Source organism: Arachis stenosperma, chromosome 6, assembly GCF_014773155.1.
Source record: "Arachis stenosperma cultivar V10309 chromosome 6, arast.V10309.gnm1.PFL2, whole genome shotgun sequence".
NCBI lineage: Eukaryota > Viridiplantae > Streptophyta > Magnoliopsida > Fabales > Fabaceae > Arachis > Arachis stenosperma.
The window spans coordinates 18,590,680-18,662,768 of record NC_080382.1 but is presented as its reverse complement, the minus strand read 5'-3'; the positions used below and the strand labels follow the sequence as shown (position 1 = coordinate 18,662,768).

General features: G+C 35.5%; 5 protein-coding genes, 1 long non-coding RNA gene and 1 pseudogene across 6 annotated transcripts in view; 4 read left to right on the top strand and 3 right to left on the bottom strand.

Moving 5' to 3' along the window:
- Nucleotides 1–11,088: 11,088 nt before the first annotated feature.
- LOC130933804 (uncharacterized) lies at nucleotides 11,089–14,278 on the top strand. Its single transcript, XM_057863416.1, has 4 exons — nucleotides 11,089–13,343; nucleotides 13,432–13,740; nucleotides 13,834–13,939; nucleotides 14,027–14,278. Exons 1-4 carry the CDS (start codon nucleotides 11,089–11,091, stop codon nucleotides 14,276–14,278), a joined length of 2,922 nt encoding a protein of 973 aa, XP_057719399.1.
- A 12,409-nt stretch (nucleotides 14,279–26,687) lies between these two features.
- On the bottom strand, nucleotides 26,688–29,830 carry LOC130932645 (uncharacterized). The gene is made up of 4 exons (XR_009067510.1): nucleotides 29,586–29,830; nucleotides 29,441–29,495; nucleotides 29,196–29,353; nucleotides 26,688–27,004 (listed from the first exon to the last, which is right to left on the bottom strand). It is a non-coding gene; the product is annotated as an uncharacterized LOC130932645 (long non-coding RNA).
- Nucleotides 29,831–30,839: 1,009 nt separating this feature from the next.
- LOC130933803 (uncharacterized) lies at nucleotides 30,840–32,515 on the top strand. Its single transcript, XM_057863414.1, has 6 exons — nucleotides 30,840–31,043; nucleotides 31,138–31,350; nucleotides 31,426–31,518; nucleotides 31,603–31,704; nucleotides 31,810–32,145; nucleotides 32,423–32,515. Exons 1-6 carry the CDS (start codon nucleotides 30,840–30,842, stop codon nucleotides 32,513–32,515), a joined length of 1,041 nt encoding a protein of 346 aa, XP_057719397.1.
- Nucleotides 32,516–40,841: 8,326 nt separating this feature from the next.
- LOC130933802 (probable NAD(P)H dehydrogenase (quinone) FQR1-like 1) lies at nucleotides 40,842–43,433 on the bottom strand (annotated as a pseudogene).
- On the top strand, nucleotides 41,881–47,769 carry LOC130932402 (lysine histidine transporter-like 2). Its single transcript, XM_057861720.1, has 6 exons — nucleotides 41,881–41,910; nucleotides 46,063–46,980; nucleotides 47,059–47,164; nucleotides 47,313–47,404; nucleotides 47,501–47,569; nucleotides 47,671–47,769. Exons 2-6 carry the CDS (start codon nucleotides 46,147–46,149, stop codon nucleotides 47,767–47,769), a joined length of 1,200 nt encoding a protein of 399 aa, XP_057717703.1. The 5' UTR covers nucleotides 41,881–41,910; nucleotides 46,063–46,146.
- A 1,143-nt stretch (nucleotides 47,770–48,912) lies between these two features.
- Nucleotides 48,913–50,167, top strand: LOC130932401 (auxin-induced protein 22E-like). The gene is made up of 3 exons (XM_057861719.1): nucleotides 48,913–49,221; nucleotides 49,320–49,643; nucleotides 49,753–50,167. Exons 1-3 carry the CDS (start codon nucleotides 48,998–49,000, stop codon nucleotides 49,823–49,825), a joined length of 621 nt encoding a protein of 206 aa, XP_057717702.1. The 5' UTR covers nucleotides 48,913–48,997; the 3' UTR covers nucleotides 49,826–50,167.
- A 20,821-nt stretch (nucleotides 50,168–70,988) lies between these two features.
- LOC130936343 (transcription factor UNE12-like) overlaps nucleotides 70,989–72,089 on the bottom strand; it is a 3,898-nt gene continuing 2,797 nt past the window's right edge. Inside the window, exons 5-6 of the mRNA XM_057866399.1 lie at nucleotides 71,593–71,670; nucleotides 70,989–71,511 (exon numbers count right to left, since the gene is read on the bottom strand). Coding sequence (XP_057722382.1) covers nucleotides 71,281–71,511; nucleotides 71,593–71,670 — 309 coding nt within the window. The 3' untranslated portion in view covers nucleotides 70,989–71,280. The remainder of the gene's footprint in view (nucleotides 71,512–71,592; nucleotides 71,671–72,089) is intronic.

Here is a 72,089-nt window from a genome sequence, read left to right as displayed (position 1 = left end):
TAGCCCACATTAGAGAGCTAGCCCTAAAACAAAGAATCATCCTAAGGTACAATCACGGTGTCATCCAACGAGACTTTGCTCCCGACGACCTCGTCTTGCGACGAAACGACATCGGTACCCCAACTCCGGGAGAAGGAAAACTCACCCCGAATTGGGAAGGACCGTACATAATTAAGGCCGCAATCGGGAAAAGGGCATATAAACTCGAACGCTTGAATGGCGACGAAATCCCAAGAACACGGAACGCCGCCAACTTACGACGATACTACACTTAGACTGCCCCCCCTTAGGTCATCATTCTTTTTATGACATTTTATTTCTGCAGCTGTTTTCTATGATTTCTGTTTTCTATGTTTTATTTCACTTTAAGTGTCAATCCCGGGTACTCTTTTCCGCCCATACGGAGGGTTTTAACGAGGCCCAACCATCAATAAAATTCCATCAAGCCATCTTTATTTTCTTCTTTACGGAATATAAACACGGCCAAAATTGGGGGACCGATCACCCCCCGGGCTCGAAATACGGATATCCACGAAAATACGACCTCACAACGGTCTGCTAACCCCAGACAAATGAGACAAATAAACAAAAGCCAAAAACAAAACGGCTCGGAACGGAATACACAAAAAGCCCGAACGGCTCAAGCAGCATAAAACAAAATCCAAAAGTCGAAACCATAAAGTCACGATTACATAACCACACGACCAAAAAACAACAACAATTCAAAACAAAAATCATAAAACAACTACTCGAGGTCGACAATCTCGCCTTCACGGACAGTCTTGAACGCTCCCATCATGGACACGTCCGCGCCAGGCGCAAAAACCAAAGCTTGAGCTTTCATCGTCTCCTCGGTAGCAGCAACAACTTCCTTCACATCGGCAAGCAACACAACTCTTTCCTCCTTCAAAACCACGACTTTCGCCTTCAAACCGACCACCTCATCCTTCAGCATACCGACATCAGCCAACAGCACGGCCACCCGAGACTCAGCATCTGAAGCTTTCCTCCGTTCTTTACCAAGTTGAGACAAAAGAGAAGTCTCAACCTCGGAAAGACAAAGGATTTCGGCACCAGATTCCACAGACGCCTTCACTGCCCGCTCTTTTGCCGATTCGGCATCCGCGAGCAAACCTTTCAACCTTGCCACCTCAGTCTGTGACTGACGAAGCTTCTTATCCAGAAGGCCCACCTGAGCCATCACAGGCTCGGCCTTCCGGACAATCACAGCAGAACGAAGAAGGGAACGATAAAGAGACTTAGCCTGAAAGGTCACATCACACTCACGAAAAAAATCTTCCGTGCCGGGCATAAGGAACTCATCGATGAAGGCTGGAGCGTCGAAACGTCGATCCATCACCGATGGAACCGCACCCTCTCCCTCCACCAAATTCTCACTATTAGCATCCTCCGATCGCCTTCGCTTACGGGAAGCACCCTCCGGCGACACCACAACCACGTCATCATCGACCACCGCATTCCGACCCCACCCTCCGAGCCCACCTCCAGTCAGCGTGAGATCCTTAGAAACAGTCCTCGTATCATCACTAGGCCGCGAAGTCAGAGTAGAAGGAGTACCACGGGAAGGAGTCCCCTGAGACAACTGGGCCTTCAACCTCACAAGAGTTGTCAAACCTCCAGCCATCTCAACTGCAAAAAGAAAGCAGAACCTAAGTACCTAACTCGGAAAGCCAAAAAAAAAAGGATCACACACCAACATAAGTCCGACACGCAACCGGATCACCCATCACATCCCGGGGATTAAGGGGACGCTCCCCAAACAACTGCCATAGGACAAGAGCGATATCCTGATCCTCCGCAGTCAAGAATTCCTGCGTCACCCGAGTAAGAACGGATGGCCCCGCCCCAAAATTCCAATATGTGGGGAACCGCCGCTCACCCTCCAACGTCAACCAGAACGGATGATGTCCCCTTGCAGGACAGACTTTAAAATACCCACTCTTAAAACCATGAAAGGAATCTTCATACAAACCGAAGATCCGACGATGAGGCTGAGCTCTAAAGGACATATACCCCCTTCTTGTGCTTCCCCTCCTTAGTCGGAAAAGTACACAAAAAGAGGAAGAGAAAGACGTTTACTGAGGCAGGGAGCTCCAAAAACTCGCACACAAGCTCGAAAGACCGAATCGCCGCCCAGCTATACGGATGCAATTGGGACGGCGCCACGGAACACCGACTCAACAGTTGCTGGACAAAAGGGGAAAAAGGGAGCCGCACACCAAGTCGGGTGAACATCGCCTCGTACACCCACATTCAATCTGGAACAGTCGGCGAATCGAGGTTGGTATAGCAAACCCTCTCATCAACCCCAGGAAGGGAAAATTCATAATGATGTTCGGCGTCACCACCCCCACACACAGCTCCTTGATCACGGAGCCGCTGGAGGTCCGCCTCCGTCATCCGCGACGGCATCCCCCACACGTCACTAGTAACCCAAGAATAAAGGGAATTGACACCCCCCGCTGGGGCCACCGGAGCCCTCACACCCTCAGTCCTCTGATGAGCCATACCTAAAACAGCGATGAGCACCACCGTCAACCAAACCTCACGACAGAAAACGGTGGAAAAAACCAAACAGACATCACTACGCACTACCAAACAGTAGCGCTCATCCCCTCACGAACCCACTACCCCAAGAAAGACAAAAACCACCATACGCCAGACACAATCCTAACCCACACTAAACAAACACAAAAACACAAATGCAAAGGCAGACAAACACAAATCATTTAAAAGACAGAGAAGGATACCAACCTGATAACGCAGAAGACCGGCCTAAAAATGGGGAAGCAGGCAAGCAGAAAACTCAAACCCGAAGAAACGCTAGAACTCAACTAAGAGAAGGAGATTTTTTTTAGAAGTAGAGAAAAGAGAAATGAAACAAACGAGGGAAGCAAGAAGAAAAACCAAAGCGGTTTCAAAAAGGACAGAAAGACGCCAATAACACTGGAAGGAAGAAAGGAGTGTAGGGACAACAAGAGAAATTACTTAGAAACATCCCCTCACAATAAATGCCCCCTTGAAAAAGAAAACCAATAAAGTGCACCTCAAAAAACATAACGAACGCAAGAACGCAGAAGAGTCGTGCCAGACCAAACGACCGAACGGAACTTCGGCACGGCTATACGAACCAAGGCCAACACGCCGACCTCCCTCCAAAGAAATCAAGCAACTACCTGAGAAAAACAAAAGAAGGCCACCAAACGGCCCAAACCACGTCTCCCAACGACAGACCTACCTCGCTCGCTCTCCCGCTGCGGGGGCAACTGTTACGGATCCAACCCACGGATCCCCCAAAACCCGGGACGACCACATGAACCCGGTCACCCGAGTCCGGCCCTTCCAAACCTTCTGGAAGATTAGGGACCGGCCCACTAGGACCCCCAACCAACTCTCGAATTCAAACGTCTCCCTTATCTTAGCCAAATAAGATAAGATAAGATAGCTACCATCACCTATAAATAAGAGGACCAAGTCCCTCCAGGTAATCATTCATTCCTCACACCTTATACCTCTCAGATCCATTCTGACTTGAGCGTCGGAGTGTCTTTGCAGGAACCTCCTCCCATCGCTCCAGTCAAATAATTCGGCATCCGCCTCGACCCGTAAGTTCCCAATCCATCTCTCAACCCGTACCATAGACATCTTGTACACTTTACACAGCAAGTAAATTTTACATCTTATAGCTTATGATGATTATGTTTTTTGGCCATTTAAACCGAGTGTTTAATATATCTATGTGATGTATTTTGTTAATAACAAAGTTACAGATTTACATACAATGTAACTCTAAATTTTCAATAATAAATTATTTGACACATAATTAATCGGATTGTAGTCATATTCCTTATTTTCAATACATCCATGCTCACCTTCACGAAGCTTCCATTCTTTTCACTTTTTTTTTTTGCACTGCTCTTTTGTTGAGATGTTATCATATTTTTTCGGTTCGATTTTACTGATGGTCAACCTACCACTTGTGCTCTATAGGCCCGAATAATATTTTAGGTTTCTTAATTACAAATATTAATTAATTAATAGATTATAACCATATATTGACAAAAAAATTAAATTGTTTTATTTTTTGTTAAATTATTATTCGGTAAAATTTTACCTCCTTAGGTACAGAAGAAAATGCTTTGCTATAATTGATTAGGATAGGAAAAAAGTATAATTTAATTTTTTCAGTTTCTTTCCTAAAAATTCGAATAAAAAAATTTAGATATTAAATTATTGTTAGCTAGCTAGGAGCTAATATTCAAAATGGCTTCTGAAATTTGATCTCCAATACAATTTAGTCCTTAAATTTTCAATTGATTCAAATTGTACCCTGAAATTTTGACATGTGCCTCAATTTGGCCCTTCCGACGTTTTTCGTCACCGAAAAGCTGACTTGACAATTTTAAATGACACGTGGCATTGTAACGGTTAGATGACATGACCAAAATTTTCAAAGCATCAATTTAACCCCTCACAATTTGAACATAAAATCTAGCACAACCCAGTTCCCCTAAATTGTAGTAGTTAATGTGTGTACTAAGTACACATGATAAGTTTATTATTATTAAAAAATTTTAAATATTTTCATTTAATAAATATAAAATAAATACATTAAAAATTTAAATTTTTTCATATTTTTAATAAAAAATTTATTAATGTATAAACTTAACATGTCTCCATAAGACACAAAATAGATAAACTTTTATTTTTATTAATGATAAATAATTTTTGTATTTAACATACTAGGAGCTTTCTTAGATGGGTAAAGTATATTTTGGTTTTTGATGGTCCAAAATTTCTTTTGAATCATAACCATTGAAAATTTGAACTAATGATTAAGATTCAAACATTTTATTAATTATATAATAATTATATTTATATTTAACTATTTTAAATAATAGTTTTATTTTAAAATTTTAATTTTACCCTTTTTTTTCTTCTTTTTCTCTCTCTCACTCCCGTTTCTGTACATCATTACGCCTGATTCAATTTCATTTGTTCCTTTCCTGGCTCCTATTGCAAATAACATAATTTCACAGAATACACAACAAAAGGTCAAGAATATTAGTTTTTATATTTTATTTTTTCTATTACCACAGCTATTTTTTCTATTTTCTTTCTTTCATTTGACTCATTTTTTTTCACATGTTTAAATTTTTAATCTCAAACTACCATGTCTCTATTAAGTATTAACACCTATTAACACCTAAGATAATAAGTCTTGGGAGTCCTAATAAATATGAAAGTAAAATTTTTGGTCGATGCCTATTTGACAAACTTAAAAATTGAAATCTCAGAAAAAGAAAGACCCAAAATTTGCAATCTCAAATTACAATGCTTAGTTACATATATAGGTGATAAAGTGCCATGAAAGAAGGGTCATATGGAGAATAATTCTCTATTGAAAAGATTCATAGCGCCTCAACCTTCATGAATGTCAATGGCCACACTTGAAAAGAAAAAGGATACTAATGACATTTTGCAAAATTATTTCATATTTTTTCTATAAAGACCATTAAGATCTAATAATCTGTTATAATATATTTTGGTGGTGCAGTTGTTAGTGTGATGGTAACAATGGTGATTGTTGGATGGTAGATGTTGGAAGAAGATGTAAGAAGAGGAAAAAGATGTGAAAGGAAGAAGACGAGGATATTTATGTAATTTATTATTTTATTTTATAATTTTTTTTATCAAACCGTTAGGTTTTATATTCAAATTGTGAGGGGTTAAATTGATGTTTTAAAAAATTTGGCCATGTCATCTAACTATTACAGTGCCACGTGTCATTTAAAATTGCCAAGTCAACTCTCTGGTGACAAAAAACGTCGGAAGGGCCAAATTGAGACACGGGTCAAAATTTTAGGGTACAATTTGAGCCAATTGAAAATTTAAAGACTAAATTACGTCGGAGGTCAAATTTCAGGGGCCGTTTTGAGTATTAACTCGCTAGCTAGACATGTAGTAGAATACATTTTACGCACGTAATCTACCCACTTATTCTATAAGATAAAAATTTAGGTGTAGTTAATTTAATATGAAGTTGATGATAACTAAGAACTAATAGTTGAGAGCTATCAAATAACAATTTAATCAAACTTATTAAATTATTTAACAATTTTTAATTATCAACTTCACATGAATTTAATTGTATCTTAATTTTTATCATTATGTTGTACTATATACTCTTCTATCGTATAATTGTAGAAGCAAACATATACTACTTTTTTTTTTAGTTTCTACATCATTACTTTCCATATTGCATAATCTAATCTCTTTCATTAATTCGTTTTCATTTATATACTTAAATTTTTACTACGTAATTCTATATATAAAGGAAAAGTATAAGTAAACAATAAAAATACTAAATAATATGAACAATGGATATATCGGATGTTTATTTTACTAGGTATGCGAATAGTTATTCTAATATTAAAATTTAGGTAGATAATTTAAAGGTGTAATATATTTTGATTTAATTGGTAGTTATTTATATTGTTCAAAAAAATTATTAGTTACCTAACATTATCCATATATAAAATAGATTATATACATATATAAGTTGTTTTTAGATCATCAAGCAAGTTAATCCAACTTCAAAATCAAGAGAAAAACTATATATATAAAATAAAACGTAGTGATCGAGCATATATAAAAAATATAATTTAATAATAAAAAAGTGAATCCATTCGATATCTAAGATTATAAATAATAGAAGTTATATGAAAAAGCAGGTATCTAAGCAGGTATCACTTAATTACTTTCTATTATTCACTTAATTAAACTTACTTCAACAGCCTCTTGCTTGCATTTACCAATATCCACTACAAAAAAAAGGCTATATTATAGGAATTTGTTAGCGGAGGTTTTAAAAAAATCCTGTAAATTTGAATTTGAAAACAAAACATTTTTTTTATTTTATTAATAAATTTATTAACGAGAGTTTTAATTTTAAATATTAGGATTTTTAAAAACTCCCTTAAATTAAAAACAATTTGGCCACACAATTTTTGTAGGCGCAAAAATCTCTTCTTCCCGCGAAACCCAATTTTTCCTCCTCCCACCCTTTTTTGCTCGCACTCTCCTAACATTGTAACTGCTTTGTTCTTTGAATTTCTTCATTGATTGCTGTTGTCCGTCATTCTGCCTCGCGTTAGTGTTGCTGCTGCTGTTAGCGGGCGCGTGTTGAAGCTGCTGTTCCTGTGAAGCATTCGGGTTCAGGTTTAGGTTCCTCTTGCTGCTGCTGTTCACGTCATTGCTGCTGCTGTTTGCGTTCAGAGTGGCAGCTGTGCTTTTATACAAAAAGGTAACAATTTTGTAGCATATACAGATAGAAATTGTTAGGGTTCATATACTCATTTTCGAATTGCATGTATGATAAATAAAAGAGGGATTTGTTGCCATGGTTATACAGAGCTTTGTTTATTTAGGTTAATGTGTCCTCCATTTAAATGAGTTGCTGCTTGAGTCCCTCTTCAATGCTGATTCTTGATTCTATACTGCTTCTGTGTTCTGTTTTTACTTTTTTTTAAACTTCATATTAAATCGATAGAAGGAAAATAGAAATAAAAAATTTGAATACAGAAGGAACAAAAAAATCATCAGTAAACAAGAAAAGTGAATTCACCAAAAAAAAAAAGAATTTGTAATGTGCGTCAACTACAATATCTTCGATGTACAGTATATGTTTGTTCTTAGAGCTTATAGTGCTTTCAATGTTCTTTAAATGTATTTGTTGCCAATACGGGATGCTTTTTTATTAGATCGGAGTACACATGTCCAGCACTTGTTGTATATGATACAAGTGATTTTCAGTAATAACTCATCACTTTTAGATGGAGATCACAAATAATCATGTGGGGATAAGGTTATGTTTGAAAAATTGAGAGATTTCATATCATATTTATGTTCTCATGCAACTTAGTCACTTGCAAATGTTTATCAAATGTTATTTTACGCAGGAATTTCATATTACCAATTGCTTAAACTTTTCCCATGATTTAGTGGTTGCTAATATATCAGTACTTGTTTTGGATGAATCCTATATGGGACATAGCCTTTAAATACTTTTTTTTCTGTTCTTCATTTTCACAATGATCCCTCTCTCCATTTCTGCATTTTTTTCAATCTCTTTCTCAATACAAACAAAGATATTGAGAAGATAAAAGCATAAAATAGTTTAGTTAATTTAATTTGGTTATCTAGCTATAGCTGTTGTCATTTCTTGCTGAATGACTTATTATGGCTTAACAATTTGGATCAGAGTTGGTTATTCCTTCTCATATAAAACATAAAATATATTCACTACTTTTCTTATCCAACTCACTGTCTTCTCATCATTTCTCAATAATGGTAAAATTTTACTAAATATATATCTAGAATAATAACTTAATTGTGAAAAAGAGGAAGAATGACTCCCATAAAACGTGTTTGCTGAATGCTTCATCTCTTTCTCTCAATTTTTGTTGATACGTATGCTTGCTCATATAACTTATAGAAGCTTTTTTTTTTCAATTCAAATCTGTTGCACTATTCCTTTCTTTCCTGTCTGCAGCTGCCATTTTGACAGTTGTTAAACCACACATTTTATTTCATTTTATTGGTGTCACCATGTTATGTTCTTTTGTGAGAAATCTTAGATTACATTTATTATTTTTTTAGTTTGTATTTTAGTTATTAATTTAATTTTTTTTAATTTAATAATTTAACAATATACTCATACTTTTAAAATTTAATCACTAATTAATAACAAAGAACAATAAATTTTGATGAATTTGTAATATTCTTTTCTTTTTATTTCTCATATATCAAGATTATATACTCAATTTGACTCCGAAGTCCATGTTACCATGATAAAACGTTATCTATATCTATCTATTATTATACTACTAGCTAGGTTTCAAAAAGAAGATAATGTCTTAGGATTCTTAATTAAATTCTTGGCTGAGTACTATATATGGTATATTAATAGTTTTGTGGCTGAGTACTATATATGATATATTAATAGTTTTGATTCCTACTAGAGTACTTTTACTACATAGGCTTATTTAATAGAAAATTGGAGGACTATGAACTAGTAATACATCAAAAGAAAAGACAAAAAAATGTAGCGTAAGCCTTCAATTGATATTTGGCTATAGGCCTTGATGAGATCAATAATTTTTTAAAATTCTGTGAGTGGAGATTGAAAATAATAACTTAGTAATTTGTTAGATGTTATAGATTTTTTCGAATTTGATATTTAGCTTGTTGAAAGGTGAAATGGTATTTAGATACACCAAGCTCATTTGAAACAAAAAAAAATACTTCATGCTTCATTAACTTGGACTTTTCTCATTTTTCAATTAAAATCTGCTGAAAAAATTTGAAGCATATCTAATATGAGAAATTTAAAGTTTTCAATTTTTTATAAATAACTTTTTTTTTTCTATTTTCCTCTCCTATACCTAGCATGATGTTCTAGGAGAGCTGGATTTTTTCATAACCTGTTAAGTACAATTCAATATTGCAAATTTCATATATGGGAATTGATTAAGAAAAATTATGTGCTAAATTTGTAGATAGAATGAGAAAATCTAGATGATTAAATTGTGAATATAAAAGACAGAAATACTCAGTTTTAACTTATTTTGATAACTTCATGTAATGAAACTCTTCTTGAAAGCTTCATAGAATACCCTGCCATCTATATATACGAGTCAGTGTCATAATCACTCACAGTTATTATTATTAGTGGTATGAATCATATTATCATGTACTACTAATTAATAACAAATCATTAGTTACATGCTTAAGATGCATTCTTTTTTATTTGATTAATACGCATATTGTAACATAATAATAACGACCCTTGAGTTTTTATTTATCATGGAATGCATAAGTTGTAATGTTTGCTTTGTTGTGTCAGTTTTGTATTCAAATTGAGTTCATCCTGTCTTAATTGAAGTTAAAATAAAGGGAAACATTTTTGTTTTTGATAATTGAGTTTTTTTTTGTTGCATGTTGTTATTCAAAATAAAAGTTTTCATTTGCTGATGCTTATACTAAACTATTTTAATCTTTTTTTATTTGAAAATTGTTCTTGTAGTATCTGAATAGTTGATTTGGCATATTTGTTGCTCCTATTTCACGGATACATTCGGTTCTAATCCAATTTATTCTGTCGAATTCTTTTACAAGGTAATTCTCTGACTCAATAAAGTAGTTACATGTTCTTTATTCTGAATTAAATAGTTATAATTTTTTTTTGGTGATTAAAATAGTTATAATTGTTAAAATTCTATGTATCTCATTTTTTGGAATTTAATTTTTGAAATACATATCCTCCCTTCTAGGTTCCAGTGATTTTTTTTGTTTTTTTAGTTTTCGGTTTATTTAATTGATTGACATGATGAAACTTCAAACATATTTCTGAACAGCTAAAACTTGAACATAAAAAACACATAATAACATTTCCATATAAACCAAATTTATAAAATATAACTCTTTTTAGAGTTTCTTACCAACATAAAAATAAATGATTAACTGTATAAATAAATATTTTAAAATACTTTAAAATGGTATTCTTCGAGTCTTGAAGGGTTTAATATATCCAATAATTAAATTAGAACTTAACTTTTTATAGTTAGAATGGTTGACATAAAAACTTATAATATTTATTGAATATATTTTTGATAAAAATTTAATTAAAAAACTAACCAAGTATAAACTAAAACGAAATTAATTACATATAAAATAATTATTCAAGTCCTTAAAGGTGATATGAAAAAATATTTACTTAGAATTTAGTTTAAAAGATTAAAACTTAAAAAGTTGTAAGTTGTAAAAAATCTCTATTAGTCTACACCAATAAAACACCACAAATACTTAAAAGTATAATAAAATATTTTTGTGTAAAAAAATTAAAGAAAATCAACGAGACATAAAATAGCATTCAAAAATAAATTACTGATTATACTGATTATGATAACGAGTTTTAATGTATTAATTACTGTACCAAAATAAATTAATTATTCCTTTTCAATGTTACAACTTAGTTTACTTTTTGGTTGCATGAATTAGTTACAAATGGATAGAACTTGGATTGAAAAACCTCGAACAACAAAAGAATACCAAGACGGCATAAATGGATTCCTTGATTTTGCTTTTGCGAGAGCGGCCATTTCGGATAGAATATGTTGTCCATGTCCACGGTGTGCGTTTGGAAAATGGCATAAAAGGGACACAGTTCAGGATCACTTGCTCTTAAAGCCATTTCCCAAGAACTATCTTGTTTGGAATCGTCATGGTGAGATACAACCTGCTGAGCCAAGTAGTATAGAAGTGCAAGCGACACCATATCAAGAGAATCCATTAAACACATTAATCAATGATGTATTCGGCCACCATGGGGATGAAGGTATAACGGGAGTGAATGATGCAGTTATAGACAATGGAGGTGAAGACATCGCAGATGAAAGATTACATGAAGCCTCTTTTGATGATGGCAGCGAGTTCAATGAATTTGTAAGAGACGGAAATGAAAAGTTGCATGAGGGCAGTAAATGCACAAAGTTGGAGTTTATAATCAAATTGTATCACATAAAGGTTTTGTGTAGAATAAGTGATAAGGCCATGACTATGATATTGAATTTGTTGAGAGATACATTTGATGGAATACAGTTGCCTTCTAGTTTTTATTTGGCCAAGCAAGTAATTTGCAAACTTGGCCTGGAATATACTAAGATAGATGCTTGCCCAAACGATTGTATGTTATATCTAGATGACAATCCAGATAACGTACAAGACACATGCAAGTATTGCGGTATATCTAGATGGAGCCCTAAGAAAAAAAAGAAAAAGCAAGCTGCAAAAGTTTTGCGATACTTTCCATTGAAGCCAAGGTTGAAAAGATTATATATGTGTAGCAAGACGGCTGAGCACATGCAATGGCATAATTCTGCATCTGCAAGAGATGGATTACTGAGACATCCAAGGGACGGCCAAGCGTGGAAGGATTTTAATGCGACACACACTTTGTTTGCCGAAGAGCCACGAAATGTTCGCTTAGGTCTTGCAACTGATGGTTTTAATCCCTTTGGAGCCTTGAGTTCTACCAATAGCGTTTGGCCTGTGTTCCTGATTCCATACAATCTTCTGCCTTGGATGTGTATGAATCACACTTCTTTCATCTTATCAATGATTATTCCAGAAAAAAAGTCTCCAGGAAATAAGATAGATGTGTACTTGCAGCCCCTTATAGATGAATTGAAAGATTTATGGAACGATGGTGTGGAGACCTTTGACTCATCATCTGGAAACACATTTAGAATGCATGCAGCTCTTATGTGGACAATAAGTGATTTTCCTGGGTTAGGTATGCTATCTGGTTGGAACACACACACTGGTTTCGCTTGTCCCACTTGTAACTTTGATTTTTATCCTTGTTATCTCCGTCATAGTTCTAAATGGTGCTTCATGGGTCATAGACGTTTTTTGGGAAGAAATCATAGATTTAGACTGAATCGTGTTCGTTTTGACGGAAGCACAGAGGAGCGTGGTCCACCTAAGAAGTTATCAGGTGTTGACATTCTTGAACAACAACTGGATGTTGAAACACGAGATCAGCAACGAGAAGAATCTCATAGTAGTGGGAAGAGACCTCGACGAGAAGTCAAGCAGTGGAACAAGCGAAGCATTTTCTTTGATCTTCCGTACTGGAAAACCAATTTGTTGCGTCATAATTTGGACTTTATGCACATTGAGAAGAATGTGTGTGATAACATTTTGTATACTTTGCTTAATGATAAAGCAAAATCAAAGGATAATCTCAAGGCACGGAAAGATTTGAAAGAAATGGGCATAAGGCGAGATCTCTGGCCAAGTGACAATGGATCATATCATTTATCTTTATTTTCACTAACACGTGATACCAAGAAGCTATTTCTTTCAGCTTTGAAGAATGTTGTGCTACCAGATGGATACTCAAGTAACATTTCGAGATGTGTTGATGAAGGACAGAAAAAAATTTTTGGATTGAAAAGTCATGACTGCCATATTCTTTTAGAGGAATTATTACCAATAGCAATTCGTCATTTACTGTCAGATCATGTTACCGCGGTATTGGTTGAGTTTGGCTCATTCTTTAAGATCCTTTGTGGGAAAAGTTTAAGTACTTCTGAACTTGACAAGCTCCAACAACGCATAGTGATCATCCTTTGCCAATTGGAAATGTTATTTCCTCCATCATTTTTTACCGTTATGGTTCACTTGGCAGTCCATCTAGTAGAGGAAGCAAAGCTCAGAGGTCCAGTGCATTATCGATATATGTATCCTATTGAGAGGTAAAATGTTTTATATGATGAACTAAATATCAACAGAGTTACATCTCTTGTCATGTCATTTTTACTTGATTTTTTTATATTATTTTAGGGAGTTAGGTCATCTAAAATCCCATGTACGGAATAGAGCACAAGCAGAAGCGTCTATAGCCGAAGGATATCTAGCTGAGGAATGTCTCACTTTTTGTTCTCGCTATTTTGAGGATATAGAGACAAGGTTCAATAGACCTAGACGTGTATGTGATGACCCACTTGACAGGGGATGCTCAGAATCTTGCCTCTTTCCGACGGTGGGTAAAGCAGGGAGTTCTGGTACATTTTTTACTTTAAGTGAAAAGCAAAAGCTACAAGCCCATAGATATGTGTTACTGAATTGTCAAGCCGTCAAGGATTATGTGAAGTGAGTAAACATTTTGAGGTTATTTGCAGTAATATATTCATAATCTATATTAGTTGGTGACGTACTCTAAATCCAATTTAAATCTTCATGCAGTGAATTCAGGGAATACATAATAAGAAGCTCAAAGGGAAGGAGAGCGAACTCCACAGACATAGAGAAGAGAGTGTTTAAGGATTTTGTTTCGTGGTTTGAAAAACGAGTAAGTTACTTAAGTATTAGAGTTTATGAAATGGGAAGCTTGTTAAGATATAAATGTTTTAAACCTCATAACTTATCCCAATTTCAGATAATGAACCCGGATACCATAGAACAGCTATCTACTGACATAAAATTTTTAGCACGAGGCCCCTTATCAAATGCAACGAGATATAGTGCTTATAAAATTAATGGTTGCACATTTCGAACTGTTGATCGTGAAGAAGGTTTGAGGACACAGAATAGTGGAGTATATTTAACATCTACCACACCATGTGTTGCAAGTCGAGTTGACAGAAATTTAAGACAAGGTGATGTACCCTATTATGGGAAGTTGGTGTAGAACCTATGCACAATTACTCAAGAGGGGGGGTGAATTGAGTAATGCAACAACAATGAATCTTTTTGCGAAAGTTAAAGACAATATATATAAGTGTTATTGTACTAGTATTTTTCCAAGAGCTTAACTCAATTGCTAAGCATTTATAAGGAGCTTTTACTTTCCAATAGACACCAACTCAAATAAATTGATCAAGCTTTTCACCAATCGGACTTAAGCCACTCCTTAAGTACTTACGAAGCTACTTTTCGATCACAATTTATTTGCTCAAAAGTAAAAGACGATAATATTGAAGAGATGAGTTTGGAGAGATGCAAACGCTATTTAGAGTGGTTCGGCACAATCCTTGTCCTACGTCCACTTTCTTTCTCAATCGCAATTGAGAAGTTCCACTATTGCCAAGCTTCAAGGTGCTTGCGCAAAACCTTTTACAATTCAAGTCCTTAGTTTCTAACACCTCACGGTATATGATCACCACTCGTATACTAACCCACTCCACTCAGAGATACCTTTCTCTAAGATTTGCCTTGAGTATTTAGTATACCTCTTTGGTATCCTCACCGACTATAGTGTTTATAACTCTTGACTCAACCTTGGAGATCACACTCCAATTTACAAGGTGTACAAGAAAACAATTCTCAGAGAATTGTTGAGATGAAATGAGTACTCTCTAGAAGAGTGTATGATTACAAGTTTAGCACTATTGAACCAATTGATATTGCTCTCTCAAATTGTGTATTATATCACTTTAAAAATGTGTAGAATGAAAGAATATGAACAAGATAGTTTCCAAATACTCAAAATTGTGAAATAAGGCTTCAATCCATCCATTTATAGATTCCCCAAACCTTAGAAACGTTGGGGAATTAATGGGATGGAGCCTTTATGTCAAAACTAGCCGTTTTTTATGTTTTTGAATTATTTGCATCGATGCATAACACTTTGCATCGATGCAAATGTGTCTTTGACGCTGAAATTTGAATTTTCAGCTAGGTTGCATCGATGCAAACATCTTTGCATCGATGCAAAAAGTCGTTGCATGCTTTGCATCGATGCAAGATGAGTGTGCATCGATGCAAACCTTAAAGAATGGCTTAAAATCACTTCAAAATACTTAGGATTGATCTCAAACTTGTTGGAGTCAATTCCTATGCTTTTGTATCTTTGAAAAACAAGTTTTAAACCATTTGGCTAGCATCGAGTTGCAAGATGTGCATCAAAACATTTTGTGAGTGTGTGTTGAGAGATTTAGCAATTGGTTCTTAACAAGAAGTTACCTAAGTCCTAAGACACTATACTTGTCTTCAAATGTTGTGGACTTGAGTTTCTTGTTGTTTGTTGTGTTGCTTTCAACTCTTCATTCCTCAACGTTGAATGTTGGTTGATCTTTCAACATGCTTGATCATTCAAGTTGTTTGTTTGGTTTGTCTTTCATGTCGTTTGTTGGTTTGTCATTCATCAAAACCTACGAATACAAACTTCGCATACAAGCAACATGATTTACAATTTTCCCCTTTTTGATAATGACAAACCAATTTTGAGGATATGCATTTATAAATGATTTTAAAAGCAACAATAATGCACTTTGTTTTATAGAAAGCTTTGGAGAAGACTTCACAAAAAAAATTTTGCAGGAGTTCCCCCTAAATATGTGCATTTGTTCCTTTAAAGGGCGTTTATCAAAGAAAACGATTTAGATATCAAAGTTTTTGCTTAGCGGAAGTCTTTTTGAAATCATTGTTTTGCAAACTTATTTCTTCTTTTCAAATCCTCAAGAAAAAGTTCAAAACTTCAAATATTCTCAAACTTTTCTTCCTTTTTCAAAAGTTCAAAACTTCAAATATCCTCAAACTTTTCTTCCCCCTTTTGACATTATCAAAAAAGAGGGAGTTTGAAATGTGTCATAGAAGCATGCATAAAACAATGAAAAAAATTTTTAAATTCAATTTCTCTATTAATCTCAAGGATGAGATATTCCCCCTTTCAAAAGGAATTTGATTTCCTCTTTTTATATAGAATAAGCATGCATAATTCCCCCTAAAATATATCAAGGCATGCACATTAACTTAAAATAGAGGTACCAAGCCTATTTTGAGTTATTCACCAAATAAGCATACAAGCATTAATCATTTAACAGAATTATGAAGGAAATATCAAAGTGTTTAAACCATAATAGAAATCCTTAACTTACTAGGAGTTAGTTTAACGATTCATATAATCAAATAAGCATAAAGCAATAAAAAGTGACTTGATGAAGAGGAGATAATCAATCTTGGTCTTCATCATCATCAGTATCCTCTTCATATGGTAGGTGGATGCCGAAATGCTCATATAAGTCATCAATACGACGATCCAAGCGACCCGTGCGATGATCTACACGAGACACACGACGATTAAGTGCTTCAAGTTGCCTACCATGCTCTACTTCAATCCTTTGGATGTTTTGGTTGATGGATTGTAATTCTCTCATTACATCAACCAAGGAGGGTGGTTCTTGAGCTTGAGGTGCTTGTGGAGGAGCTTGCTCTTGAGGATCTTGTTCATCAACATTTCTTCTTCCCATTTTGTTGAGAAGATGAGTGTTGATACAAGATTGAGGTGGTACTTCCTTGGCAATCTCATTTGATACATCAATACCAACATAATCAAAGACTTTAGACCATAGGCAAAGGAATCATAATCCACCATTCCTATCCTTCATCTTGAGCCTAATCATATGTTGTACTATAAAGTATGGCCAATTGATCTTAATCCCATTTATCATAGCCCACATGACAATCAAATCTTCATCATTTACATTCGCATGCCCGGATATTCTAGGTTGCAATACATAGGTGACTAGATATAACAAAGTTCTATGTTCCGCACTCATTGAATTGCAACTAATTTTGGAGTGAGCTCCTTGTACAAGGTTGAACAAATGCATGGCATTTTCCTTTGAATAACCCCATTCATCAATTGGGGTTTTACCACCTTGAAACAAGTCACCTTGATTTGGCAACTCCCAAATGGTGGCTAACTCATCACCATCTAGCCTATAATCCTTTCTTCCTATCTTGAAGAATAATGTGAAATTTGATTCATCTTCCTCATCAATCTCAATCATGAGTGTACTATAGGCTATGGCAACTAAATCCGGATAATATTTACTCTTAATTTGAACAAAATCCATGAGGCCTTGTTGAACTAGAATAGCCTTAAGAGTATCAAACTTATGAATGACAAGAAGGGTCGGATCCAAATACCTCGGAGGAATTTCCTTTCTTCCGGCGAGCCTTGCCTCATAGAATTGAAGATCTTCATTAGAAGCAAAGTACCTTGCCAAAGGATGATTATTTGGAGGTGGAACCACACTTGAAGAGCTTTTTGACTTCTTCACGGTTCTCTTGATTCTAGGCATTGTTGATGATTTTGTTTTATGGGTTTTGTAGAGGAGAATGTGGGGACTTCAAATATGTAGTTTGTTTGTAGTGGGTATCAAAGTTTTGTGAGTTGTATGAAGCTATATGTGAGCTTGTTTTGGAGGTTATGGAGATTTGAATTTGGGGATATGAGTTGTGAGGTTGAAGATGATGAAAAAGTGGGGTTTTGTTGCTCAAAAATGCCAAATTCACGTGTTTTTGTGCAATTTGGTCGAGTTTGCATCGATGCAATAGGCTTTGCATCGATGCACATAGCACGTCGTGTGCTTTGCATCGATGCAGAGCTTGGTTGCATCGATGCAACATACATCATTTTGCCCAAAGTCACCAAATTTTCATCCTTTGGTGGTTCTTTCTTCAATCCTTTGAGTTTCATTATGTATATACTCACTTAAACCATGATAAACTTCAATTTGTTGATCCTCCATTGTTTATAATCTTCAAATTCTTCAATCTACCTCAAGATTAATCACTCATTCATCAACTCATAAACCTACAAAACAATGGCTAATTGGATATCTCCAATGCTTAAGTTAGTAAGAGATACAAAAATAGCAATATAAATACAATGAATTCAAACAAATCATATTAGATTAGAATCCAAGATACCAAGTTCATTTCGGATGTTAAAAAAACTTTCTTTACATAAAGGTTTAGTGAAGATGTCCGCTAGTTGTTTACTGGTTTCGACAAATTCAATAACCACATCACCCTTTTGAACATGGTCTCTTATGAAGTGATGTCTAATCTCAATATGCTTGGTTCTTGAATGTTGAACCGGATTCTTGGTTAAATTTATTGCACTAGTATTATCACATTTGATAGGAATGTGATCAAGCATGAGTCCATAGTCCATAAGTTGTTGTTTCATCCATAAAATTTGGGCGCAACAACTACCGGCGGCTACATACTCGGCTTCGGCGGTAGACAAGGCTACACTTACTTGTTTCTTACTATGCCATGAAACAAGAGAGTTTCCTAGCAAGTGACAAATGCCGCTAGTGCTTTTCCTATCCAATTTGCAACCGGCAAAATCGGAATCGGAATAACCAATCAAATCACAAGTGGATCCTTTCGGATACCACAATCCAACATTTAATGTTCCTATGAGATACTTCATAATCCTTTTCACCGCACTTAAGTGAGATTCCTTAGGATTAGCTTGGTATCTCGCACACATGCATACACTAAACATGATATCTGGCTTACTTGCCGTTAGATAAAGTAATGATCCTATCATGCCTCTATACTTCTTTACATCTATGCTTTTACCTTGTTCATCTTTGTCAAGGTAGCAAGTAGTGCTCATTGGTGTGTCCATTGCCTTAGCATTGTCCATTCCAAATTTTTTGAGCAATTCCTTGCAATATTTGGTTTGGCTAACGAAAGTTCCTTCTTTTCCTTGTTTGATTTGCAGACCAAGGAAGAAGTTGAGTTCGCCCATCATGGACATTTCAAATTCACTTTGCATGAGGTTTGAGAAAAACTTGCAAAGTGATTCGTTAGTTGAACCAAATATTATGTCATCGACATAAACTTGTACCAAAAGGATATTTCTGTTTTCAATCAAGATAAATAAAGTTGTATCAACCTTCCCTCTTCTAAAACCCTTTTCTACTAAAAACTTGCTCAAACGTTCATACCAAGCTCTTGGAGCTTGTTTAAGACCATAAAGAGCTTTCTTGAGTTTAAAAACATGGTTAGGATTTTCATAATCCTCAAAACCGGGAGGTTGTTCAACATATACTTCTTCTTTAATGAAACCATTAAGAAAGGCACTCTTAACATCCATTTGATAAAGTTTGAAGTTATAAGAGGATGCAAAAGCAAGTAACATCCTAATTGCTTCTAATCTAGCTACGGGAGCATAAGTTTCGTCATAATCAATGCCTTCCTCTTGATTATAACCTTTAGCTACTAATCTAGCTTTGTTTCTAACAATTGTACCATTTTCATCGAGTTTATTTCTAAAAACCCATTTTGTTCCTACAATTGTTTGATTACTTGGTTTAGGCACCAATTCCCAAACGTCATTTCGTTTGAATTGGTTAAGCTCCTCTTGCATTGCCATAACCCAATGTTCATCATTAATTGCGGACTCAATGGTAGATGGTTCAATTTGAGAAACAAAAGCACTATATGCAAATAAATTTTTAAAAGTGGATCGAGTTGTTACCCCTTTCGAAACATCACCAATGACGTTGTCTAGAGGATGATCCTTTGAAGTACGCCAATCCTTTGGAAGTGCATTTATTTGTGTTTGTGATGGTTCAATTTCTTCAACTTGAACACTATCCTTTGTTGAGCTTGTAGAGGCTTCATTTAAATCTTTTTCTTTGTCTTCACCATTCAAATTTAGTGAATCGAAGTTTTCTACATTTTCATCAAGATCTTTTCTAGTACAACAGTGGTTAGTTTCATCAAAAGCGACATGAATACTTTCTTCCATAGTCATGATGCGTTTATTATATACTCTAAAAGCTTTGCTAGTTAAAGAGTAGCCTAAGAAGATTCCTTCATCAGCCTTAGCATCAAATTTGCCTAAGTTATCTTTTCCATTATTTAGAATAAAGCATTTACAACCAAAGACGTGAAGGTGGGAAATATTTGGCTTTCTTCCTTTGTACAATTCGTATGGTGTTTTCTTAAGAATAGGTCGAATGATAATCCTATTCATAACATAACACGCGGTACTAACCGCATCCGCCCAAAAGTACTTAGGAATATTAGCCTCATTGAGCATAGTTCTCGCCATTTCTTCTAAATGGCGATTTTTCCTTTCAACCACACCATTTTGTTGTGGTGTTCTAGGAGAGGAAAAATTATGCTCAATGCCATTTTCTTCACAAAAAGTTTCAAAAAGATTGTTTTCAAACTCTCCACCATGATCACTTCTAATAGATGATATATGCAAATTCTTTTCATTTTGAATAACTTTGGCTAATCTTTTGAATGCTCGAAATGCATCACTCTTGTTTGCTAGGAACAAGGTCCATGTAAATCGAGAGTAATCATCAACAATAACTAAAGCATAGTAATTGCCACCAAAGCTCATAGTTCTAGAAGGACCAAATAAATCCATGTGCAAAAGTTGTAATGGCCTTGTTGTTGAAACAATGTTTTTGGATTTAAAAGAGGCCTTTACTTGTTTTCCCTTTTGACATGCGTCGCAAAGGACGTCTTTTTCAAAACGTAGCTTTGGTAAGCCAATTACTAACTCTTTAGAGACCAACTTGTTAAGATGGTCCATGTTAGCATGAGCTACTCTACGATGCCATAACCAAGTTTCATCATTTTTACTAACAAGGCATTTCACATCATTTGAGGAAACTTCATTTAGATTAATCATGTATACATTGTCAACACGGTGCCCAATTAGCACAATTTCATTAGTGTCTTGCCTTTTTATCAAGCAACATTTTGAATCAAAGGTGACTAAGTTTCCTTTGTCACAAAGTTGGCTAACACTAATGAGATTATGTTTGAGACCTTTGACAAGTATAACATTATCTATGGAAGTAGAAGGATTTTTACCAACTTTTCCAACGCCGATTACTTTGCCGATGTTGTTGTCTCCATAGATCACGTTTCCTCCGTTTGTAGGCTCTATTGCGGTGAATTTTGATTCATCGCCGGTCATGTGTTTGGAGCATCCACTATCAACATACCAATTTGTATCCTTAGCTCCAACACGTACCTACAAAATAATTAAAATTGGGATTTAGGTACCCAAGTGAATTTGGGTCCTTGATGGTTAGTATGAGCATAATGCCCATAAGGTGCCCATCTCGTATCTTGACTACGAAAGTTTATATGTTTAATTCTAGTAAAGCATACGGGTGCTATATGACCTACTTTATTATAATAATGGCATATGACATTTGGATTATGCATCCTAGGCATGTTTCTAAATGGTTGCCTAGGTTGTTTTCTAAATGCAACATCTTTTGATCTATATGCATTGTGATTATAATTTCTAAATGAAGCATGTTAAGGAGGATGTTTAAAGGCTTCATTCCTTTTAGGCATGCTTACCTTTTGGGCTTGCGGTTGCCTAATAGGAGTTTTAGCATTTTTAAATTTTCCTTTTTCAAAACCCAAACCTTCCTTATTATGAACATGCTTTTGGTTTTTTAACATTTTATCTAAATTCTTTGAAGATTCATTGAACTTAGCTAAAGTGTTCTTAAGATTTGTAATTTCATTTTCATGCATTTTACAAGATTTGTATGGATCACTACTTGTGCTACACTTATCTTTTCCAAGATTGATATTCTCGTTTTTCAACATCTCATTTTGTTTTAAAAGTTCCATATTCTTTTTCTTTAGGAGAGAATAATCTTGGGTAAGTTTTGTGTACACCTCAAGTAAGGCATCATATTCATCTTGTAAATTAAAAGAAGTGGAGTTATCATTACTAACCTTTTCTTCGCTTGCCATTAAGCAAAGATTTGCAACCTCGTCGTCATCGGAGTCGGATTCATCCTCGTTCTCCCATGATATGTATGCTTTCTCCTTTTTCTTAAATTTCTTGTTTTTGTCCTCCTTTTGAAGTTTTGGACAATTGGGTTTGATGTGTCCAACTTCTCCACACTCATAGCATTTTGGTACCTTTGTTTTGCTCTTGAAATTTTTCTTCATTGCAAACTTATTGAATCTTTTTAATAAGAGTGCAAATTCTTCATCTCCTTCTTCTTCATTATCATCACTCTCTTCTTGCAGTGATGTAGTTTTAAGGGCGAGACTTTTCTTCTTGCTTTCTTCACCTTTTTGTCTATTTAGCATAGTCATTTCATAGGTGAGTAGATTACCTCGTAGTTGATCAAATGTAAGTTGATCATAGAGCCTTCCTTCCACAATGGCGTTTACTTTGGAGTTCCATTTTGGTGTAAGGCTTGTAAGCACCTTGGTCACAATTTGTTTATCATTGTACTTTGTGCCAAGCATGCTTAGATTGTTGAAAATCTTGGAGAGTCTTTCAAGAGCTTCTTCAATGCTTTCTTCGTCTTTCATTTTAAAATTTTCCCATTCATGAACCAACATAAATACCTTTGATTCTTTAACGTGGTCGGTTCCTTCGTAAGTGATTTGGAGTTTATCCCAAATCTCTTTAGCGGTTTCACATGTAGAGATCTTCATATAATCATGCTCGTTAAGTGCACAATGAATAAAGTTGATGGCTTTATCATTCATTGCCACTTTCTTCCAATCATCGTCGCTATATTCATCTTCTCCTTTCGGTACTTGCTTTAAGACGGAGGCTTCTCCTTCTTTAGCGCTTGTTGTCTTTGTTGGAATGTGATTTCCATTTTCAATCACTTTCCAAATTCTCACATCTTGAGAACGGATCCAAATTCTCATCTTATTTTTCCAATAAGAGTAATTTGTTCCGCTAAAAAGAGGAGGTCTAGCGGTTGAGTTACCTTCGCTAGTGTTGTTGTTGTTAAAGCCTGTGCTTGCCATGATCTTTTCCCTTAAACTGTTAAGTCTTTCAAAGGGTTAAGCTCTTATGCCACTTGTAGAACCTATGCACAATTACTCAAGAGGGGGGGTGAATTGAGTAATGCAACAACAATGAATCTTTTTGCGAAAGTTAAAGACAATATATATAAGTGTTATTGTACTAGTATTTTTCCAAGAGCTTAACTCAATTGCTAAGCATTTATAAGGAGCTTTTACTTTCCAATAGACACCAACTCAAATAAATTGATCAAGCTTTTCACCAATCGGACTTAAGCCACTCCTTAAGTACTTACGAAGCTACTTTTCGATCACAATTTATTTGCTCAAAAGTAAAAGACGATAATATTGAAGAGATGAGTTTGGAGAGATGCAAACGCTATTTAGAGTGGTTCGGCACAATCCTTGTCCTACGTCCACTTTCTTTCTCAATCGCAATTGAGAAGTTCCACTATTGCCAAGCTTCAAGGTGCTTGCGCAAAACCTTTTACAATTCAAGTCCTTAGTTTCTAACACCTCACGGTATATGATCACCACTCGTATACTAACCCACTCCACTCAGAGATACCTTTCTCTAAGATTTGCCTTGAGTATTTAGTATACCTCTTTGGTATCCTCACCGACTATAGTGTTTATAACTCTTGACTCAACCTTGGAGATCACACTCCAATTTACAAGGTGTACAAGAAAACAATTCTCAGAGAATTGTTGAGATGAAATGAGTACTCTCTAGAAGAGTGTATGATTACAAGTTTAGCACTATTGAACCAATTGATATTGCTCTCTCAAATTGTATATTATATCACTTTAAAAATGTGTAGAATGAAAGAATATGAACAAGATAGTTTCCAAATACTCAAAATTGTGAAATAAGGCTTTAATCCATCCATTTATAGATTCCCCAAACCTTAGAAACGTTGGGGAATTAATGGGATGGAGCCTTTATGTCAAAACTAGCCGTTTTTTATGTTTTTGAATTATTTGCATCGATGCATAACACTTTGCATCGATGCAAATGTGTCTTTGACGCTGAAATTTGAATTTTCAGCTAGGTTGCATCGATGCAAACATCTTTGCATCGATGCAAAAAGTCGTTGCATGCTTTGCATCGATGCAAGATGAGTGTGCATCGATGCAAACCTTAAAGAATGGCTTAAAATCACTTCAAAATGCTTAGGATTGATCTCAAACTTATTGGAGTCAATTCCTATGCTTTTGTATCTTTGAAAAACAAGTTTTAAACCATTTGGCTAGCATCGAGTTGCAAGATGTGCATCAAAACATTTTGTGAGTGTGTGTTGAGAGATTTAGCAATTGGTTCTTAACAAGAAGTTACCTAAGTCCTAAGACACTATACTTGTCTTCAAATGTTGTGGACTTGAGTTTCTTGTTGTTTGTTGTGTTGCTTTCAACTCTTCATTCCTCAACGTTGAATGTTGGTTGATCTTTCAACATGCTTGATCATTCAAGTTGTTTGTTTGGTTTGTCTTTCATGTCGTTTGTTGGTTTGTCATTCATCAAAACCTACGAATACAAACTTCGCATACAAGCAACATGATTTACAGTTGGAGGATATAATTGAGCTTAGCTATTATGGGCGATTCACTGTTGTTCTCTTCAAATGTAAATGGGCTGATTCTACTCGACATAGAGGATATAGAAGAGATCAATGGAATTTTCATTGCGTTAACTTTGATAGGCCCATTCATACCGGTGAACATGAAGAAGACGAGCCTTATATTTTAGCGTCACAAGCATCAATGGTGTGCTATGTAAATGATGTCGTTAACAAAGGATGGAGTACTGTTGTCAATTTAAAACCAAGAGATTTGTATGAAATGGGTTATGAAATTGAAGAGGCTGCAGATGAGGACGAGCCACATCAAGAGCAGGCTCTTGATCAATTTTTTGGTAACAATGATGAATACATGCAGTTGGCAACAAACCAATTGATTGATGACGTAGTTGACTGATAATGAGAAATCTAAGGTGTAAGCTTATATTTGTTAATTTAAGGTTATGATTAATCCTTTGATTTCTTCATAAAGTTTATCTTTAGCCTAATTTTCTGTGAATATAACATGCTTTTTGAGCTAATTTATCAAATTTTTTGTTGTTAAATGCATCTGCAGCAATGCCAAAGTGTAAACGTTTTGTTAATCTGCTGAAATCAGCTCCTCAACCTGAAAGGGGTTTTGATCAATCTAATGAGGACATAGTACACAATTCACCTACGGATAGCTCACCACCTAATCATGATTCCATAATGCAAGGCAATCCGGATAGTACTACGGATCACTCACTTCCTAACCAAGGATCCCAAGAACATACTAGGCACTTTGGTGGACGTCAATCTTCTAAATATTGGACAGTGGAGACAATAGGTACGGTGCCCAATAAATTTGTTGTCTCATGCTAAGTTTCTAGATAATTACTTTCTAAATAAATGCAAATGATTATATTTTAATCTTTATATGTTTTTTTTTTATGCAATTTCTGGTATGAAAGTAGAGAAGTGATCAAATGATTTCTGAATATACAGTATGCCAATATGTATAGATCTAATGCTTTTCATTCATGTAAGTTTAAATTATATATAGCATTTTTTAGTTTGTTTGAATACACATGTTTTCAATATTTAAAACTGAATCTTTTATAGAGGTAGTTTAATCAATAGTGTTTTAAAATAATCAAGTTTATTCCATTATACTCTTCCGTTTTAAAATAAGTCAAGTTTTAAAAAGGATAGTTATTTTAAAATAGAGAAAAAAAATAAGTATTTGAGTTGTATACTTATTCGGCAGCTTTAAATAAATTTTTTGAATCAGTAAACTTGGTTTATTTTTAAAATTTTCTTACAACAAAAGAAACAAGGAAAGGGCGAATTTCTACAATACAGATGAATTTCGTTTAAAAAAGTCTTAAGTCGTTTTATATATTTTCTTTTTATATATCATTTTGCAATTTTAATTATTGGGAAAAAGAATTTAATAGAAGGATTTGTCTTTTAATATTAATTACTCAATTATGGTTTCTGTAATGCGTTTAAAATTTCTTTAATATTCTATTAACAGACAGATTCGTTACACGTATCACATCCCACATAATAAAATAATAACATAAGATACATAGTTCCAATCATTCATTATTCTATATTGCTATGATTGAATGATGCTAAAGTTTATTTAGTTGGAGCCATATGTTAAAAATTTCAATGGTCTGAAAATTTAGCCCAAAATAATTCTTAAATTTTTTACCCAACTCCCGAGTCAGAAAATAAAAATATGAAATAGTACTACTCCTATATTATTACTGTAACACCCTACCATACAGAGTCTTATGCTTAAGTCATAATTCAGAGATGGCAAGGTATTACGACCTCTAAAATAAAAATTTAGTACGTATAGTAGTATGAATGATTGATTATAACTAGGAGCCTTTGTAGAAAAAAGGGGTAAACAAAAATCGCAACTCAAAAGCGCAACACTCCGATCGATAACGTAACGAACAAGGATAAACCAACGCGAGATTATATATGCACAAAGGAATGTCAAAAACAGGAATATCAAGACTCAAGATCCGGCTGCGAAGATAACCGGTCCGAGCATAGCAATATATACATATGATAAAATAAGGAAAACCCCAAAGGAAACCCAAAGGGACACAAATACATAAAACCTATTCTCCAAAATCTCCCATAAGAGGAGTCATCACAGTTTGTATTATTTAATGGAGATAAAAGTATCTAAGCAAAACATATAAACCAAAACATAGCCCCGAGAACAAAGGATCTTCGCAAATCTAGAAGTCTCCAGCATGCCTCAGCGGGAAACCGTACGTCCTGCATCTGAAAACCACAAAATCCGCATGGGTGAGAACCAGAGGTCCCCAGCATGGTAACAGCTTCCACATATATAATACATAATAATAGAGGAAAGCCAAAGGCAGTCCTAGAACTTCCTCCATATAATATCAAGCTTATAAACAAGCTAAACCGTATAAGGGCATCTGACTAAAGATTCTTCAGTCTAACTAATACTTCCCTTTCCAATTCCTTCAAACCTCCCAAGCACCAGCAGGAGTATATTATAACAAACACAGTTATATCAGACAAAGAATATACAAATAGGAGCAATTAAGACATTTAGACAATTAGCAAGTAATATGCAGTCAAATAGGCAATCTCAAACAATTCACATAGTATGCATATGATGAATGCCTGTCCCTAGTGGCCGATGATATCATCTTGTTGGTTATAGAGCCAACCCGACAAGTCCTGGTCGCTAACCATTGGACTGTCCCTCTGTCGTGCATCCCCAAACTCGAGTTATACTCGTTATAAACTTGATCATAAACATGATCCATATCCATCACCCTCACTGGTGAATATTTACGGGGGTTCGAGCTCATCCGGGCCTTTCACAGTGCCCGGCCACACTTACGACATAGGGTTAACAGAGTCTCAAGCCTCAACCTGGAGCACGTGGTGGCTAGCCACTGCTACTACCCAGGGAAACTCGTATCTCTGATAGTGGAAGTGCAAATCACAATTATCAATAATTCAGCATCAACATGCATGAATTCTCATCCATGGATCAACATCCATATCAGCCATTCCGGCTCACGGTTCAATCCAGAACCAGCCAATATTCATAGCATACACAGCTATTCCGGCTCACGGTTAAATCCATAACCAGCCAATTCATTAACAATTACAGCCTTTCGGCCCATGGCATAACAAGCACTTCCACCACCATCCTCCGCATCTCACATAATCATCTTGATCCTCATTGATCATTCATTTTTCCCTTGCTTCACTCGCAAGTTACCTCATTCACTAGCCCCTTCTTAATAGCTAGGCATGCCATAATGATTTAAGACATAAATGGTGAGATCGGAGGCTTAGAAGTATGAGATTTGGCTTGTAAAACTCAAAAATCAACTTTGGGATGAAAACAGGGCCACGCGTACGCGCACTCCACGCGCACGCGTGGATGGCCTCGAAAACTCATCGACGCGCAAGCGTCATGCACGCTAACGCGTGGATTCAAAACTTGCCAATCGACGCGCACGCGTCAACCACGCGTACGCGTGGGTGCTCTTATGCCCCAGGCACAACACAGGCACAGTTCTGGCATAACTCTCGGGAAAATGACTGGGCATTGGGTGCAGCACAATCGGCGCGCCCGCGCACATCACGCATACGCGTGGATGGAACTTCTCGGAAGATCGGCGCGCACGCGCCAGGTGCGCCCACACGCAAGGGGTCATTCTGCTAAAAATTTTCTAAGTTAAAAGCTGCAGAATTCACAGATTTAAACCCCTATCTTCCAACGGACATAACTTCCTCATTTTAAATCGTTTTTCACCCGTTCTTCGAACGGCATGGACATCCCGGATCCAATTTCATTTCTAAATAGATTTGGTACAAAACGGAGATCCGTAGTCCAAGTTATGTCCCGTCAAAGTATGCCCAAAAACCATATTTTCATACAAAACCACAATATGCCATTTTCAAAACAAACCATTTTCAACTCCTTTCAAAGTCAATCAAAACATGCCAATTTCATCCCTTTTCTTTGAAAACAATCAAAATGTATCAAACTCAACATCAAGCCTCCTCAACTCACACATTGACACATAACCACAATTTACCAAAATCACTATCTTATCATTTTATCCCACTTCACCCAAGTGGCTCAAACTCAAACATATTGACATATCATATAATATTCCCCATGCCAACTCTCAACAACATCAATTCCAATAAATCATCATTGTACATAATCAACATCATACTCACCATCAACATGGTTCAACCCACAATTCAACCATAACCAATCATCAAGCATATATCACAACATGCATATTTCTCATACATCATACCACCAAGGCATCAATATTCATCATCACATATATGACCACATCATATATCTCAATCATTCGACAACATCAACCATTCAATGCCTATCTTAGGGCCTCTAGCCTAAGTATTTCCTACCACATTACATATTAGATACGGGAAACCGAAACCATACCTTAGCCGAATTTCCCAAACTCCACCGGAGCACTTCCAAACCACCTATCCACAAGCTCTCAAGGCCTCAACACCTCCAAGGACAGATTTTTCACCACCAAACCCTTTCCAAGCTTTTCAAAGTCACCAATCAAGCTCTAATATTCACATGTACACAACCTAAGCCACAATCATCATACCCATACACAACATCTCAATACCCAAACATCATAAAACCACAAATCACACTAGGGTTGAGAATCTTACCACACCCAAGGTCCAAGGAGACAAGATTAACCTTCTCCTTCAAGAGAGTTTGGTCCTATAACATCAAAGAACCCAAAATCTCAACATTTCACCCATAAAACTCGAAAATAAGGGCTGAGATTTCGAACAGCAACACGTGGCTTACCTCAAGATTGATTGTATGGGTTTTGTAGAGCTCTCCGCGGTGAACGCGTGGCCGCAAACGGGGCGGCAATCGGAGCTCTAGATCAAAAGTTATGGTGGTTTGAAGATCAAGTGAGAGAAAGAACTTGAGAGAGAGTTCTCCCCTCCATGGCCTCCATTTCAGCGTTTTTTGAGTGATAAGTGAGGAGAGAGAGTGCTGAAAACTAGGGTTTTGGTTTAGTTATGTTGGGCCAAGGGCCCACTTTGGGTCCGGTTGGCCCGGTTTGGCCCGTTCGGTCCAATCTTGCTCCGAATTCTATAAAATTGGTACCGAAATTCTCGTCTCGGTCTCCTCTATCACATTTAGCCATAAAAAAATCACATTTTAGGCTTTCTAGAATAAATTCTCATTTATGGATTAATTAGCCGTTAATTAACCGGGTTTTACAATTACTAGACAATAAGGTTATATGCATATGTATTGTTCAACGTTTTGTGAAATCTCATTATGTACCATTCGGACTTTTAGAATGGGAACATGGCAATGTGTGAATTGCTCTCTCTATCTCTCTTAATTAATTGGATGTCCAGTTAATTACTTTATGATTTGAGTAATATAATGATCATATCCAATAATTAAGGTGGCCAAATTGCATTCTTAATTAATTAATATCTCAATCCAACTTGGCCATTGGTAAGTGTGACGAAACTAATTACATTTCATATTCCACTGCTTAATATTTTATGTTTTTCAGTCCCAATTATATATATGAACAAATCTGAAAATTGGAATATAATATATACCACTTCTCCAAGTTTCTCATTTTCTAAATTCAAATAAAAAATATTTATTAGGTTACAGTCTTTGACAAATTATATGTTGTTCCTGTATATATATATATATATGTATATATATACTGGTGTGTCATATATAAAGTTACTTAAAATTGCTCATATGTCAATATTACCTATGATTCACGAGACAAGACAAGGAGTAATAAGTATTCCTAGATTACTTTGATTAAGCCTATTCCCCAACATAGGAAACATTTTCTACTTATTCATACATATAATTAATTTTATATACAAAGAGTTTATTTTTAAAATTTTAATTTAGTTCAAAAATTAATTTAGTTTAAATTTTTAAAACTTACATAGGAAATATCTGTCACTAATTTAGTTTATTAATCTTCTATTATTTCTCATAAATTATTTTTTATATGCAAATAAAAGCACAGATGGAACTATTAAGACTAGAAGGCTAAAAGTTAAAGAAATGGATAATTTAACTAGAGATGAGCAAGTTGTAGTAAACTTTGAAGATCAACAAGCTATTGGGAAAAGCCAAGGTTTACTTGCTGGATATTTAGGGACATTAGCAGTTGATTGTAAGTTATTTCCAATCAACTTCTCAAAGTGGTCAGAACCTCTAGGTATACCTCGATCTAGGTTTGAAGAGTGTTTTAGTAACTTGCTGAAGGTATGTATTATGAATATTTATTTTTATCAAATGCCTATTAAAGTTATACATTAATAATGACATCTTGTTATTTATGTATAATTCTTTTTGATAGCCAAAATTTCATTTCAAAATTTCTGAAGGCATTGCAAAGTTATATTGCAAATTGAGCCTTGCAAAAAAGTGGTCACAACATAGAATTAAGTTGTGGAATGAGTTCTATGATCCATGTATGAGTAGACAAGCAATCATTGATAATGTCTCAGTTGGCATCGACAGAGATCAATGGGCATCCTTCATTCAATATCGGTTTTTACCTTCTACAATGGTAACATGCTTTCTTTTTTAAAATTAATATTAATATGTGATCAATTCTTTAATTTTTATTTTTCTTTTTTAATAGGAGATGTGTAGGAGAAATAAAGAAGTTCGCAAGAAGCAAACAATTCTTCATATTGGTGGCTCAAAACCCATCTCAAGGAAAAGACATGAAATAGTATGAATTATAATTCATTTTTTTTTTTTTGCTTTTACTAAATTATGTTATATTTCTTAACTTTTTTTATATTTTTTTACATAGTTTTTACAAATTGGGCGAAAAATTAGCCGTGGAGAAATATATATAGCAACTCATAAGAAGAAAGATGGGTCCTTTGTGACTGATGAAGCAAGGAATATAGCGGTAAATTGAATTTATTAGTCTAATTTAGTAAAAAATGTAACTTCAGAATCCGACAAGTTTTAATGGTATTTTATTATATTTTTGTTGTTTAAATTTCAATTGTAGGAACAAATTGAACTACTTATGACTCAAAATGAGAAAGATGAATCTGGACCATCCACAAATGATGCTATTGGCAAAGTCTTTGGGGAGGAACATTCTGGTAGGGTGCGATGCTTGGGAATGGGAGCTACACCTACTAATACTTTCAGAGGTGCCAATCATCTTGGCCAGTTTGCTAATTCTTCAATTTCAATGTCTTCTACCAATTACTCCCAAGCTGATTTTAAACGTTTAGAGTCTAAATTTGATGGGACATTGACTGCACTAAAGGCTTATTTCCTTTCTAAAGAAGGAAGAATTCCTGCTGAACTTACTAGTATATTTGACCACGGAGCTCAGGTAAATCATACTTCTCTTGTGGCATTTATATTGCACTAATCATGTTGAAAATTATGATGAATCATAGCTGTTACATTAATCTAATGTTCTAGCATTGTTAGTCTCGTATATTCTAACCTTACACCTCTACTCTTTTTAATATTTTTTTGAAAATTTTGACATTTGAAAAGGTTAATTCTATTTTTATACTTTGATTTTTTTTTCTTTTAAGTTGTTGTTATAGTGCTATAAATGTTGGTAATTTTTAGGTTGACAATTTTGTTTTAATTTATTTTAGGCTAATGATGTTGAAAATGAAATTATTACACCAGCAACAGGAAGAGCATCATCATCAGGTGGAAGCAATGAAAATTGTGAAGACATTGTTTAGTGTTATTTGAAAGACTGAGTAGTTGTGAATTCTTTTTCTTTTTTTAGGATATTATGTTAGATTTTATTTACTAAACAAACTTATTCAAATAGTAAACTTATTAGTGGTAGTTGTGAATTTATTGAATTTTAACATTTTTAATTTTTAGGAATTGATATATGAAGACAATGTTAATTAAGATATTATGCATTTTATTATAATATAAAAATGTTATTATTCATTACAATGAGTTATGAATTACATTTATATTTTATATGAATTTATTAGTATTAAAATTTTCCATATTTATTAATATCTTATAAAATAAAAAACTATATATATGCATAATAAAAATATTATGGTAGTTTTATTTGTGTAGTGATTTTTAAATTGAGGCGGTTTATAATTCCCACAAATATAAAAAATAGATTTTAGTCTTTTAATTTTGTAGGGGTTAAGAACCCCCACAACGTCAATCAAGACCGCCACAGAATAAGATAACTGGATGCTTTCGAAAACCGACGCAATATACTGAAAATTCCCACAATTTGCGGAGGGCAAAAAACTCCCGCAATTTGAATTTGACATAACGTCGGTTTTTTAAAAACTCCCATAACTAAACCGCAGGACACCTAACTCCGTCAGTTTTTGAAACTGCCGTTACACAACTTGTGGGGGTTAAAAACCCCGCAAAATCCAAAAAAAATCTCGCAAATTAGCGCTTTTTTTGTAGTGATCAAGGGTCAATGGTCAATGGTCAATGGTCAAGGAGTAATAACTATCAGATCACACTTAACGCCACTGTTCTTTTAGATACAATTATATTCATATCAACAATGCATGAAAAAAATGAATGATATCGTTTTCAAAAAGGGTGTGTGAGTTGAGTGATAAAAATGGTGAAAAAGGATAATATAATGAGAATGCTTTTATTAAGTGACAAGTCAGAATGCAAATCTCAACCATTAAATCAGAATAAACAGCCGATGAGATTAAATTTTTAAAAATTCGTGCCCTCTTAAACTAATTTGTCCTTAATTTCTATATTACTATCCTATCTTCTTTCGTCTTTTTGTGTTAGTTCCTCTTTTTAATTTCATGAATGTTATTTTAAATTCTTAATTTGCTTTCTGTTAATGTTTACCTTTGCCTCTAACATTAATCAAATTCTCTTGTGGGTAGTGTGAGTGAATTGGTATATATCTAAAGAAAAGAGGAGATGAATTCTCAGTTAAGTGAAAGAGAAAGAGATAAATAAAACACTTTAATTTTTAAAATATTAAAGATATCTAAACCGTTTATTCTAATTCAATTTTGTTAGATAATTAATTAGGGCAACAACATACAACTAACTATTAGTTGGATTATAAAAAAGTCGAAAAAACACCAAAAACATGTAATTTATTCTATCTCAAAAGATATATAGATTGGTATATAGTTATTCATACTTTAATTTTATTATTTATCTCACTATCTTCCATCTTGTTCTCACTATTATTATAATAATAATAATAATAATAATAATAATAATAATAATAATAATAATAATGAGAGACTTCATTAGTTTTTTTTTTGTACAAACTATCTTAACTGAAAACATATGTATGTTATTCTTAGAAATAGAAATATTTAGGCAAATTAAAGTAAAATCAAATTAGGTATGCTTTAATTTAATTATTTGTGAATTCTATTTACCTCACCAATCCACTGCCATCTTAACCAGCTAATTTTTTTATCATATTCATAATAAAATATAACATATATATGTTTCTATATAACTAATAGGCGTGTATATTTAGAGAATAATAGAATACATAAGGAGACCTATCAACTTAATTGGTTAACTTCACACAATACTAATATAATAATCAAGTCGATTGATTTCTAAACAAAAGTGTATTATAATCTCCCATATCCAATAATTAAAGTGACGAAACTTAACTATTTTATTGATTCATCATATCACAAACAAAAATCATCTAAAATCTTAATCACTTCGCTTCTCTTTCCGCATCTTTCTTCTCAAAAAAAACCTCCTTCGGCAGCGCTTCCTTCCGTCATGCATGTGTTGTCTTCCGCTATGTGTTTTCCATTCATCACCTTTTTTGTGTCATTGTGCACATGAATATATTTACATGCATGGTTGTAGTGCGGAGTTTAGCTAATAATATATATATATATAAAAGATATTGAGTTAGCTAGGTTGTATACTAGTTAGCTAGTAGTAGCGAGACCCATTATATTTCATATGCATTATATTACATATTTGATCATATAAAATATATATAGATCCACCATATGTTTAGGTCTAGCTAGTTAGATTTACGCTGCTACACATACATATATATTTTTTTCAAATATATTAATCTAATTATCATATTATTAAATACAAATATTTATTCGTATGTTAAAATCAGATACTATATATTTATATATAAATATATGTATAGTTTAATTTATTTTTAATATAAATTATATATTTTAATAATTAATTTTAATATAGACCTAAAATAATTATATCAAATAATACTGAAGATCAAAAGATATAATGAAATGAAAAGAATACTCTTATGTATATAAAAAGACAACATGTATATAAAAAGTTAATGACTAAATTAAATCACTCGATATTTATTTGTATATAAATATATGTAATATTTAATTTATTTTTAATATTTATTTATTTATTTAATATTTTAATATATATTATATACTAGTAATTGATTTTAAAAATAGATTCCGCTAGAGAGACAATGGACTATTTGTACAATGTGTACAATGGCTATTGAGTTATGAAATAAACATCTCCTATACTATTTAGAATAACCATCTGAGTACAAGGGATAATAAATATCTTGACTTTTCGGATCTAGCGCTTTAATACCATGTCATAATACAACTCATCCCAAAAGTTTCAGCTGATGAGAAAATGTAACACTAATGATTATATCTCTAATACTCCATAAACTTCCATTGTACACATTGTATAAATATTTCATTAGCTCCTCATACTTTTCCTTTTAAAATACATGTGACATAGTTATATATGGGAATATTTATTTTTCATTGCAAACACGCCAAAGTTAAGATAATTGACTTATTTAATGTGAACGTATAGCTTATAATTGATCATTAAATTTTATTTCCAGACAACTTAATCTTAAACAGGATGATTAAATATCTGATAAATTATAGTAGTAATAGAGACAACTGAAGCAAAAAGGCATCGAGGCTTAGCTTTTTGATGATGTGATCAAAGTATCAAACTCACCACCCCTTTGACAAAAGCATTTTTCCACACACAATTACCGTGTACGAAAAAAGTGTAAGAACCATCAAAGAAAATATAGTGCTATACTAATAAACATTTTTCCTTTCTTGTCAACTTAATTAAGATGATAAACCATGTTATCTTTTTACATATTATTATTTTAATTATGTCAGGTATACGTAAAAATTAACTACTAAATTAATTATTTATATAAAATATATTTTAAAATATAAAATATAAATTAAAATTAACTAAATAATTTATGTATTTATATATAAATAGATGATAACTAATTTAATGATTAATTTTTTTTGTAGGCATCTAATATTTTTATCGGTTCTGCTACGTTACCAACAATATATCTGTCAACTTCTGCCAACTCTTATTTATAATTGTGTTTTATGGAAGTGTGTTTGTGGATGTGTCTAATAAAAATGTCTTTTTTATAACTGTGTTTAATAGAAGTGTCTTTATAGATATATTTTTTGGATGTGTCTCTTTATATATGTATTTAAAATATAATAATTACTAGACACATCTACGAACACACTTTCATGAAACACAAATATAAATAAGAGTTGACAGAAATTGACGGCACTATACTTTTCCTATTTTTATTACACATTCTATTACGTGTATGGCCGACTCATTTGACATGGAATAATAGAATTGGGCATGGTGGGAGATTAGGAATTGGGACCAATGTTTTTGCCTGCAAAGAAATTAAATTTTGGGCCTTTCGTTCCCTACCTTCTTTAACATCTAAAAGGCTCTAATTCCATTACCCACGTGTGTCACTACTCACTAGGCCCACAATGTTTCCTTCATTATTTGGTTGGTTAGGACTTGGAAATTAGAAATAATAATTATTAGGAGACGTAATTCATATTCTAATATTTAGAATTTCAATATATATAGATTTCTTTTTTTAACAAATTATAATTCAAATATTATAATTTTTTTATATTTATTTAAAAAATTGTAGTTCCAGTCTAAGACTATTAGATGAGAATAAAAAAATTATATCATTTGAGTATATAAAGTTATGATCCAATGATTTATGTATCATTCATTCACAGTTATAAAATAAATAGAAAAGTCTAGAGAATCAATAACTTTATTAAATTTTGGTTAGCATATAACCAGCAAAAAAAAAGTGAGTTATTAAATGAAATTTCACACCAATCTCATACTATTAAAATCATCATTGATAATTATTTAATGGTTAAAAATCACAAAAATTACTGGCCCTAATATTCTTCAAATAAATATATTATAAAAAAGGTTGACAAGATTAAAAATTAAATAAAATTGGAGACACACGTAGATAGATTTATCTAATGTGCTTCTCATAGTTCTTTTCTAATAATTAACTCCATTTTTATAATTTTATTCCCACTTTAACCAATTTATCTTTTTTTTTTAAGATTAATTAAATACTAAGCTCTAATTAAGATATTATTGCCATTGATTAACAAAAATAGTGAACAACCTAACAAATTAAACTAAATGCTACTCATTGTTGTTGTTATTATATATAACAATAATGCTAGGGAACCAAGAAGAGGTTCAGCCAATAATCTGCCAACTCCTGTTGGGCTGGGATTCTAAAGCCCATTTTACTTCAGCAACATCCAAATTTCACCCAGGTAAACCAAACTAACCTAACTAAAATCTCTCCCCTCTTTTCACCGTTTTATCGCAGCAGAACTCCAAAACCAACCACGGCAACACCACACCACCAGGTTCATCGTGTGGCGTTCTCCTCCGCCTCCGTCCACCACGTCCGGGCACCAGCCGGCTACCATAGCACGCTCCAGGTCACCGCAAAGCTTCCATCCCGTCAATGCGCTAATCGGCGCGTTAATCATATTTTCGCCCAATTCCGCCGCAGCGACGTCGTGCCACCCAGGTGCGACGAACAAGGGGGTTCTCCTTCTCACCAAGGTTGCGCCGCTGCTGCTGCATGTCACTGTTGGCAGCTCCATTGAAGCCTCCCTGCTCTCATCCGACGAACGCAATAGGACGTCCTCTGCTCCAGCCTCGAAACCTCGCTTGACAGAACTCTTTGGTTAGTGTTTAAAAATTGGTGTTGATTGATGTGGGGTTTGAGTACCATGGATGATACTTGTTGGATGTTGCCTTTGATTTGGGTATAATTAAGGAATTGTTAGATGTTGCTTCTGGATTCATTGTTGTAACTGTTTGTTGTGAATTTTGGTGTTTTTATATCAACCAGGAAGTTGCATTGGAAGCCTGCTCAAACAGCTTTGACATCCAGTTTCCACCTTCCAATGCGTAGCTCTGCGGCTGAGAACAGGTGGGTTTTTATATATTTAAGTGACACAACTTGAATGCATAACAAGAATTCAGCGTTGGATGTGATGGTATTCATATTGAATATTGTTTCCAAAACACTTGAATAAACGGTCACAAATCAAAAGGAACCATCTCTGAATGCCCCCAAGCATGTTTTTATTTTGCTAGATGATCTTTTCTATTTTATCCGTATGCTTTAGGTGGGAACTATTCAATGTATACATTACCTGAGGATGATTTTCGGGGGACAAAAATTGATTTACTACTCTGCTTTATGATGCAGTGTGTTCTCACCGGCTTGCAGATTGAACTTGGCTTGCATATGTTTTTTTTCTTATTTTTATTTGCCTCAGGATATAGTTTACTAGGATTGTGTCTTTGATGTGGACAGCAGTTTTGGAATAGTATATGTATTCACTATTTAAATTTGAACTAAAGTGCTAACATGTTTTTCTTACTACATGACTTCCTGTTTGTATGGCAAGTTTAGTTTATAGTTTTGGACTTCTAAGCCAGTTTTAATTTATTAGAAAAGTGTGATGATTACATAAACCTATATTTCACTTATCATAGAATATGATGAATTGATCCACGAAATAGTCCATAGTATCATCAAACAGAATAAACTTTTCCATTACATACTGTGAACACATGATTCATTCAATTATGCAGGCTCCTATATACGTGTGATAACGTTACCGTTTGAGACACTTTTAATATATTTTGAGATTTTTTTTGGATTACAATTCTGAATTTTTATAATACTTTTTGGATGTATTTTATTTAGGTCCTACTTAGTATCTTTCTTAGCTTCTTGTAGGCAACCTGATTATGCAAAAATTTTTGTCACATATTTCTTATGTTAAACTAATAGATGTTTCTTTTATACTAAATGGATGATTCTTTTAAAAGAAATCATCATTTAAGAAGGGAATTAACTTTGAAGTAAACTAACCCATATTATATTTATTGATTCAATTGTTGTGACTTATGAACATTTTTATAGTTAATATATAATAGACATAGATGGCTATTCATTTGTTGCATACACCTTGACCATAATTGCTTTGTTTTGCTTTCACTTTTCAGGATCATCCTGAAGAGCCGAGCGCAATATGCAAAAATCTATCTCAGATGTTTCTTTTGTTAAAGAAATGAATGTTTCTTTTTATACTAAATGGATGATTCTCTGAAATGAATCATCAGTTAAGATGGAAATTAACTTTGCAGTAATTGAACGCATATTGTACTTATTGATTCAATTGTTGTGACTTATGAGTATTTTTATAGTTAATATATAATAGATATAAATGGCTATTCATTTGTTGCATACACCTTGACCACTTGATAATAAATTTAATCATGGAAGTAACACTTGCCTCATAAGTTCATCGCTATGTAGTACTAAATAGTATGTTGTGTATGTGGACTCAGTTTTAATTTGATAAAAATTGTAACTCTAAACCCTAAACCCAAAAAGTAAACATTGGGTAAAAAACAAACTGTCAAAACACTTTGATTGCTTTTGAAAAAGTAAATAACTAGTTATTATTGTTGTTCTTCTCCTTATCCCTTTTTTTTTCTTCTTTAAATTTTGTTAAACAAGCAACAAAATAAATACAAATTTTTTTTCTTCTTTTGTGGTACTTGTATTCACTATCAATTGAATCATCTCTGTAGTAAAGAATAAATATAAGTAATTTCTGTTAGGTACTTAATTATTTTTGCAAAGATTTAAGTGGATGTTGCTTCTATCAAGCATTGGGATGTTCCTTTTCCATACTAAATAGATGTTGCTTTAATAGAAACCATTTAAATGAAAAATAAAAAAAACTTATCCTACATAAGTAATTATAAATTTGTCTATCATGCTAAAATGCAATGAAAGGAATCATGATATTCATTCAACTTGTCCATACAATTTGGCAACTTGCAACACTGTTGATACAGGAATTCATCACGACCAAAAGCAATACAAAAAGGATCATCCATTTAGTATATAAAAAAAATATCTATTTGTTTAACAAAAGAAACATCTGACGTAAACTTTATATTTTGTTAGAGGGGATAAAGCTACATCGTTTAGAAAACGGGTATATGATTACTATACAACTAGCTAAATATATAATAATTTTATAGTTGCTACACTTGGATCACGTTTCTTTCACTTCATCCAATTCATCAACTGTTTCAAATTCCTCTTAGATCAGTTCAAATTTATCAATCATTTCAAAGTAGACTTTCTGCAATCATCCATCTGCAACCATAAGCAAAGACACATAGCATCCATAAGTAAAGAAATATCTATCTAAAAAACAAAAAAACAGCCATCTAATGACAATTATAAAAACAAAGAAATATCAACAACAATCATATACAAAGAAGCATCTACTTTTAAAAATAAAAGACACAATTATTATTCAACCTAAAATAATAATCTAGCTATTTGAATCTAGTAAATATTTATAAAAGGAGTCTAATGCATATGGTGTCATTTCTTCTCCAAATTTGGCCATAACTGTCTTCAAAGTAAATACAAAGTCCTCATTCTCAACCTCATCCATGACAAGTGACTAATTCATAAAGCTTAAAGGATTAAAATAAAACTTTAATCTATTTGTGTGCTTCATAAACACAGAAGTATTAGAATAGAACTCCATAAAATCAATATCACCTTGAAAAGAAAAAATTGCCAAAAACCTTCAATCATTGTGGTGGTATAGTGTTCCTTTCACTGAGGCAAAGACATTATATGCTTTATGCAGCATTCTTGAGCTTCTTGGTAATGGTGGCAAAAATATTTTCCTGGTGGAATACTTGCAGCAATTCAATCTTAGAAACCTGTCTTGTTACATCACCAGCATAAGTCCCTGCTCCATAAGGGCTTCCACCTTTCACTTCTTCCATCTCGAACATGCAATGGTGGAACGTGTATCTGATGGGAACATATATCATTCCATGATGTGCCAGCATTGTTATAGCAGTAAGGCTATACATAAATCATGACAAGTTTGATCAGCAACTAATAAGTACCTAGTGATATCTAATAAGGAACACGGTTAAGATATATATAGAAACTTGTTTTTTTACGGTGTTGTTTCTTGTTCACCGCCTAGCAAACCAGTGCTGTAGGAGAGTCCAATAGACTTGCCTACAAGGTCTTGTTGCAATCAAAGAGGTCCAGTTTTGTCAAGAAAATCTATGAACTGGGCAGCCATCATTCCGAACCGCGTGGGGAAGCCGAAGATAAGGCCATCAGCTCCATTAAGCATATCAAGTTCAATGATTGGTACATCACTCTTTGGTGGTGCATTCAGCCATAAACAAAGACAGATTATTCAATCAAAAACATCCCAGAGCCTATAAAAAAATATAGAAACTAAGTAAGCACTATCAATAGTTATGAAATCAAAGGTTAAATGTATTCAGTAAATTTCCAACATCCACCTTCATTCACAAATGCATAATAATTAGTCAAATTTAGAAGAATGAATTATCCTAAACTGAATCTTGATTACTAAAACCTAATAAAGAAGGCATGGAGAATCCTAAGTAGAAAAGAAATAAATTGTACAAAGAAAGAGTAACACTAAAAAAAACTATTAATTATCTCAAAAAGAAATATACAACACTATAAGAGTTTAATTCTCAGAACAATGTTGATTAAGAACATCCAAAAGAAACATTCATAATAGAAAACACAAGTTAAACTAAACTCTAAGATGGGAAAGGAAAAAAACCCAGGTCGCTGGGGAGGAGATGCGGTTGATCGACCGGGGTACACGTCAAGGCGGAGGTTGCTGCGTCGTCGGTGGTTGCTGCGGCGGTGGAAGAAGCCGTGATGGCAGCAGTGTGTGGAGGTGGCTGCGGCGCGAGAGGATGATGCCCGCATTGTTGGACGGTGGTTGCCGGTGGCATTTCTTCCGGAGCTATTTCTGATTTCCTTCGCGACGGAGGAGAGGTGGCTGTGGGATTTTGGCTAACAGTGCAGTTCTGAGTGTCGTGGTGACTGTGCCAATTGGAAGGGAGAGTGTGGACGGCGCGGTGGGAGTGGGAGAGGAAAAGAGGGGGAAGGGTTTTTGTGTGGGCGGCTATGGAAATGAGAGAAAAAAAAAGGGTTTTTACTTTCTACTGTTTTTAATTAGGATTTATTTAATCAACTTTTAATTATTTAAATTTAAATTTAAAAAAAATTAAAATTAATTATTAAATAGAATTGTTTAAAAAGTTGGCTGGTGATAGTTGGTTCCATATACTTTTCCATTATATATTTACTAGTTACTAAGAGTTGCTAGCTAGTTAGGTCAGCGTGCTGGGTAGGTATGGTGAAGGGAAAAGGATGGCCCCGCCCCCCGATGGTATTAATTTATTATTATAAAAAAATTATGACTCATTTGACATATGATGTTTCCGTATTGGCCATTCTTGTTATGGTATGTTACTCTTTAATTTGTACCTAATTAATGTCTCATGTATGTATATATATGTATAAACGAGTTGGTTTTAAATTAATGTATTTGTGATTTTGTTAGTGTGGTTCAAAATAATATATAACTATGTAATTAGTAGCTATAATTTATGTCTAGTGTATATATGTTTTGGCAGTAGTGAAGCTGCACAAAATTAAACTTAACGTGTTAGTTAGTAAGGTTTGTCAAACGGAATAATTCGGTTTATTTAGGTTCGGTCTGTTAAATTTGTAGGTTAAATAGGTTAACTCATTTAAATTTATTTTATTTGTGGACAAAATTTTTTTAGTCCGGATTATTTATGGTCAGTCTGATGAATTAAACGGACCACTCCGTTTATCATTTTATTTTATTTTTTAAAAATATTTTGATAAAAATATCACTTTTTTATCAAAAATTTTTAAAAAATAATATTTTTTAGTTGATTAATCGAATTTTCGAGTCGGATCGAGAAAAATATCCACTAAAAGTGTTACTTTTTAAAAAATAAAAATAAACAGCCCACTCATTTAACCTGTCATTTTTTCGGGTTAATCGGACTCAGTCCATTATTCCCGCAATTTAAACGGGTTCAATTTTAGAGGCAAAGCCCACCCATTTTATAGTTAAATATATAGACATATATTTTATTGAATATAGGGAGATTCGAATCCACAACCTCTTATTTGAGTATAGGAAGACTATGTCATTTGTTGGCAGACATATGGTTTATATATTACTTTATTAAGCCATTAATTTAATTTTAAGTTACAAATTTTCAGTTTATACGGTGCTTAATGACCTACTAAATTATTAAACTTACGACAAATAATAAGAGAGAAATACCAAATAAAGTCGAAAAGCTAATTCCAGTAAACAAGGCATACCCTCGCATTCCCATGATTTCACACCAATCAATCCCTACTCAAAAAAAAAAAAATAAAAAAAAAATAAAAAACCTGTTGTCACTTGTTAATCAATAGCATCAAAATTGCTTCTTATGTATCCGCAAAACAATGGTGGCCGCCACCAATTTGACTCCAATTAGTAAGTTAACATTGTACACTAATTGCAAAAGTCAATCCATTAATTAGTAATTAATAATCTTAAAATGCTTGATTAATACCAATGCTCCTTGCTTTGCCTCCCTCAATAGCGAGGGCTTCACATTCTCATGAAAGCGTTCTTCGTTCCTCTTTCATTGTCATATGATCATCGACATCCTTATTTACAAGAATTTGTAACCATTTGATTTTGAATAGAGCATCACAACTATTTTTATTATTTCTCTTGAATATTTGAGTTGGTGGGGAATTCGTAACGCACTTTGTTCTCCCACAATTTGAATTTTGGATTTGGGTTTAGTTTCATAATTTTTTCCTTCGTAATCTTTTGAGCTTTAGCTTTGTTCGTGGCCATAAATTGTAAATGATATAAGCTAAACTTTTTGTTAATTAATTTCTTGTGCCTTTTTTTCCTCAGTGCAAGATTGGTTTATTTGGCACTAATAAGATGCCCGAACCTCAAATAACGTGTTATATGAATGCATTGTTGTTTATTTTTGCATCCTTTCTAATTATTCAATTTCGACGGGTTCCCATTTTCAAAGTTCAAACCCATGTGAAACTCAAAGCAAGAAGGTGTTGCTTATTTGTCGGGTTTTTCGGTGGTAGACTTCAAATTGAAAGAGATATTTTCAATTTTAATTTTCATATATGATCACTAAAATTAAAGACAATTTTAATTTTTATATATGATCACCAAAATTAAAGATAATATATTTGGTAAATTTTTTTAAAAAAACGTCTGTATTTTTAAAATATTGCTGTACTTTTGAAAATAATTAAAATGAAGTTTTTTAAAATTAGTTTGTATTTTTTAAATTTTAAAAGTCTAATATAATCTCATATATTAACTAATTTTTAAATTTAACGTTTAAATTTATGTTTATTATAATATTTTTAAATTTTAAAAACTATCCTATCAAATGTAATTGTTACTTTTAAAATTTAAAATTCTGTTAGTTTATTAGCATAGTTTAAAATCAAAATTCTATTAGTTTGTTAGTGTAGTTCAAAACTCTTATAGTTTATTTTCGTTTTGTATATATATAGTTAGAGAGAGAAAAGAATAAAAAAAATTCCTAATTAGATTTGAATTTAGATGTGCTCTTCATTTGCATTAAGAATTAAGTGTTATTTCTCCGCCTCCCAACACCCGAAGAACAGGTTCTCATCTTCCTCAACAGCTATACCACAGTAAAGGTTTCTATTTCATACTTCTCTGGTTTTCTCACAAATAAATAGGTCATGTATTTGTGTCTGCGTGACACTGCGGCACGTAACCGGTCGATAGGGCATTCTTTCATGCTGAGCACACCAGAGAAAAAAAAGGATTTTTGGTAGAATTTTAATCTTTCAAACATCTCGCCAAATTTCTTATCTTTACGTATTCCCTCAATTTTATTAGATACTCTCTTAATTTATTATTTATATTTATTAAGAGTCATTTTTAATTTGACCAAATATAAATATTATATTTTTTAAAAAATTATTTTTTTATAAGTTATTTTTTAAAAATAAAAATTTTACTAAATTAAATTTAAATAAAGCGTGACTTATGGGTTTAAGAAAGTCTTAAAAAGGTTCTAGAAAGAATTTTTTATTAGTTTTTTATTAAATTATAAATAGCCTCTTAAATATAATATGTATGTAACACGTAAAAGTGTATACAGTTTGTTTATAACAATATTAGCATAATTTATTCACATGGGTTTAAGAAAGTCTTAAAGAGGTTCTAGAAAGAATTTTTTTTATTAGTTTTTTTTATTAGATTATAAATAGCCTCTTAAATATTATATTTATGTAACACGTAAAAATTTATACAGTTTGTTTATAACAATCCTAGCATAATTTATTCACATATTTTAGAAATAAAAATAGACTAAAGGTATAATATAGTATTAAAATTGTCAATTTCAGTAATTATACATTCAAAGCAATTTCGATTTCATTATTATTAACTTAACCAAACAATATTTATTCTAATTAATAACATTTTTTAAATTAAAAGTTTCTAATCTACTAATCCAAACTTGAGTTATACAGTTTGCTATATTCTTTATTTATTTACTAGTATTTTGTTTGGTTAAGAAAACTAAATATTCAGTTTAGGAATAGATATATATTCTAAACAAAGCAGTTCTCAAATGAAATTATAACGTTTTTTACAACTATCATATTCTAAAGAAAGAATTGTAGTAAAGATAAGATAACTAAAAGAAAGAATTTAGTTATCTAATTATAGCAAAAGTTGTTATTTATTTGAAAGATTGTCCGTAAATACCTATGAAAATAACAGTTTCAAATTTGTAACTAGGGTTAAGCCGTCGTCCTCCGTGAGATATTTATACATGGTGAGGCGGCAACACTTTATTGCAAAAGTTAAAAGAGAGAAGAAAGCAAAAACAGATGGCTTTTGATAAAAAAGAAAGTGGTGAAGATTTGACATCACCTTCGTTATCATCAAAGCAAAAGAGCCTTGAAGAATGGCTTCCGATAACCGCTTCAAGAGAGGCAAAATGGTGGTACTCTGCTTTTCACAACTTGACGGCTATGGTGGGCGCCGGTGTTCTGAGCCTTCCTTATGCAATGTCACACTTGGGATGGGGTCCTGGAACCACTGTGATGATCCTGTCATGGGTAATCACATTGTACACGCTATGGCAAATGGTTGAGATGCACGAGATGACACCGGGAGGGAGGAGAAATGACAGGTACCATGAGCTGGGACAAGAAGCATTCGGTGAAAAGCTTGGTTTGTGGATTGTCATTCCCCAACAATTATTGGTTGAAGTTGGTACTTGCATTGTGTATATGGTCACTGGAGGCAAGTCTTTGCAAAAGGTTCATGAAACTTTTTGTCCCGAATGCACGCCAATCAAGACCAGTTATTGGATCATGGTCTTTGCTTCCGTCAACTTCGTGCTTGTCCAGCTCCCCAACTTCAACTCTATTTCTGCCATCTCTCTGGGTGCAGCTGTGATGTCTGTGACTTACTCTACCATCGCTTGGGGTGCATCCATCAATAAAGGAATTACACCAGAAGTATCTTATGACGTGAAAATGAAAAGCACGAGTGATGGTGTGTTTCATTTCTTCTCTGCATTGGGAGATGTGGCATTTGCATATGCAGGACATAACGTAGTGTTAGAGATTCAAGCAACAATGCCTTCATCGGCGGAGAAACCTTCCAAGATAGCAATGTGGAAAGGGTGTGTCTGGGCATACATTGGAGTTGCAATATGCTACTTCCCTGTTGCTTTTGTTGGCTACTACATGTTTGGAAATGCCGTGGATGATAACATCCTTATCACACTCGAACATCCTGCTTGGCTTGTTGCCATAGCTAATCTCTTTGTTGTCATCCATGTCATCGGAGGCTATCAGGTCACTTTTTTTCTATTCACAAGGAACGACGCATTTCATAATTTTATTCTCTTATGATTTTTTTTTCTTGTACAACAGGTGTTTGCAATGCCAGTCTTTGACATGTTGGAAACCTTTTTGGTGAAACGATTGAATTTCTCACCTTCTTCTACCTTACGTGTCATAACTCGCACTCTATATGTTGGTATGTGATTATTATTATTATTATGGTTTTTTATCCAAATAAAATAAATTCATTGTGAGTGTATATAATTTTACGATTTGTATGTAAATATCCTACACCTAGTAATGCTTTGATTGATTTCTAAAAAATTACAAACTCTATTTTGCAGGAATCACAATGTTAATAGCAATCAGCATCCCATTTTTTGGTTCTCTTCTTGGATTTCTTGGTGGATTTGCCTTTGCTCCAACTTCGTACTTTGTAAGCTATTTATATACATGAAACTATAAATATTTATCCAAATCACTATATATGTATATACATACTTAGTTGGTCTTATTTTATGTCTATTTGCAGCTTCCATGTATCATATGGCTTAAACTCAAAAAACCTAAAAAATATGGTTTGTCTTGGATAATTAATTGGGTAAGTTCATTTGTATTCAATTACTAATAAATTCATTTTCACTTTTGTAGATTATCAATGTGGATACTAACAAATTTTTTTTCTTCATTCTTGAATTTTAGATTTGCATTGTTATTGGAATATTAATAATGACACTATCACCTATTGGTGCTTTGAGGAATATCATTATCTCAGCCAAAAGCTACAAATTTTTCTCATGAGCCTACGATGATTATTATGTTGTTATTGCGCTCAATGTAATGTTAGTTGATGACAATGGACATCAAGAATGAAATTAAGTACTTTTGAAACTCTATGCATACAAAAATTCTTGATCATATTTTTCTTTACAAAATATATGACGAGAATTGTATTGCGTTGCTTATGTATGATGAGAATTGTATTGCGTTGTGTTACTTTAATTTGCAGGCTTTTTTATTTTGCCTTATGATCAAGTGCACCCGTATTACAGATTATTGATTGGACATCAAAATATTTTCCCGAATTTATTAATATTGCATCGGTGTACTCACATATAATATATTATTGTTCTGTTGTTTGACAAAGTTAACACTTTTCATAATCTTTGACTTACTAATATTAGATCATATATTAATCAGAGTTAGGAAGTAAATTTTTTTTATTAATGTCAATTAATCTTTTTAATTTTGTACCATAAATTCTCTTAAATTCTAAATTCTCAAAAAATAAAATAAAAAAATAATTAGTTAATACTAATTATGTAAAAATTGATTCTATGTGGTTTTTCAATTAGTTAAAGAAACTGGCGCAGATAGTAAAAAGTTATTGAGTATTTAAAACTTAAAAGTGAATAGTGAAATTGAACATGTTTTTAGTGGTGATGGCGGCGTGAAGGGTCATGGTAAGTGAAGGCAGGTGCAAATGATTGGTGTATGTATGTGTATTTGAAGTGAATGAAGGTTTCCATGCATCCACGTGAAAGTGCATGGGTGAAAGGAGAGCGATGAGAGTGATGAGGATGGAATGTTGCCTTGGCTGATCCAGCAAGCTCAACACTAATTATATTATTAATTTATTATTTATGTTTGTTATTCTTTCGGAGAGTGAAAAGGCACATGCAATTCCCGCGTGACATCACATGCTTTGTTCCCAAGAGGCAATCAGAGCCGTCCGTCGTCATCCATGATTGCCTCCCTTGTCCCCTCACCATTCCAACACGCTGCCCTTCAATCCCCCGACACTCCTTCAACCGTGTGGACCTGGACCCCACACCTGTCACCCCCTCATTGGTCCTCCACCCAGGTCGGTGCGTGCTTTGATTTCATGCCCCCTCGCCCCCTCTAAATAAGTGAACCATATTTTCTCTTCTTCTTACCCTCTCATTTCTATAAGAGTTCATACCTCATCACAACTCAATTCAACACAAAGTGAGCTGAATCGTTTATTCTTCTGAAGATTATCAATTAAATGGAGCCTTCAATTTACCAAAGTGAGCTGAATCTGGAGGCAACAGAATTAAGGTTAGGTTTACCTGGAAGAACCAACAACAAGAGGTCTTCACCTGAAGACAGATCCACGAGCATCAGCATCAGCATCAGCAAGAGCAGCAGCGTTGACTCTAGTGGTCCTAGTAACGCTACCGATCATGATGACGACGATGATGACCATCAAAATTCTGTCCAACCTGCAAAGTATGTCTTAATTGAAATGATAACAGATTATGTGAAGGTTAATCTAGGGTTTATGATATGAATAATTGAAATTAATTAGTGGATGAATGATGATGCAGGGTTCAAGTAGTAGGGTGGCCACCAGTTAGATCGTTTAGGAGGAACAGTATGCAGCAACAAAAACAGAAGGATGAACACAACAACAATAATGGTGATGGATCTGCGATGTACGTGAAGGTGAGCATGGCCGGTGCACCTTACTTGAGGAAGATAGATCTGAACGTTTACAATAGTTACTCTCAACTCCTCAACGCCCTCCAGAATTTGTTCAAATGCACTTTTGGGGAATATTCAGAGAGAGAAGGATACAACGGATCTGATTATGCTCCTACTTATGAAGATAAGGATGGTGATTGGATGCTCGTTGGAGACGTTCCATGGGAGTAAGTTCTTGTTCTTTCTTCTTCTATTTTTATTTTTATTTTTAAAATTAAAAGTAATTAGAAGAACATTTAATTCTTACGGTGCTTTTTTCTTTTCTATTAATTGCAGCATGTTCACGTGTTCCTGCAAGAGGCTTAGGATTGTGAAAGGATCAGAAGCAAAGGGGTTGGCCTCTTTATGACACACCGGCACCATAGCATCCAGCGAAATTAAATCTATCAAGGCAGAGCGATAATAATAATATATACACTTTTTTTTCCCCTTTAACTGAACTGGTTTTGAGGCATGTTTCTTTGTTATAGTTCTCATCATCTGGTGAATCTTGCCAGAGTGGAGAAGATACATATATAGAGAAAGAGAAAAAGAAAATAAACAAGAAAAGAAAAATTACTGCTATATGTTTTAATTGTACAGAACATATTATATATATCTCGTCGTCCTTGTTGGATCTTTCTATATGTATTATGTAAGAGTTATATATATACAGAATAGATAACATATCAAGTTTTTTCTTTATTCTCTATTTGATTTCAAGTCCTAAATCAATGGAAATGTGATTTTTGATGTAAAATAAGCTTCGGAATTTCGATATATCTGCTAACTAGTAACTACCCAATCTTAAAGAGTTCTTTGATTTGATGTACAATTAATTATACCTGATAATAATAATAATAAAAAAAAAGAGGATAAGGTGTTCTCTGTTTGAATAGGCCTCAGATCTCTCCCTTACGAATGAGAATTCGAGAACTATAAGTGGATTATCGTTAATTACCGCGCACTTCCATTAACATGGGGTATCAAATCAAAGGAAAATTTTGTGTCCTCGTATATTATTTAACTGACATGCTAATCTCAGAAGCTAGTGCTGCTTTAATAATTGCAAGTTTGCAACCAAAGACTACAACACAAATTTGATTTCGTTGAATTTCATTTTCATACTTCAATATAGATTTTGGTTTCAATGAACGCGTAGTTGGGTTTAGAAATATGCTTTTAACGGAATCTCACAAGAGGTATATTTGAAGGGTGTGTTGAACACAGATATAATGTTTACTTCAAAGACATCTGATTTATATTTTTTATATAATTTTTTTATAGTATAGATGATAAAATTGTTATCTTCTTTCACTTTTTGCATAAACTTATTTGAATAAAATAGGTGTACAAAAAAAAAAATATATATATATATATACAAAGGTGACAATTAACACAATGTTGGAATAAATTATTTTATTAAACCAAATAATTCATATTGAGTCACAAAAAATATATCAAAGCGTACCTTTATTTATAGAAATTAGAAATTGACGGAAGTATTATTTCAGTCTTGTGATTCTTTCGATCTTCCTCAACCAATGTATTCGTAGGCGGCTGAATTACAACTCCTCTGATGAAGAAAGAGTTGCTGAAGCGGCTTTGGTATATTTGGGGACCAAAACCCCAAAAATACTATTTATATTTGAGCTTGTCACTTATTAAATCCTAAACTCAAATAAAAATAGTATCTAAAGTTCAAAAGATAATATCTGATTTTATTCTCATTTAACTCCAAGTCAAAAATAATTATAACTTATTCAATTTAACATTTATAACAATAAATGAGATTATCACTATATAAGTCATTTAATTTAAAATAATATAATTTGTGATTACAATTAATATATGTATTACCACAAACAAATTAAAAAATTAAAATAATTTCCTAACACACAAGTCACCATGCCTACATGCAGATATAATAATTATTTAAAATATTAGTTTTGTAGTGAATGTGCGTGATAGAATAAGCGATGATTTATATAATTTCTGATATTTACTTAAAAATCAAACAAATTCACCAAGATTACAATTCATGATGCATGAGAGATATTGGTTAATAACGTCAACTTCAACCTGTTGAGGAGATGCTGGAGTAGTACAAGAACTCGTGGGTTGTGGTGGGACATGACAGTGTCAATAATAATAATGGCAGAGCAATAATCTTCATATATTTGATATAATGGGAGCTTCCATACAAGGCAATAGGCGTTGTTAAGTCATATCTCATCAATCTCAAAATTGACTAAGCTCTATGGAAATTATTCTTGTCTACATTATAGGATCATTTTTATACTTTTCGGGCTTCATAAGAAACAAGAGGAATAACGTGTTTGAAGAAAATGACCATTCAATCACTGTTACTTTTTTCATAAATGTCTCTTACTTTATCTCCTAATGTATGTTTATATAGCACTACTTAAGTAAAATTAAAGAGGCAACGCCATTATTCAACTACTTCTAGCACTAGTGCTGTTAACAATCAGTTAGGGAAGGACTAAGCTTCTGAATATTGGTTTAGGAGTTGTAATTAATTAAGAAAATTAATTGAGGATCAAATAGTAGTGCATAAATTGTCAGTCAATTAAGTTTCCAAAATATTTAAAACCACAATTAGAATTTGTTCGTGCAAGGTTACTCTTCTCCGAATTATACACCAAATTCTGGGGAGAGACTGCTATGATGACTTTTACGTTCGAAATGAGAGATGCGTTGCTTGAATGCGACCCGAGCGGGATACCTGCAAAAAGGACTCCGACGCTCAAGTTAATGAGAGATATTTTTTAAGAAAGAGAACGAAAACTGCTTATGAGTATGTGTGTATTTGATATTCCCCTCGTGGCTGCCCTTCTTATAGATTTTACTTATTGAGTTTGCTTATAGGTTTGGTGGAGTGAATCTCGGGTTTAGCCGAGATTACTGGGTGGTTATGGTCATCGTGTAGCTTCGGTGTTTATCTCTTTGTGAACGTTGCAGATGTGGCCGAGATATGGGTCGTCGGCTCCGATTTTGTAGGGTGTAGTACATAACCCCCAAGCTTGACTTGCTTGGGTGTTTTTAGCAAGTTGAGCTTAAGTCGACCTATAGCTCGGCCTTTGACTTAGATAGCCCCCAAGCTCAACGCTGCATTTTGTCATTCCTGTTAATTGTAAATTGTTGTATTGAAAGAAAAACTGGTTTGGTTAACTGTTGATTTTTGAGTGGGGGTGTTTTTCCTATTTTTGGGGAAACGTGCTGCAATTACTCCACTTAATGACTATAACTGAAACATTTTGACTCTTGGTTTCTTTGGGGTTTTTGTTTTTCCACTTAATTAGTGGGTTTGTAAGAGGCTCTTTTATGTTTCTCTTGGAAGTCTTCTCTAAGAGTTGCTCCCTTTTACTCTGGTTTGACCGAAAATGACTTTAAAAGGTCAGAATTTTCTTTTCCTTCATTTTCCCCACTTTCTCTGTACCTTGTCGTAGCCTTAGGTTTGTAATGGAGAAGGAGAAGTTGTAAGAAAAACAGAAAGTTGTTGAAGTTAAAAAGGATGATCTTTACCATTGGGTACATGATGACGTCAAGACTCATGCCTCATCATATTGTACTTCGGACTCGCTTCGGGAGTTTCGTTCTATGAAGTTGACCCAGGATGATTCTAATATCGCTGTCGAACTTCTCCCCTACTCAAGTGAGGATAGGGTTTGTGAGCGCAGGGAGGATTGGAAATATTTCTACATGTACACTCCTTGTTTATCTGAGTTGTTTGTTAGGTTTCCTTTTACTTCCTTTGAATGCGACGTGTTGACTCAGCTAAATTGTGCCCTATCCCAATTGCACCCTAACTCTTGAGCGTTTCTAAAAGCGTTTCAGTGTTTGATGTCTTTTCTTGAGTATCCTCCTTCTCTTGGGGTTTTCTTCTCTTTGTTTCAATCCAAGGGGGTTCGAAAGGGTCTGTGGGTTTGCTTGAGTAGTTTTTCCGGTCGTTCTTTATTCCTGCTTTATAAGTCTTCTTTTACAAATTTAAAATATCTGTTTGTTAAAATCCGGTCTGTTGAAGCTGAATATCCCTTTTATCTTGATGATGAGCTGATAGAGAGATATCCTCTTTATTGGTGTTCCGAGCCTATGCAAATCCTTGAGGCTTATAGGACTGAAGAGGAGGATTTGGTTATTGATTTTTTGGTGAAAAATTTTGCTGCTGATGAATGCCTTTCAATCCCTGAGGTGTTGGGTTTTGAGAAAGATAATGATATGGAGGGGTTGCGGACTTATATAGGTAATTCATATGTTTTTTCTTTTTTATTTGCTTACTGTTCCAAAAGTGACGTTTTTCATGGTGTGTTTGCCTGTAGGAGGATGACTTCCACATTTAAGTTTGTCTAGGCTTCAGTCCTTTCTGGACAAGAAAAAGGAGAAGGGTGTGAGTTCCTCTGCATTTCCCAAGATTGGTGAGGAGGGAGTTGCTTTCTCGGCTGCACAGCCAGTGTCTTCAAAGAGGAAGAGGGGTACTTCCGACGACTCCTTAGAAGTGCTGTTTGAGGGAGATAAAGCCGCTGCCGGGGCTTCAACTTCGGCCTTTGATTGCCAGCGAAAGCTTCATGGCTTTATTCTCGGGGATAATGCACATTCTTTGTGGAGCGATCAATTTTCCCTGGCCAAGCTGTCTGATAGGGCTTCACAGTTTCCCGGGGATACAGTTCTCACACGTCGTGCTGGATTGGAGGCATTGGGCAAGTATGTTCAGGTAGTGTGCATCTGTCTTTTTCTTACTCAATAGATTTCTTTGTTCAGAATTGAAGTATGGTGTTGCTGTTGGTGGTAGGATAAAGCTTAATGGCAATGTTTGTTCTTGTCATGCTGTTGCCGCTCGCTTGCTTTGTGTTGGTCGGACAACTGAGCTGCTCGGGGCTGAGCAGGTTGATGTTGGTAAATTTGCTGCCTTGGAATGCTTAGTGAAGGAAAAAGAGGGAATTATTGTGGATGTTACGGCTAAGATGAAAGAACATGAAGAGACTTCTGCTGGGATTGCTACTAAGTTGAAGGAAAAGGAGCAGGAAATTGTTCGTCTGCAAGATCAGATCCGGTCCTTTCAGGCCGAGATTAGGCAAAATGATAAAACAAAAGGTGAGATGACTGCCCGAATTCACGAGTTGGAGGATCAGGGCATAGAAATGTTCACCTCGGGATTTGACCGAGTTGTTTCTCAAGTGTCATTGTTTGCTCCTGATTTTGACATACGTCAGCTTGATGTGACGAAAATTGTTGTCAATGGCGAGTTAGTTCAAGATGAGGCTGGCGAGGATCATGATGGAAATGTTCCACTGCCAGTGTAGATGTTGATGTATTGTTGGGAAGTAGTTTGAACTTTGTATTTTGTTTTTATTTGTTTGAGATACTTATGTCGGCTTGGTTCCGACTTGACTGACTTGTTTTCTGAGCTATATGATAAACCCCAAGTTGACGGTTTATCTTGTATTGAATTTAGAGTATTTTGATAACTTTTTATCACATTTAGCCTATGAATTAGCATGGTTTTGTTATCTCTCCTATATTTGTGCCTAAGTGTAAAAACATGCTTTTTAAGCCTTATTTTGGTGAATTCTAGTTTCTCCTTGATTCCATAAGATGCCTTGATGTGTTTGCTAGTAATTCCAGGATTGAAATAGGCTAGGCATGGATCAAAGAAAGCAAGGAAGGAAGCATGCAAGTGGAGAGAAGCATAAAAAGTCAAAGAAGCAAAGTCAGCAATGCACGCGCACGCGCACAAGGCGCTCGCGCGCACATCGCAGAATTTGCCAGGGACGCGCACGCGTACCGTGCGCGCACGCGTCGTAGTCCGCACATGATTCTGTTATTGCAACACGTGCCTGGCGATTTTGGAAGGTTTCAGCAACCAACTTTGGCGCCAAAATGCATATAAGAGCCAAGGATTGAAGGGGATTAACACACATTCACTTCCATAGACTCATTTTACATCTTTTGTAGATATTTTTTAGTTAGTTACATTTGTAGAGAGAGAAACTCCAACTTCTCTCTAGGATTCATCTTCATTTTCTCACTTCTCAACCATTCCTTGGTGAGATCTATTACACATGCAATTTACTTTGTTCATGTTGTAGATCCTCTTCTCCAATCTCAATTAGTGTGTGTAATTGTTCAATTCTCATAGATCTTAGGTTTAACTTTGTTGTTTTGGATTCTATTAATTCATTGAAGATCTCATTTTCATTGTTGTTCATTCTTGATTGTTGTTAATCTCTTGTGTTGAATTACCTTGATTCTAAACCTTTTCTCAATTTTACTATGTCTTTCATTCTTGCCCTCCACATGTTTGACAAAATGCAAACTTTAGATATGGAGTAGCATCCCCTCACTTGGCTTAATGGTTGAGTCATTGGAGATACTTGAATAGTGGATGTCAATTGTTGATTGAGAATTGAGAATTGCTAATTGACTTAGAGTGCACTAAAGCTAGACTTCCCTAGGGTAAGATTAGGACTTGTGACTTGAGTTAATTACTTTTACTTGACTTCCCTCTATAATTAGGGGTTAACTAAGTGAAGCAACACTCCTTTGTTATCACAATTGAAGGAAGCTATAGTGATGGAACTTCCAATGCTCAACCTTGGCCAAGGCTTTTGATATTGATTGATTGTTGTTTTCTTTTATTAGCACTTTTATACCACACTCTTCGAGCCACGAAAGATCACTTAACCAATAGCATGCATCCTTGTAGCATTCCTAGGGAAGAACGACTCGGGACTAATACTCTCGGTTATAGATTGTAGAATTGTTTGATGATGGATTTTGCGTCGGTTTAGACTATACTACGATTGATTACTTGATAATTTCTATACCGGCAAAAATTCATTCATCAAAATGGCGCCGTTGCCGGGGAATGCGCATGAGTGCCATGTTTTTGGTTAATGTAAATATGTGAATATTGTGAATATGTTTGTCTTTTGTTTGTTTGCTAGTTTTCATTAGTTTTAGATCTCTATTAGTTTTGTCCCTATTTGCCACTATGAATTCTCATCCTTGTGGTTTTGGATATAACTATGACTATTTTGTAGGCGATGCAAACTTTAATGATGGCTCACATTATGGGATAGATGAATCCTCAGGAGGGGAGCCACATCCATATGAGCAATCATCATGGCAACCTTCCCCCTCAAGTTACTACGATGGTAATCCTTCCTATAATGCATATCATTCCTATGGATATGATGATTCTTATCATGGTTATACCACTCAACCACCACCGTTCTATGCACCATATTCTCAACCCACATCTTATTTCCACCAATTGCCTACATATGATCCAAATCTATATTCCCCCTATGCATACCCTTGTGACGATTATGAACAAGCAACCCTTGAATCACTACCACTCCAACATCTTTACCTTCCAACCCAAGTCCCCATGAATGATACACTTGGTATCATTCTTCAAGAGCAAGAAGAGCTCCAAACCGCCTTCACTAGTTTCACCTCCACCCTCCAAGAATTTACGTCCTGTATAATTCCACCCCCACCAATAACCAAAATAACTTCCCACCTCAAAGCTTTGAGGAATCTCCTTTCCAACTATATCATGATTTCCCCTCTCCGCCACAAACCTCCATGGAAGCATATCAATGTCCATTAATCCAAGAGCAATATGATCCTACTTGTGCTAGTAAAGCGGAACAAGAATTAAGGGATCGTTTCAAGGAAGAAATGGATCGGCTTCAAGCAACCATCCGTCAAAAGATAGATTCTTGGGATTCATATCACAAGCAAAATGAGTTCACGGATGATTGTGAGAAAGCAACCAAAGAGGGAGGTATGAGGGAGACTTTAGAGTCTCAAGTTGAGCGCAAGGAATTGGAGTGTGTGTTGCAACAAGCGGAGGAAATGAAGATTGTTGAAGATAAAGAGGTGGAAGAAGACCTAGAGGAGGTTGAACAAGAAGGAAGTTCCATCAACGAAAATAACTTCATATCAAGTGACAATGGTGATCTTGTTGAAGCTTCTCCCATCGAATGTGAAACCGATGTTGAGGAGGTTGTGCAACCTCCAACACATGACTTGATCAATGATAAAGGTTTGGAGGAAGTTAGCAAACAAGAAGAATTTAAAGAAAGTTATCAAAAGATGGAAATCATCATGGAGGAGCCAAAGGAAGTGGAACCTACAATGTCAAGACAATTGAATATCTTCCTTGCTAAGTCGCCATCCCAATTACAAATTGAGTGGGTAATCTTCTCATCCTTTAATTTTCTTGGCCCATATCAATATGCGTTGTTAGAAACGGATGGTCAACTTAGAACTCTTTGTGGGCTAGAGAGTAAGAACGGATTAGATGTTGGTGGACAATTTGAATCAAGGTGCATAAAGGATGGGAGATCAAACTTTGAGTTCCAAAAGTTGAGTGAAACCAAATTCAATGGGACTAGGATGATGAGTATGAGTTACAAGGAGAATTCAATAAGTTTGTCACCCTATTGGAAGCATGAAGATCAAGAAGAAAAGAAGTTGACAAATAAAGTATGGGACCCCGGCACATACATAAAGCACGATCAACTTAGGGACCTTGTTACTTGCTTAGGCCCCCTCGATGACCTTGTACGTTTAAATTGGGATCCCAGAGGCTATGGGAAGTGCAAACACTGGTGGGGATTCGAAGAAGAGTTTAAGCATAAGCCACCCTAGCAAGGACTCCACCAAATATCCAACTTAAGGACTTTAACTAAAAGTGCTAGGTGGGAGACACCCCACCATGGTAAACTCTGTCCATTCTCTTCTAATTTTGTTTAATAAGTGAATTGAGTTACCATTGTAGGTAGGTCTTCATTTCATAATCAGTTTGTATGTGTACATTAATTGCTAGCATATTAACATGTATGTTGTGCTTAGTAGAAATGGAATAAATCTCAAAACCAACATGCATTTTAGAAAGTGTGTGGCTTTTGACTAAATAAGGAGTCGTAGGTACCATGGGGAATCTTTTGGGCAATTCAAAAAAAAAAAAAGGGTGGACGCGCGTGCACGCGTCCATGAGAGGATGCACCACCATACACCTTCCAGAGAGTTGAGCCTCTCCTAGGCCAGCGTTGTGCCCTGAGCCCAACACGACCCACGCGGACGCACACTACGTGCGTGCGCGCCGATTATGCAAACATGGAAACTCGCGCGGACGCGCACCTGCCGCGTCCGCGTCGATTTGCTGCTGCAAGATTTTGAGCCAAGCCCTAGAGAGTTGGGCCAGCTCTGGGCCATCCTTAAGCCCCTGGCCCAACTCAACTCGCGCGGACGCGTGCATGCCGCGTGCGCGTCCATATGCTAAGAGAAGAAAAGGACGCGAGCGCACGCATCACGCTTGCGCGCCATATGGTAAACTGCCAAATATACGCGGACGCGTACATGCCGCGTGCGCGCAGGTCTAGTAGCGCAACCTCCAGGCATTTGTCCAGAGAGTTGGGCGTGCGTCAAGCCCACTCTAAGCCTCAGGCCCAACCTCATGTACGCGTGCGCGCACTGCACGCGCACGCGCCCTTGCCTAATCTGCCAACCCATGCTAGAGCGCACTCCACGTTCACGCGTGGATCTCCATTTTCCTCAATGCACGCGGACGCGCAAGGTGCGCGCCCGCGTCGATTCAAAAAAAAGGGGGTAACCCTAAGACGCGAAGAGCGTTGCGCCGCAGCGCACTCACTTCTCTCCCCCTCACCATTTTCATCTTCTTCCTCTCATCTCCCATAACCACCTCAGCCGCCGCTGTTGCTCCGCCGGCAGCCACCACCGGACGGCCATCCTTTCTTCTTCTCTCATCACCACCTACTCTCTCTCTGTTTCTCTCTCACCCATCCCGTCCACCTCGGCCGCCGCAGCGACCGCCGTCGCCGCCCTTCACCGCGGCCGCCATTGTTCACCACCTAACCTCTCTCTCTCATCCATTCACTTCGTTCTCTCTCTCATCCACTCACTCTCTCCTCTTTCTCTTAGCCAAACCCCCACCACCGCAGCCACCCATCTTCCCGGCCACCGTCCACGGCGGTGCAGACTTCTGCCTCCCCCATCAATTCCGGTCGATCCCTAGTTCACCCTCCCATTCCTCCCAGCTCCCAGGTTCTTGCTCCATTTCTGTTTGTTTTTCTGTTTTTTTTTCTTTTAATTGTTCATTTCTATAGTTACTGTAATTGTCTGTTAGTTAGTTTAAATTCAAATTTTGCATGTTAGGTTAGATAGAAATAATTGCGGTTAGGTAGCTAGGACTGGATAGAGGATTCTAGGCCTGATAAGTGCTCCGTATGTGCATACTTTCTGTTTGTTGATTTGTCTGATAAGTGCCAATTTTGAGCTGCTCTGTCTGCAATTTGTGTTGCTAAATGCTATCTGATTGCCGTTGTGCTTAATTGGTGTTGTTCTCTATGCTATTTGTGCTATTTTGCTATCCGGGAACGTCCAATTTCAAGCCGGAATGCTGCCCAATTTTCAAGAAAATTAGTTTCATTTTGGTCTTTATTTCAATTTTGGGCTAATTTTCGTTTCCTTTCAAATTCCCGGATTTTCACAATCTTTGTGAACATGAACCGCAACTTCTCTTTTAATTGAGCCTATATATCATCATGTCACTAATCCACTTTTCTAACTCACTATTTCTTTAACCATCTAACTTCTACCCACCTTTAACCCTCTTTAACAATTTTTTCAAAAATATGATGATATTTTTGCCTTTTGAATAAGAGTTGTTGCCTTTAATGAAGATTACATTCTTGGTTTACTTGTTCACTTATGCTTACTTGTTTACCAAGTCTTATCAAGTTCAATTCAACATCATGATTTTTATTAGCCAATTGTATCCTGAACATGCCTTCTTTGTTACATGCTAAGTGTTTTATATATTCTATCATATTTTTTAGGATGTCGGATAAAGGAAAGGCTATAGCCACTGCTTCCAAGAAAAGAAAACACACTACACCCTCTATTCCCTCCATCTACAAGCATTATGCTAAGAATCCATTAAATGATGAAGAAAAAGAAAATCAGCAGTTACCTTCTACCGACCCAACCAAGTTTCCCAATCTCTACTGTGAGCTTCGATTTTCCAAATATAGAACAACTAAGCTGAACATTGAGAAGAAATTGCTCCTACCCAATGATGTGAGGCGGTCGATTACTAGTCGCATCCTAGAGTTGGGTTTGGACTTTGTTGACAGAGATTTGGGGGATATTAACATCTCTTGGGAATTAATTTATTTGGACTAAGCATTTGCATTTACTTTAGGTAGTTACATTTAGATAGGACTCGCATAGTTTAGTTGCATTCAATAAATGTCACACCCCTCAGTTCCTTCTTATTTTAGCATGAGGACATGCTAAGGTCTAAGTATGGGGAGGTTGATAAACCCCAATTTGACGGTTTATCTTGTATTGAATTTAGAGTATTTTGATAACCTTTCATCACATTTAGCCTATGAATTAGCATGGTTTTGTTATCTCTCCTATATTTGTGCCTAAGTGTAAAAACATGCTTTTTAAGCCTTATTTTGGTGAATTTTAGTTTCTCCTTGATTCCATAAGATGCCTTGATGTGTTTGCTAGTAATTCTAGGATTGAAATAGGCTAGGCATGGATCAAAGGAAGCAAGGAAGGAAGCATGCAAGTGGAGAGAAGCATAAAAAGTCAAAGAAGCAAAGTCAGCCATGCACGCGCACGCGCACAAGGCGCTCGCGCGCACATCGCAGAATTTGCCAGGGACGCGCACGCGTACCGTGCGCGCACGCGTCGTTGTTCGCACGTGATTCTGTTATTGCAACACGTGCCTAGCGATTTTGGAAGGTTTCAGCAACCAACTTTGGCGCCAAAATGCATATAAGAGCCAAGGATTGAAGGGGATTAACACACATTCACTTCCATAGACTCATTTTACATCTTTTGTAGATATTTTTTAGTTAGTTACATTTGTAGAGAGAGAAACTCCAACTTCTCTCTAGGATTCATCTTCATTTTCTCACTTCTCAACCATTCCTTGGTGAGATCTATTACAACACGCAATTTACTTTGTTCATGTTGTAGATCCTCTTCTCCAATCTCAATTAGTGTGTGTAATTGTTCAATTCTCATAGATCTTAGGTTTAACTTTGTTGTTTTGGATTCTATTAATTCATTGAAGATCTCATTTTCATTGTTGTTCATTCTTGATTGTTGTTAATCTCTTGTGTTGAATTACCTTGATTCTAAACCTTTTCTCAATTTTACTATGTCTTTCATTCTTGCCCTCCACATGTTTGAGAAAATGCCAACTTTAGATATGGAGTAGCATCCCCTCACTTGGCTTAATGGTTGAGTCATTGGAGACACTTGAATAGTGGATGTCAATTGTTGATTGAGAATTGAGAATTGCTAATTGACTTAGAGTGCACTAAAGCTAGACTTCCCTAGGGTAAGATTAGGACTTGTGACTTGAGTTAATTACTTTTACTTGACTTCCCTCTATAATTAGGGGTTAACTAAGTGAAGCAACACTCCTTTGTTATCACAATTGAAGGAAGCTATAGTGATGGAACTTCCAATGCTCAACCTTGGCCAAGGCTTTTGATATTGATTGATTGTTGTTTTCTTTTATTAGCACTTTTATACCACACTCTTCGAGCCACGAAAGATCACTTAACCAATAGCATGCATCCTTGTAGCATTCCTAGGGAAGAACGACTCGGGACTAATACTCTCGGTTATAGATTGTAGAATTATTTGATGATGGATTTTGCGTCAGTTTAGACTATACTACGATTGATTACTTGATAATTTCTATACCGGCAAAAACTCATTCATCACTATAGTCTCGGGATTGTTTTGATGTTATGTGCTATGACTTTGATATTTGTTAGTGTTTTGTAGTATGCATAGAACATGATTGCGTAGTGAATGCATGATTCCTTTTGTTCATATGAAATTGTTCCTCATATTAAGGTTTGCAGGATGGTAGGCCTCGTTAAAACCCACCCGAGCAAAACCCTCCTTAGGGAGAAATCTTGTGGCTAGGAAAAAGAGTACACTGCCATCCTGCTTGTTACAATAGTGGTATTAACTATAATAGTATTTAAGTGACGAGATATTCCATGTATTTGGCAAGGCCATTCCGTTCAGAGTTTCCAAGCAATAAGCTCCCTTGCCGACCACCTTAGCTATCCGAAAAGGTCCTTCCCATGTTGCAGCCAATTTTCCATGGCCGGGTGGTTTCCGAATATCTTCCAGTTGCCTGAGAACTAAGTCTCCTTCTTCAAATGTTCTTCGCTTGACTTTCTTGTCGTACTGACGTTTCATGGCTTGTTGCATTGATCTTTGTCTGAGCTTCGTAAGCATATGTTCTTCGTCTATGAGATCAAGTTCAGCCCGTCGAACTTGTTCATTTGTATCTTCGTCAAAATGCTCGGTCCTAGTTGAGCCCTGGCCGAGTTCTAAGGGGATCATACACTCCGCTCCGTATACTAAACGGAAAGGGCTCTCTTTCGTCGTAGACTGGGGAGTCGTGTTATAGCTCCATAATATTTCTGGTATGAGTTCGGCCCAACGGTCTTTAGCCTCGGTCAACTTCTTCTTAAGAGCTTGTAAAATTACTTTGTTAGCAGCTTCTGCGAGCCCATTTGTTTGTGGGTGCTCAACAGAGGAGAAATAATGTTTAATCTTCATGTTAGTTAAAAATGTGGTGATTCTTTTGTCACTAATTTTCCTACCATTTTCAGAAACACCTTCTCTCGGCAAGCCATATCTACAAATAATATGCTTCCAAATAAACTTTTGTACCTTATCTGAAGTGATTTTCGCAAGTGGTTGAGCTTCTATCCACTTTGTGAAGTAGTCAATGGCTACCAGGAGGAACTTTACCTGACCTGGAGATATTGGGAATGGTCCGAGGATATCCATGCCCCATCTGTGAAATGGCCAACTTGCATTCGACGTGTGCAACGTCTCGGCTGGTGTGTGTATTAATGGTGAGCATTTTTGACATGATTCGCACTTCTAAACTTTGTTCTTGCAGTCCGATCTTAAGGTCGGCCAATAATAGCCTGCGCAAGGATTTTTGTTGTCAGACTTCTGCTTCCTATATGATGTCCACAAATTCTTTCATGGACTTCGTCCAGTGCTGATCGGGCGTCGTTCAGTGTGAGGCATTTAAGTAGTGGTCGGGAGAAACCACGTCTATATAGGTCGTCTCCTATCAGTGTATAATTGGTTGCCTTTCTTCTGAAAGATCTCGAATCCCCTTCTGGTGTTATCCCTGTCTTCAGGTAATGTATTATTGGGGTTCGCCAATCTTCTACCTGTGTTACATTTAGAACCTGGTACATGTCTAGACTAGATGTCATTAGTGTGAGATGTGTTAAATTTTTTAAATTTTGGTCGTCTCTGTATGGTGCTAATTTTGACAGTATATCTGCTCTACAATTTTCTTCCCGAGGTATATGCGTTATCTCAAATGCCTAAAAGCTTGTTATCATGTTTTTAACAATACGTAGATATTTTTCTAAAAAAGGATCTTTAGTTTGGAAATTGCCAGATACCTGTTGTACGACGAGTAGAGAATCACAATATACCTTTAATTTTGGTACCTTTATTTCGTTTGCAAGTCTGAGTCCAGCTAGCAACGCTTCATATTCAGCTTGATTGTTTGTTGCTTGGAAAAGGAACTTGATTGATTGCTCGGTATGCACGCCTGTTTCGTCCTTTAATAGTATTCATGCTCTGCATTCGCTGTCGTTCGATGCTCCATCTACATACAACTCCCATGACTCCGTTTCGTCTATTTCACCTGTGAATTTGGAAACAAAGTCTGCCAGGGCTTGTGCCTTGGGGGACCCCCTTGATTGATAAACAATGTCGAATTTTGAGAGTTCGATGGACCATTTTGAGTCTCCCTACGAGGTCGGGCTTCGCCAAGATTTGTCTGAGTGGTTGGTTGGCCCGAACTATAATTCGGTGTCCTTGAAAATAGTGGCGTAATCGGCAAGCAGTGATGATTAGCCCAAATGCTAATTTTTCTATCGTCGGGTACCTTTTTTCGGCGCAATGTAATACTTTACTTACGAAGTATACTGCGTGCTGTTCCTTGTCGTTGTCTGTTACAAGTACTGAGCTAACTGTGTTAGTTGAAATTGAAAGAAATAGTTGTAAAGGCTTACCTTGTCCGGGCTTCTTTAGTATGGATGGTGAGCCCAAAGTATTTTTGAATTTTTTGAAGGCCTCTTTGCATTCCTTTGTCCAGGTGAACTGATCTAATTTTTTTAGGGTATTGAAGAAGTGATATGATTTTTCCGCTGCTGCAGGCAAGAAACGAGCAAGGGCTGCTAGGTGACCTGTTAGTTGCTGGACCTCTTTTTTGTTTCAAGGAGGTTGCATGTTGATCACTGCAAGACACTTGTTAGGGTTTGCTTCTATTCCTATGTTTGTTAGTAGGAATTCGAGGAATTTCCCTCCTTGTACTCCGAATGCGCATATTTCGGGATTTAGTCTCATATTGTGTTTTCTGAGTTGTCCGAACACCTCTCTTAAATCGTGTTTATGTTATTCCACCGAGGTTGATTTGACCACCATGTCGTCCACATAGATTTCAATGTTCCTTTCAATCTGTTCTTGAAATACTTTGTCCATTAGCCTCTGATACGTTGCCCCTGTATTTTTTAGCCCAAAGGGCATGACTTTGTAACAGAAATTCCCTTGATCGGTGACAAATACTGTTTTCTCCTCGTCTCTGGGGTGTATGAGGATTTGATTATAACTTGAGTAAGCATCCATGAAGCTGAGTACCGGGAATCCCGATGTGTTGTCCACCAATCTGTCTATGTTGGGGAGTGGGTAGCTATCCTTAGGGCAGGCCTTGTTTAAATCTGTAAAATCCACGCACATGCGCCACCTGCCCGAGCTTTTGCATACCATGACGACGTTTGCCAGCCATGCTGAGAATCGTAGTTCTCTAATGAAACCGGCTTCTAGAAGCTTTTTTGTTTCTGTCTCGGCCGCTTTCCTCCTTTCTTCTCCTAGGTTTCTTTTCTTTTGCCGTATAGGTCGGGCGTGAGGATTGACTGCTAATTTATGACAGATGAAGTTGGGGTCGATCCTTGGCATGTCTGCTGGCGGCCATGCGAAGAGGTCAGCATTTGCTCGTAAAAGTTTGACAAGGTCGTCCTTGGGACCTGAAATGAAAGCGGAACCTATGTTAGTAAATTGAACTTCGGCATTTAATTGTACCTTTTCTAGGTCGTCCGTTGGTGTGGGACGACTATTGTCAGCTCGGGGATCCAACTCGGCTAAGCTCGACACATTTGTCGAGTTATACACCGCGTGAATCTGAGGTGTATCTTCCTTCTTTGCTGTTTTGAGGCTTGCGTTGTAGCATTGCCTTGCTTCTTTATGATCGGCGTACACCGTCTCCACTCTGTTGTCCTGCAAAGGAAATTTTACACAAAGGTGTACCGTTGAAACGATTGCTGCAAAAGCATTTAATGATGGTCGCCCTAGGATAATATTATAAGGGCTGGGGCAATCGACCACTAGAAATTGGATATCTAGTGTTTTGGTGTTTGGGAGTTCTCCAATTGTTGTTCTTAGCCATATATATCCTAAGACTGAAACTTTCTCCCCGGAGAACCCTACCAATTCCCCAGGTGACGGTTGAAGCGCGTTGTCGCTGAAATGCATTTTTTTGAAGGTTGAATAGAACAAAAATGTCGACGCTGCTTCCCGGGTCAAGTAGGACCTTTTTTACTGTTAATTCTCCCATGTAAATCGAGATGACAACTGGATCATCTAAATTTGGGTAGGATGTTTTGAAATCGGCTGTACTAAAATTGATATGAGGGGTCGGAACCGAGGAGTATTGCTCTGGGTGGGCTCCCTCCATTGTCATCATGGCTCTGTAACTCCTTTTTCTTGCCGAGTTAGTGGTCCCGCCTCCTGCAAAGTCCCCTGAGATGTAGTTGATAACTCCTTTTGATGGGAGTATCTCAACCTGTTTTTGTCTGCTTTCTTTTTCTGATTCTCTCGCCGCGTCTTGTTGCTTTTTGACTGAGATATATCTGTCCAGAAGTCCTTGTCTTGCCAATCTTTCTAATAGGTCTTTTGCCACTACGCACTCGTCTATTGTATGGCCGAACTTCTGGTGGTAAGCGCAATGCTTGCTCCTGTCTACGTATTTCTGATCTTGGTATAAACCTGCTCGGCTCGGTGGCTTAATCAGTTTATTATGTAGAATTTCTTTGATTATGTCTTCTCTCTTCGTGTTGAATTTTGTATACGTGTCAAACTTCGGCGCTAGCTTAAATGGTCTTCTCGAATCTCTGCTTGTAGGTCGGTGAGATCTTTCGTCGTCCTTTTTGGCCGGTCTTTCGGTCCTTCGAGCTTCTCTTAGCTCTTCCACCTCTATTTGGCCCTGGGCTTTTTCTCGGAACTCTTCCAGCGTTTTTGGCTTTGTTACCGCTATCGCTTCTTAGAATTTTCCAGGACGAAGTCCACTTTTAATGGCATGTATGTACTTCAGGATTAAGGTCAGAAATTTGCATGTCTGCCTCTATAAATCGCGTCATGTATTCTTTTAAGCTCTCGTGTTGACCCTGCTTGATTGTGCTGAGATAGTCTGAATCTCGCACATAAATTTTTGACGCTGCAAAATGGTTATAAACAGTTTAGTAAACTCGTCAAAACTAGATATTGATCCTGCAGGTAAGTTAGAAAATCATAATAAAGCAGCTCCATATAGGAAGGTTGGAAAAGATCGGCACAAGATGGGATCGGAGTCACTGTTAAGAAACATCATTGATTCAAGTTTTGTAACATGGATTTTTGGATCTCTGATCCCCTTGTACGGCGATAGTGTCATCGGGAGTGTGAAATTCATAGGCATTTTAAAGCTCATTATTTCTTCTGAAAAAGGGTTGTTTCGCCGTCTTGTCGTCCTAGGGTGAGTTTCTCCTGTCTTAACGTTTGACTCTGATTGATGCTCTTCGTGTTGCACAGTGTTTTCTTTCTTATTTTTCTGTTTGTCATTGTTCTGCATCGCTGCTAATAATTCGGCCATCCGCTGGTTCTCGGCCTGCAAGGCGGCATTTGCGGCTAATAAATCAGCGTTGGTTGGGTTATTCGAAGGGGTTGTCGAGTGGTCCGTCATGACTCGGTTCCTGCAAAAGAGGGTAGAAATGCACAAGACGTAACGTTTAACTTGAAAGAATTAGTATGCGAGGCAGTGGCCCCATGGTGGGCGCCAATGTTCGTGCAAGGTTACTCTTCTCCGAGCTATACACCAAACTCTAGGGAGAGACTGCTATGATGACTTTTACGTTCGAAATGAGAGATGCCTTGCTTGAACGTGACCCGAGCGGAGTACCTGCAAAAAGACTCCGACGCTCAAGTTAGTGAGAGATATTTTTTAAGGATGAGAACGAAAACTGCTTATGAGTATGTGTGTATTTGAAATCCCCCTCGCTGCCTTGTAGTTGCCCTTCTTATAGATTTTACTTATTGAGTTTGCTTATAGGTTTGGTGGAGTAAATCTCGGGTTTAGCCGAGATTACTGGGTGGTTATGGTCATCGTGCAGCTTCGGTGTTTATCTCTTTGTGAACGTTGCAGATGTGGCCGAGATATGGGTCATCGGCTCCGATTTTGTAGGGTGTAGTACATAATTTAATTTTTATACGAGAGTAACAAATACATATCACCACAACAACAAAAATAATTATTTTTCACAATCAACACAAAAATAATTAGAATACATATGACATTGAAATTATAATTAAAATTATTTAAAAATTGATTTGATGTCACATTTAATTTTCTATAAAAATTATTTATTGTCAAAAAGGATTTTAATAAATCACCATCATTTAGAATTTTCGAAAACTACATACATTTTTATCTAATTCAAAGCCAATCAAAAAACAACTTCCAGTAGCAACATTGATGCTAATGAAGCTGATAAAACAGAGTAGACAATAATAATTAATGGATAACCAAGTAGAACTGCATAATGTATGAAGAGTCTTGTAGCTGTTTAGAAAATAAATCCACAGGCACATTAGAAACAATAAAATGAAATTAGATTTCCCCTTGAGACCAATTTTCCTATTGAAATATAAGTAGATAAAATCTTTTATTTTTTTTTTTGGGGGGTCAGGAAAGATAATATAGTTGTTTTTTTTTTTGGTCTTGGAAAGATAATAAAGTTAACATAGCACTAGCTGATACTAAGTGTGAGTAATTAGGACCTGACCCATCTGGATTGAACGTGCTATAAACCCAAAGAGCTTCCCCTATATCGTTGTCCGTGCTATAACCAAGCATGTTGTATAAATGGGCTCAGGCCCATATGTATTCATTGGGACTGTTCTAATTAACTATTTTTTTGTAGTATGGGGTTAAAGAATATATTGAACTGGGCCTTAGTAGGCCCCTATGTAACAAAAAACAACTGACTTTCGTCTGTTGCCTTTCGGCCTTTCCAATGTCCACAGTAGCGCCCGGTTTCTAGGTTTTTTTTTTTTTTTTGGTGACTCCGGTTTCTAGGTATTTAAGATATGGTATGTCAAGTCCAAATAAAAAAAATGGCAAAAAAAATATCTAATATGTGAAATTTGCAGAAAATAAAGTGCAATTTGTTAACTAACTTGCGTGTCGGGTGGTCAGCTCACTCGTCTGCTTAAGCAAATGTCGGAGTTTCGAATTTTATCTTGTGTATGCAGCAACCAATTGACAAGCGGCAAACCCTTAAATAAAATTGCAATTTATGTCCTCTCAGGTTGAAAAATACCGTACAAAAAAAAAAAGAATTACAATTTATGTCCTGTCCAAAAAGAAAAAAAAAAGCACCTTATGCAGCTAAGGTTTAGTTCAAGTGGCAAATTATAGTGCTTTTTAATAGGCTGTAGTCAGGTTCAACTTTTGGCAAGACCAATTAGTGAATAGGAATCTTTAAATATTATGTGGGTGAGTATATAATGTGGGTGAATTTGTGATATAATACTTAGAGTTGAGGACGGTTTCAATCTATATGAGAAATGAAAAAGTGCAACTTATGATTGATAATTTGATACACATACGAAAGTGAATCGTTTGGGCAAGTTTACATATAGGCCGCAAAGTATTATGAATGAATAAACATACATTCTACAATGTACAGTAAATTAATGCCTTGATGTTATTTGAGTGAGAGAGAGAGAGAAAGAAAACGTTCAAGCTCCGCGCTCTCCCTGTCCCTGTCCCTGTTTCGTATCATGATTGATTCTCATTTTAGAATTCGCATTAAGAAGGTGGATTTTTTTGGATATCTCTGGGAATGAATTTAAAAAAAAAAAGTTTTAATTGCATTTAAATGCAACACGGAATAATTTAAATAATCCAATCAGAATACAATTCAACTTAAAATTTTCATACGGCATATTCCAACTTATAAATAAAATTAATCTATAAAGATTAAGGACATTCATTAAGAAAACATTTGGCAAATTCGTGTGGGGTGGGTATTCCTTCCCACTGTGTGAATCCTTATCCTTTTATGAGCTAAGAAGATCCCCATTTTAATCCAAATGATGGATACTAAGTTAGGAGTTCCCAACTTTAGGAGACAAGAATATCCAACCAATTCCCACTGGTTTACCCATTTGGGTTGACACTGTACCATCTCTTTCAACCCGTGATGTTTCCATTATCCTCTAATTTCCCTCAATGCTTCCTCACTCTTATATAGTAAACCACTTTAATTTCGCACTAATTCTGTAACTTTCTTCTACACTTTACTACTACTCTTAGTCATTCAATTAACAAAATATGAAAGCATTTCAGTTTTCTCTGAAAAAAAAAACCATTATGTCATAAGACACATTCATTCTTCGTCACTTTCGACATGAAGAGAGGAATTAATATACCTCACTGAGCATGACCCTAGGAAGTGCTTAACACAAGAGCCTCTTGAGCTGTTGCTAATGGCATTTGAGTTGAATAAGTTAACAGTAGGTTAAGGAAAAGTCTAGGGGCCAGCAAATTTGTTAAAATCTGGCCAACACTTAACCAGCAAAACAAAAATGAGTAATTCTCCACTATTAGATGAAATCTCACACCATTAAATACATTATTGATGGCTAATTAATGGCTACAACTTACAAAATCTGCTGTCCCCTAGTACTCCTCGTAGGTTAATAATTTATATGACACGTGTCAAGAGCCAAGCATACTTGCCCTTCCATGTTCTCAAATGGATCAAAATCGAATCATGATTGAGCAGAACGGAGGAAAAAGCAGGCAACTCGCACAACACAAACAAAAAGCGGCATAATTTCCTGCTAGACTTGGCAACACCAATTGCATTCTTAAAGCAACTATTATCCATTTCACCTCTCCCATTTTTCAAATCCTCTAGGGTTACATCACTAATTAAAAATAATATGCACACCGGTCTAACCTTTTACAAGGTCCCACAATCCACTACAAAAATCTAAGTCCCACTATTAAAGCGCTTTCATCATGTTCCACTACAACCCCCCACCAATTGACAGAAAAACAAAGAGAACAAGACCTATCAAGTGATCTTTTCTTCTTTTTTTTTTCTTACAATTTCTTTCCCTACACTTTGAAACTTGCCAATACAAGAATGGGTCTGCTGCTATTTTCTAAGACTGACAATTTGCCATCAAACCCTGCATTGACAAGCCACAAATAAAGAGATATTATGGGATCTGACTTTGATTGCAACTTGATGCTTTCCAATTACTTAATTATGGAGCCTTGGAACAGACAAATAACTCATGGGCCACAAAGTATTAGGTGAGTGGTAGATGGGACCAAGAAGTCATGCACCATATATCTAAGGTCTATGGAGGAGGGTTAGCTTCAGGCTTCACTATACTAGAGGTGTCCGGGGGTTGTGATTGGTATATCGCGGATGCAAGTGAGATTGGCATGATGCAGAGTGCCTTGGATTGAAGAAACTGCATGGCTGCTCCAACGTTTTCTTCCATAAGCTTAGCCACCTGTCTTTCTGTGCCATCATTTGACCACTTGTCCCAAGCCGGCCGGTTTCTTCCACCATCACCGCCTTCCTCCTGATAGTCACTTAGTTAAAATGGCTGAAGCGATTGAAAGACAACCAAAAACCAAAATTTTCCAACTCAATAATTAATTACCTCAACTGATGATAATGGGATGTCAGTTACCAGTGGTGCCACTGCACCAGCTCCACCCAATCTACTCATGCTCAAAACCTGAAAGGCAGATTAATTAACAGTCATTTGCATCTTCATTTCACATTGCTACAAATTCAAAATAGCCTCTCTTTTTTTGGACATGTTACATCATGGATTTAATTGCGATGTACTCCAACAAAGACCCTTCAAAGTGATTGGATAATGAAAAAGTAACTACAGGGCATTAAGCATTCTAAAAATGCTATCATATTCATTTGACTGTATCCATTGCAGATATTTCCTAGTCTACAGGAATATAATAACATTGGCCAATGGGTTCTCATCTAAAGTGATAACCACTTTGTGGAGTTTATGGTCGTGAGTTTAATCTCAACTAATTGACCATTGTTGGGACTACGGACAGTGATAAGAAGGCATAGGTCAACAGGTTTGATTGATTGGCTAAAAGCAGTCATTAACAATAATTCAAGACCTAA

Bases quoted from the DNA above. Each gene is read 5' to 3' on its own strand.
- LOC130933804 (XM_057863416.1), top strand. From the start codon at position 11,089: ATGGATAGAACTTGGATTGAAAAACCTCGAACAACAAAAGAATACCAA. The intron at 13,344-13,431 runs GTAAAATGTTTT...ATATTATTTTAG, and splicing joins TATATGTATCCTATTGAGAG to GGAGTTAGGTCATCTAAAAT. The intron at 13,940-14,026 runs GTAAGTTACTTA...TCCCAATTTCAG, and splicing joins TTTCGTGGTTTGAAAAACGA to ATAATGAACCCGGATACCAT.
- LOC130933803 (XM_057863414.1), top strand. From the start codon at position 30,840: ATGGATAATTTAACTAGAGATGAGCAAGTTGTAGTAAACTTTGAAGAT. The intron at 31,044-31,137 runs GTATGTATTATG...TCTTTTTGATAG, and splicing joins GTTTTAGTAACTTGCTGAAG to CCAAAATTTCATTTCAAAAT. The intron at 31,351-31,425 runs GTAACATGCTTT...CTTTTTTAATAG, and splicing joins GGTTTTTACCTTCTACAATG to GAGATGTGTAGGAGAAATAA.
- LOC130932402 (XM_057861720.1), top strand. From the start codon at position 46,147: ATGGTGGGCGCCGGTGTTCTGAGCCTTCCTTATGCAATGTCACACTTG. The intron at 47,165-47,312 runs GTATGTGATTAT...TCTATTTTGCAG, and splicing joins AACTCGCACTCTATATGTTG to GAATCACAATGTTAATAGCA. The intron at 47,405-47,500 runs GTAAGCTATTTA...GTCTATTTGCAG, and splicing joins TTGCTCCAACTTCGTACTTT to CTTCCATGTATCATATGGCT.
- LOC130932401 (XM_057861719.1), top strand. From the start codon at position 48,998: ATGGAGCCTTCAATTTACCAAAGTGAGCTGAATCTGGAGGCAACAGAA. The intron at 49,222-49,319 runs GTATGTCTTAAT...ATGATGATGCAG, and splicing joins AATTCTGTCCAACCTGCAAA to GGTTCAAGTAGTAGGGTGGC. The intron at 49,644-49,752 runs GTAAGTTCTTGT...TATTAATTGCAG, and splicing joins GTTGGAGACGTTCCATGGGA to CATGTTCACGTGTTCCTGCA.